The sequence below is a fragment of the Cnephaeus nilssonii genome (assembly GCF_951640355.1).
Source record: "Cnephaeus nilssonii genome assembly, chromosome: 9".
Taxonomy (NCBI): Eukaryota; Metazoa; Chordata; class Mammalia; order Chiroptera; family Vespertilionidae; genus Cnephaeus; species Cnephaeus nilssonii.
In genome coordinates, this window is record NC_137080.1 from 84,638,348 (window position 1) to 84,694,231 (window position 55,884).

The window sequence follows — 55,884 nt, forward strand, 5'->3', positions numbered from 1 at the left end:
TCAAAGCCCACCGCACGACCTGAGGTCCCGAGCATCCAGGGAAGAGCAGCCTCGCTCTGGCTCCTCCCTTTTCTTCCCGACCCCGCCCACCGTCCTGGAGTCACGTGGCCTCCGGGGCGGGGCGAAGGGGGAGTGGGCGGCTCAGCGCCGCCATCTTGTGGGTTTGGAGGCGGAGCGTGTGGAGTGCAGGTCGCGCGCTTCGTGTCCCCTCCCCTCGCCCTTCCTCGCGCCCGGTCCCGCGCTCCTCCCCACTTCTGGCTCCTGTGGCCACTCCCTGAGTGAAGCAGCGGGGAGAGGGCGAGGGGGTGTGTCCGGCGTGTGCTCGCTCCCTCCAACCTCCAGCCGCGGCCGCGGGGGCGCGCTCGGCCGGCTCCCCCCGGACCGCGCGGGGCGGAGGGGAGGGGGCTGCTCCGGCTGAGGGGGCGGCGCGCGGCGGCCGCGGCGGCCGAGGCTGCAGCTGCGGCGGTGCGCTGGGGCCGCGCGTCCAGGGCGCCCGCGCGTCAGACCCGCCGCCGCGGCCGCCGCCGCCGGAACCATGTACCGCAGCGGTTCCCGCTCCTCCGTCTCCTCGCACCGGCCTAAGGAGAGCAGCGGGGGCTGCCCGCGCTCCGGCCGCAGCTCCGGCGCTTCCTCGGGCCCGGGTCGCCGCACCTCGCCGCCGCCGCCCTCCGGCTCCTCTTCGCGGACCCCGGCGCGCCGGCCCCGCTCGCCTTCAGGGCACCGCGGCCGTCGGGCCTCGCCTTCCCCACCCCGGGGTCGCCGAAGCTCCACGTCCCCGCCCCGCGGCCGCCGGGCCTCGCCGTCCCCGCCGCGGGGTCGTCACGTCTCCCCTTCCCCGCCGAGGGCTCGTCGCGGCTCCCCGTCGTCGCCGCGGGCCCGACGGCTCTGCCCGCCGGGCCCGGCGGGTTTCCGAGGCAGCAGCCGGGGGGAGTCCCGCTCCGACTTCGCCCGGGACGGCCGCGGAGACCATCCAGGCGACAGCGGCAGCCGGGTAATCCCACCCCTCGACCGGGACTCTCGCTACCCCAGCCCCTTCACCCCGGGTTCTCGCTTCCAAAACGCCCTCGATCCCGGCGTCGCCCGGCCTCCAGGCCAGGGTCCCCGAGTCGGAGGACCTTCATCCCCGGGGCGACGCCGGACCCGAGGCTCCCCGCCCGCCCCGGAGCTGCTTGTGCACCATGAGGACTCGGAGCCCGTTAGGGCGCCGGGCCGGGAGGAGCGCTCCGTCCCCGGGGAGGAGGCTGTTGGCCGCACTCGGTGCGGTGGGGAAAAGTTTGCCAGCGAGGGGACTGTCTCCAGCCCTGTGCCTGGTACTTTCCCCGTAGTTGGTGCTTCCTCAGAGTCCCGTGCTTTTGTGTCCCCGTAGACACGAGCTGCCCCCAGGTCACAGGGAAGAGGCCGAAATGCCTTTGTGGCGCGTTAGGGTCGCCGAATCGGCCCGGTGGACCCCTGGCGTGGAGGCCGCCGGCCGTCTAAGCGGAGCGGCGCTCGGAGGGGGCGCGTGCCCGCCCGCGGCACGGCGACCCCGCCGCCTCCCTGAGTTATGCGGCAGGACTGGGACTAGTCTGAGCCCTTCACCGCACACATCCTCTGAGCATTCACAGCCTTTTGGGGTGAGGCATTTACCATGATTCCCTCTGAGGAACCCCGAGAGGGTTAAGGAGGAGTCGAGGGCACAGCTGAGAAGTGGAGGTGCTGTGATTCAATCCACGGCTGCCTGGTTCTGGGCACCCAGGATTTCTGCCGCTCTGTTTCCCTGCTAGGGGACCGAGCATGAGGTTACAGAGTTTAGCTTAGACAGAACGTCGACCTCTCACTCGAGCATCCCTCTGGTAGAGCCGCTGGGTAGGGTCTGGTGTTTTGACTTGACTGCATTCACCAGTCTTTGGTAAAACCCCATCGCGGACCCGGCTCTGTTTTCTTGAGGGGCTCCCTGACAGGATGCTCTTGGCACTCTGGTCATAGGTGAATTGACTGGTCACCGAGTTAAGATTTTCATAGACGGGCAGCTGTAGTCTTGAGTGTTAGTTACTACAGAGCAAGCAAGGAAAACAGAACACTTATTTCCAAACTGCCCTTTTCGCCCATGCACAACCTCAGCTGAGCATACTTTGTTTGCTCAGGCTTTTCTGTCTCAGTAAGTGACCTCACCCATTGCTCAGCCCATCATCTCCCTTCTCCCAAGCCTAGTCTGTCAAATTAACTTCATCTGGCTAACCTGTCCGCTCTACCTCCAAAGTATATCCCCCAAACTGTCCTCCTCCTGCTAGCACTCTCGTCTAAACCCTACTATGTCTTGCCTGGATTATTACATTAGGCTCCTTTACACGCCACTCTTATTACCTTCCAGTTTATTCTCTACCCAACAATCAACATGATTTTTAAAACTTTATTTTATACATTTGAGAAGTATTTATTGAACATCTACCATGTGTTAGGTGCTGTTCCGGTTACTAGGGGCATAACTGAGCAAACCAGTTAAAAACTATGCTTTTGTAGAGTTTATATGCTAGCAGAGGGATTTGTATAAATAAAATAGAGAAAATGTTTGGCATGTAAAATGCTTAAGAAAACAGAGAAAAACAGAGAAACATTTTTGATAAGGTAGCCAGGGAAGGCTTCTGGGAAGGTGACTTTTTAGTAAATACCTGAAGGAGATGAGGGTATGAGCAGTGTGAGCATCTGGGGGAAGAATGTAGTCAGATCATATCACTTTCCTGCTTGAAACTCTTCTGTGGCTTCTTATTCTAAAGAATAAAATCCAGCTCTAGCCAGTGGTTAGAACGTCAGCCTGAGCACCGAAGCGTCACAGATTTCATTATTGGTCAAGGGCTCTTACCTGGATTGCAGGTTTGGTCCCCTGCTCCAGGGATCTGTCACATTGATGTTTCTCTCTTTCCCTCTCCCTTCCTTCCTCTCTTCCTCTCTCCCCCTTTGAATCTATAAAAAAATCGATGGAAAAAATATCTTTGGGTGAGGATTAACCACAAAAAAGGAATAAAATCCAATTTCATAACTGGTTTCTCCTATCTTCTGTCACTCTTATGTAGTCACAGTGATCGCCTTTCTGTTGTTGCTCAAAACATGGTAAGCTCATTACAGAGCTTGTTCTTTTGCTTGAAACATCCTTCCATCTGTTCTTTTCAAGACTGACATCAGGCCTCATCTTAAATGGTATCACCTCAGAAAATCCTTCTGTAACCATCCTATCAGAAGTAGCTCCCTTTCTCCAATCTCTTTTGTGTTGTGATTAAATGACTTTATAGCACTTACTGCGATCAGAAGTACTTTTCTTTTCAACTTGCCTTGCCTCCTTCACTAGAAATGTATAGGTTCTGAGAGCAGATGTAATTCACTTCTCTAGTCCCATGCCCAGTACCAGTAAATGAAAGAATGAGAAGTCACTGATTGGGTTGGAAGTGTGGGCTTTCATTTAAGAAAATAATAAGTTTTTAAAAAGTGCTTTATTTTTAGAGAGGTATCTTACTATAGCCATTTCTCACCTTGTTGGATCACAACTTTGTGACTAGGCAGAACATTTTTGGACATAGGGATGTATTGACCTAACTGTTATATTATCTTTTACTTTTGTAGAGACGATCCCCTGGTCTTCGTTCTGACTCTTCTTTGGAACAGAGCTTAAGGATCACAGTTGGCAATGATCACTTCTGTGTCGGCATACCAGAACGGCGGCGGCGGCTTAGTGATAGATTGGGTTCACCGGTGGATAATCTGGAGGACATGGAGAGGTGGGCTTTATCTGAGGCAGTGTTATAATAGTGGTTGAAGGTAGAAATGTTGATGTTTTCTGAATGGTATATTTGAAAGAGTGATGCCAGCAGTCAAGTTAAGCCTGATAACATTGGAAAAGACTTTCTGAGTGGGGAAAGTATACTGATGTAGACGCTGTTGCTAAAAGAATTATATAAAAGAAAAGACTTTAAAGGTCATCTTGGTCCAACTGGAAAAGGGAAGGCTGAGGGGACATAAACAGAGTACCCTAAATTTAAAACAGATAAGAGAATATGGATTCTAAAATACTGGTACTAGGGGTCTCTTCTGCAAAAGGAAAGTTCTGGACAAAATAGGAAATCTTTGATAATGTTATTTTTCTGCTTGTCCAGGCTGAACTATAGATTCAGAAAGTGTTTAGATAAATTCATGTGTAATATATGTATCTATATTAAATATATAAGCATTAATAGGAAGTTACAGATCTTTAAAAATGTTATTATTTTACAACTATTAAGTGCTGAGGAAGGGCAAGTACACTCCACAGAGTATTAAATATAGATCTCAGGTACTAGGAACTTAATTATATATGGGAAGTAAATAATCACGTGTTTTCTGCCTCACAAAAGTAAAAAGGACAGGAGTGCAGGGAAAGGACTCAGTTTCTGAGATTTGAGAACCATGTCTGTGATGGTCTCTACCCAGCACATTGGGAGTTTTCACAAATGATTAGATGTTCTTTCAAACTAAGACTTCCATGCAGTGGTACACAGAGCATGGGCAGGCAGGTGGGGGACAGCTGGCAGGAAGTCTGAGGACCAGTGCTGGCCTTTGGTAATATTTACTTCAAAGTTCCAGTGGCTATTGGATGCACTGAAGCAAGGCAGTCCAGTCCAGTGTCATATAACACTGAAGCTTCTGAAGATAGGGCTTCAGGGTATGTTGACTATATCACTTAATTGAGGAAACAGCCCTTGTCCCTCTGTAATTTCTATTTTAGGAGATGATTGAGTAGGCAGTGTGAATGGGTGGTGCATATGTGATTGTCTTCCTTCCTTGCTGAGGTTTTGAGGTAACTTTAGCATTTCCTCTTGTTAGGCCTAGGCTGTCACCTCCCTTTCTATGAGTTTCATTATGCATGTGTTCTTCACATAGCCAATTGTCTGTTTTTAAGTTATAAAAATTAAAAATTTCCTCTTAGGGAGTTTGGGGCAGTAATCTTTCCAGAATCCTGTATTTCAGAGAGAAAAGTCTATTTTAGAGAAAATGAGATTAAGGTTCTAAAAGGAGGCCATTCTTTTGACTTTTGCCCCTGCACTCTTGCATAATATGGTTTGTGTGAATAATTACTGTCCACTAAAACCAGGCCATAGGACCATTGGCAATTTTAGGATATCTCCTGAAAGTGAGTCCAATTTTCAGCTAATGAAACAGGCCATGTCCATCCTTTGTATGTAGGTTTTTAGTTATTTTTTTCCTGAGATCCCAAAATTCTTTCTCTTCCCTTATTGAAGCTGTTAAATTTTTATCAGGTTTGGGTTACAGATTGCCAGGGTTATCAGTATCTTCACCCTTGGCGGCTCTGTATGTAGGACTGTAACTTATTCTGAAAAGGGAACATGATCAAGTTGTGTGAAGACACTTTGTTTCTAAAGACTTGTGGATGTGAGGTTGATTTCCCCTGGTTATCAAAGTACTCTGCATGTTGTAAGTTCCATTCTTGAAATTACTATACCCTAACTCCTCCTTGCTCTGACATACTTTGAAGGAGTAGGATTTTTTCCCCCTGTGATTTGCCTTAGGGAAAAGACTGAAGCAAACAGCTTTCTTTAGGCATTTTGGGGAATCAGTAGAAGAAAAGAATGGAAAGTTTGGGCTCTGAAGGGCCTTTTTTAATTTATTACAGCTTTATTGAGCCATAATTCATGTACCGTACAGTTCACCTATTTAAAGTGTCCAGTTCAGTGACGTTTAGTATATTCACAGAGTTGTGCATCCACACCACTGTGATTAATTTGAGAACATTTTTATTACCTGCATCCTTAGCTATTAGTCCTCCATACCCTCTGCCCTAGCCTATCACTAATCTACTTTCTATCTTTATGGATTTGCCCATTCTGGATATTTCATATAAATAGAATCTCATAACATATGGTCCTTTGTGACTGGCTTTTTCACTTAGCAAAGCAGTTTTTTTCGTTATTATTGTTTTTTAATTCTCACCGAAGGATATGTTTCCTCATTGACTTTTTAGAGAGAGAGGAAGGGAGAGAGAGAGAAACATCAAACGGTTGCCTTCTGTATATACCAATCCTGGACTGAACCGACAACCTAGGTATGTGCCCTGACCGGGAATCTAAACCGCAGTCTTTTGGTGCACGGGATGATGCTCCAACCAACTGAGCCACTTTTTGGCTATTATGAACAACTAGAGGATTCATGCACTGGTGGGGTCCCTTAGCCTGGCCTGTGCCCTGTCGCAATCCAGGACCCCTTGGGGGATGTCGGAATGCTGGTTTCAGCCAGATTCCCACAGGCCACCTGCAGGGATAGGGCGGAAACCGGCAGTCCGACATCCCCCAAGGGGTGTAGTAGTGCGCCAAGTGGCAGGAGGCCAGGAGCCCAAGCCCCGGCCGGGTGCTGCACCATTCCCGTTCATCCTGGCCCCGCTGCACCTGCTGCTGCTGCTTGGTAGGTTCACCACCGCTCTGCTGCAGTCTCCAGGCTGCAGCTGTGTTGAGCGTCTGCCCCCTGGTGGTCAGTGCATGTCATAGTGACCGGTCAACCGGTTGTTCAGTCACTTAGGCATATATATATATATATATATATATATATATATATATATATATATTGCTGTGAACATTGGTGTACAAATTTATTTGTGGACATAAGTATGTCTTTATTGATTTTTAGAGAGAAAGGAAGGGAGAGAGATAGAGAGGTAGTAACATCAATGAGAGAGAAACATCATTGATTGGCTGCCTCCTGCATGCCCCCTTCTGGGGATTGAGCCCACAACCCGGGCATGTGCCCTGACCAGGAATTGAACTGCAGTCTCTTGCCTCCTGGGTGGATGCTCAACCACAGAGCCACATTGGCTGAGCTGTATATGATTTAAAAAAATATATATATTTTATTAATTTTTTACAGAGAGGAAGGGAGAGGGATAGAGAGTTAGAAACATCGATGAGAGAGAAACATTGATCAGCTGCCTCCTGCACACCCTCTACTGAGGATGTGCCCACAACCAAGGTGCATGCACTTGACCAGAATCGAACTTGGGACCCTTCAGTCTGCAGGCCGACGCTTTACCCACTGAGCAAAACCAGTTAGGGCTGATTTTTAATTTGTTTAATGGAATTTGTAAATGCAAAAACAAGTAGAGAGAATAGTACAGTGAGCCCCATGTGTCCATCACCCACACCCAACAATCATTTTTTTTAAAAATAGAACTTACTTTAGGAAAGAATTGGCCTTAACCAAAGCTTTTATAGAGTCTGTCACTGGACTATTCTGAGCTATAGGGCTCACTTTTATTATAGCCAGTTTTTTCACTTATCCTTTGGGAGACCTAGGGAAGAAGGATAGGAACGTCTAATAAGCAACTTGATTTCTGCCTATATTTACATGAAATTTTTTTTTTTTACTCTTTCTATCCTTCTTTCATTGTTTTTTGGCCTCCTTTTTCTGGAGATTGCAAGTCTGGACTGAGACTTTCTGAGAGTCATCTCATTATTTCTAGCTTCTTGGTATTTAGTGCTGGATTAGATCTTGGGTTAGTATGCCATTTTAGTTCTAGTGGGGAGGTGAATGTGAGAGCATGGATGGCTGTGTTTTTTCCCCCTTCGCTAATATTATCAGAGACTCTTGTGTGGTAGGTAGTATTTTAGCAATGGAGTGACTCACATCATGGACAATACTTTCTGGAAATAGGGGGTTCATGGCTGACAAACCTACAAAGTAAAATATTTTACTTTAGTTAAATTTGATTTCAGAGATTGTCCTTGGTTTATTTCCATCCTTTTCTATTTCATTCTATATTGAGAATTAAAAATTCCTCAGATTATTGTGGAGGAGGTGATAACAGGAACCTGTATTCTCACAGGTGACACTCTTTTAGAGGAGGTGATAAAGTTATTTATAGCTGTTAACCAGGTCTAAAGCTTTGAATAAAGGCTGGGCTGGTGAATAAGAAAAGTCAGCTCTTTGATATTCTAACTCAGTGGTCGGCAAACCGCGGCTCACGAGCCACATGTGGCTCTTTGGTCCCTTTAGTGTTCTAACGCCACTTCTTCAAAATAGACTTGCCCAGGCCGAAAACTGACTTCTGCGCATGGACCACGAAGTTTCAGTCGCACTGTATGTGTGCGCCCGCACGTGGTATTTTGTGTGAGAGCCACACTCAAGGGGCCAAAGAGCCACATGTGGCTTGGGAGGTGTGGTTGGCGACCACTGTTCTAACTTAGTCCCAGAGGCAGGAAAGCAACTATTAAAAAAAAAAGAAAGAAAAAGTCATTTCTAGAAACAAAAAAAAACACAAGAGTAGCTACCAGAAACTGTAGAAGAAGACACCAATAATTAACATCCTTTGGATGGTAATTCACTCTGAGTGACGTAAATTTTTCATTCAGATTACTTAAAAGTCATATGCTTAAAGTGCTAGGGCAGTGGTTGGCAAACTCATTAGTCAACAGAGCCAAATATCAACAGTACAACGATTGAAATTTCTTTTGAGAGCCAAATTTTTTAAACTTAAACTTCTTCTAACACCACTTCTTCAAAATAGACTCGCCCAGACCGTGGTATTTTGTGGAAGAGCCACACTCAAGGGGCCAAAGAGCCGCATGTGGCTCGCGAGCCGCAGTTTGCCGACCACGGTGCTAGGGGATCTTTATTTCCACCTGTGATTTAAATCAGAAACTTTATTTTTTGGACAATAGAAACTCTCTGACCATAATGCCTAAAAAGGTTAGGACTCTTGTGTGGTATAGAACTCTGAGCTGAAAGGACAGATAGATGTCCCATCCTGTATTTTTTACCTTTATGTCACAAAGTTTATTTCTATGAAATAAAAATATATAGTGAGCCAAACCATCACAAACTTTTTCCTGGGCCCAAAATTGGCAGAGTGCTTGTGGCTGTCCAGGCAAGGCAGAAAAGAGGGTAACAAAATAGGCTGTGAGGGCGTTTTATGAGCCAGCAAAACAGCATTGGAGAGCCTTCTAAAACTCATGAGAAAATCATGCCAGTTAGATCAGTAGTTAAAAATGTTGGTTTTTTTTCTCACAGTGAAATCCTTCTTTTCCAAGTGAATTATTATACAGAACTGTACTAGATAAACAGATAAAGTTGGGGCTAGTATGATTCAATGAGGTGGGAGGCCCAGACTCTGTTTTCCTAGTATGTCCTTTTTTGGGTAGCTCCTAAGCACTGTTCAGAATCTCTGTGGAGCACAACTTGAAAATCAATGATTTGAACTGGTGTTTTTTAAATTTTTAAAAATATATATATTTTATTGATTTTTTACAGAGAGGAAGGGAGAGAGAGAGTTAGAAACATCGATCAGCTGCCTCCTGCACGCCCCCTACTGGGGATGTGCCCGCAACCAAGGTATGTGCCCTTAACCGGAATCGAACCTGGGACCCTTCAGTCCGCAGGCTGACGCTCTATCCATTGAGCCAAACCGGTTTCGGCTGTTTTTAAAATTTTAAGGTGCTTACAAATCACCTGGAGATACTGTTATTTATTTATTTATTTATTTATTATTTTTTTTTTATTAAGGTATTATATGTGTACATATCTTACCATTGCCCCCACCCCCACCCCACTCCCATACATGCCCTCACCCCCCAATGTTTTGCATCCGTTGGTTATTCTTATATGTATGCATATAAGTCCTTCGATTGATCTCTTATCTGGAGATATTGTTAAATGCAGATTCTGATTTAGTAGGCCTCAATGGAGCCTGAGAATTTGTATTTCTAAAAAGTTCTCAGGTAATACTGATGCTGCTAATTCAGACCACACTCTTAGTAGCAAGGAGCTAGAATTTACCTATTACGGAGTTTTGTAATCCAGGGCTCTTTGTAAGTCTGGTAGTGGTGTTTTCAAGTCACCCAAAAACTAGCATGATACTCTGCACCCCCAAAGTCAAGTCAAAGAAATCAGCCTAAGAGCTCTGTTACCTAGATTAGTAATATCTTGCCTGGCCAGTGTTGCTAAGTGGTTGAACCTTGACCCATAAACCATGAGGTCACAATTCGATTCCCAGTCAGGGCACATGTCTGGGTTGCAGGCTCGATCCCCAGTAGCAGGTGTGCAGGAGGCAGCTGATCAATGATTCTCTCTCATCGTTGATGTTTCTATTCCTCTCCCCCTCTCCCTCCTCTGTCTGAAATCAATAATAACCCCCCCCCCACACACACACATATTTAGTAATATATCCCCTTGGTTAGAGGCTGAAGTTTCTTGGGTCTGCCCCAGGGGAAATGTTCCATGTATATTTAGAGATTTGTTCTTGGACTTCATGATTATTGTCTTTTGTCCTAAGCATTCTGTAGCATCCTTGTGGAATCTCAGTTTCTTAGCCTTGTCTGGTCTTGGTCTTTCCAGTCTATTGTATTTAGTAAGTCTTATCTCTTTCCTCAGGGATGACTTGACTGATGATTCTGTCTTCACTGGAAGCTCCCAATGCACTCGAGGTCTTGAACGATATATTTCCCAGGAGGAGGGGCCTCTCAGTCCCTTCTTGGGACAGCTTGATGAGGACTACCGAACAAGAGAAACTTTCCTGCATCGTTCTGATTATAGTCCCCATATCAGTTGTCATAATGAGATGTTGCATGGAACAGAACGGAGTAGAGACAAATTCAAAAGCTCCTATTCTATACGACCCGAGGAAAGGAGCCGGGAGGCCAAAAGGCCCCGTTATGATGATACAGAGAAGATGCACAGCATGGGAAGTGATCACCCAAATTTTACATCAGGGACCCGCAGCTATCGACAGCATAGACAGAGCCCAAGCCCTAGGTTTCTAGACCCTGAGTTTCGAGAGCTGGATCTTGCCAGGCGAAAACGAGAGGAAGAAGAGGAACGAAGTAGGAACTTGAGTCAGGAGCTGGTGCGAGTTGATGGTGGTGGTACAAGCTGTCCCATCCCTGGATTGTCAGGTGTCCTAACAGCATCAGAGCCAGGATATTCTTTACATCGGCCTGAGGAAGTATCTGTGATGCCCAAGAAGTCTATTCTGAAGAAGCGGATTGAGGTGGACATGGAGTCTTCTATGCAGGTCTCTGCTGCGTTTCTTCTATGGCCTCTTGCTAGTTACTTTATATCTTAAAGCCTGGTTACTTATATTGGGGCTCTGTCCCTAGGCATCTTTGTAATATGTGCTGGACCAACATTGTTATGCCTATGGGCTGCACCTTCCAGAACTCTCCAAAGGAAACTGTATGTCTCATAATGCATCAGTAGAGCGCTCTACTGTCATATATTTCTAAACAGACATGTTGGAGACTATCCATTACATCTATTTCTCTAAATTGGGTAGCCCTGTAAGAATCTTTAATTGTTTTTTGGAAATGAAGCTTGAAGCAAAGGGAGGAGATGATCTAAATTTTCCTTATCTCTCTTTTTTAATTTTTAATTGAGAGGAAGGAAGAGGGATAGAGAGAAACATTGATGAGAGAGAGACAGAGACAGACATTGATCTGCCTCCTGCATGCCCCCTACTGGGGATCAAGCTCTCAACCCAGGCATATGCCCTGACTCAGAATCTAACCGTGACCTCCTGGTTCATGGGTCAATGCTCAACCACACCAGCCAGGCATCTCATCTCTCTTTAGAGAGAAAACAAAATATATGAGTGGTAGGACACTAGACCAAAAATCAGGTGATTCTGAACCCAACTCTGCCACCAATTTGCTGTGTGATTTTTAGACAAGTTCTCCTCACCATTCTGGGCCTTGATATTTTTTCTTCACCTATAAAAAGATGGTCAGGCATAAGCACTAGCTTTTAGCGTTCTTTTCAGAGCTAAAGGTTTTTGAAGAGATGCTTCAGGGCACTTAGGGAAGCAAGGGGAGGCTGATCAGTTAGTGTTTCAAAGTTTCCAAACTCCACTTAAACCAAAGCAGCTCTACTTTTATGTGTTGTTTTTTCTTTTCTTTTGGAATTCATAGAAAACAAGTAAGCTAGGACATCTCTAAAGTTCTTTTGAATTCAAATTCCTTGATAAGGACTGCAACAGATGAGCAAAAGGGAGAATTCAATCTGCCTTATTTCCAATTTCTCCTTGTCATAACAGAAACATCTGGAGAGATGGGGACCCAAATCTTGAACCTGGCTAAGGATACTGTACCTCCCCTCATCCATACTTCTCTTTCCCCTATTAATTCAAGAATAACAAAGCATCTAAGTATTTCAATTGCTAGTTTTCTGAGATTCTGCATATGGGCTAAATTCATTGTGTTTGTCTTTGCAGCTTGAGAGTTTTTCGAGCAGTACCGGCTCCAGCGAGGATCATCCTCTTTTCTCTGGACACCCGAGTGGTGCTATTGCTGCTTTTGCTTCAGAGATTGAAAACAACAAGGGGACTATGGTAGAGACAACCCTGAAGGAACCTCAGGGCAATCTCTATCAATGGGGTCCTCTTCCTGGGATGTCCAAGGACAATAGTCCTCTCAGAGAGAAGTTTGGAAGTTTTCTGTGCCACAAAGAGAAACTGGATATGAAGGCTGAGGGACCTGAGCGACACACAGACTTCTTGCTGCCCCATGAGAGAGCTAGCCAGGATGGCAGTGGTTTTTCCCGTATTCTGAGCATGTTGGCAGATTCTACCAGTACACAGGAAAAAAGGCAACATAGCTTTCCTGACATTGAGGATGAGGAGAAATTTCTCTATGGAGATGAAGAAGAGGATTTAAAGGCAGAATCTCCACCAAAGCCCCTTGGGAGCTCTGATAGTGAAGTTATGAGGCAGAAGGCAAACTCCCTGCCCTCTTCAGCTCCAGCTATAAAGCTAGAATCAATAGAAGAGACCAATCCAGAATATGCCAAGATTCATGACTTGCTCAAGACCATAGGCCTAGATATTGGGGTAACAGAGATTAGTCAACTGGCTGCACGCACCCAGGAACGACTTCATGGCAAGAAACCATCACGTTCCTCCACTGACCGCCGTTCCTCAGTTGACAGGCACTTTACAGCAGACCGCTGTTCCTCAGTTGACAGTTGTTTCTCAGCTGATCAACATTCTTCAGATCCTCACAAATTGGAGAGTAGAGAGGCACACCATAGCAATATTCACTCCCCAGAGGTGTCCCATCCACATCCAGTCTCCCCTGTGGATCCTTACCTGATTACAAAAAACAGTCCCCCATTCCTAAAGTCTGACCATCCAATGGGCCATATTGCAGGACCAGAGGTGGTTGGCAGTGGGTTTCAGTCATCTGTTGCAGTCAGGTGCCTGTTGTCATCAGCCCCGTCTGCCCCAATTAGACTTCCACACTCTGCTTCTTTATCTCATTTTCATGTGCCACGGACCTCTCAGTTCGCTGCAGCTCGGATACCTTCAAACTACCAGGGTCCTGCCATTCCCCCTGCTTCCTTTGATGCCTATAGGCATTACATGGCATATGCAACCTCAAGGTGGCCCATGTACCCCACCTCTCAACCATCAAAGCACCTTCTATCTGAGCCACACAGGGTAATGCCAGTTAAACAAGCTACTCGTAGCCGTCCCAATCTCCGTGTGATCCCCACTGTGACTCCTGCTAAACCCAAGAAGGAAAAGTCAGTGTTAGGCTCAATTCCTGTTGCCCAAGTGCCTGTCCAGGTGTCCATCCCACCGCTCATAAGATATAATCCGGAAAAGATCTCTGATGAGAAGAATCGTGCTTCCCAGAAGCAGAAGGTGAATATTAGCTTTGGGGATCCTGTGCCTGAGTCTTATTTTAATATAAATTTGTATTTGTCTTTTAGAAGGAGCTGAAAAAACTTAAGGCCCTTTTACTTTAAGTTCTTTGGAGGCTGCTGTCATCACCCTAAGTAATGTATATACCCCCTCTGTTTTTCTCACATGTTTTCTCATTAAGACTAAACTAAAGTCTGGTCCTAGATCCCACTGTAATTGCTAGACTTCTTTTTTTCTATTTTATGTTTATTTCTTTATTCAATTATTTGTCTTAGAACACTTAGGGATAGGAGCCAGGAGCCTTGAAGTCTTCAATATGACCTCATCAGGGAGTGAGGAACCAAAACTGGATTATCTGAAGGAGAATCAATAAATCTTATGTTTTAGCTGTTCTGTCTGTAGCCACTCGAAGTCTCACTGCTTCACTAATAAACTCTTAAAAAAAAAAAGATAAAGCTATTTTTCATCCTACTAAGTTTTGGATCCTTTTCCTGTAGTGATTATGGGGGTCAATATCTAATAAATAGTTGTTGCTCATCAGTTAAACCAAGAAATAAATTGTTCTTGTTCTGGTTTATTTTAGAGTCTAGGAGTCACATTTTTATGACACTTTTTTTTTTAAAGCAGGTTTTTTTTTTACTCTCAAGGTTCATGGGGTTCCCAGGCTGTAAGACAGGAGCAGTGGCTGTGGTAAAGATATAATTCTAGATGTTTTAAGGCAGTAGGTAAAAATTTTGTAGGGGCATACAATTCTAAGAAGAATTTTGAATGGAAAAATTGGTACATATTGTTAATTTTAAAGGTCATTAAAAACTAATAACACACTTTGATTAGGAACATAAAAATGTAATACATTTGATTTGCTAATAAAATAATACCTGAGGAGAAAAAAGAAGAAAAAAACCCTGGAGGGCCAATCTCATTTTTTTTCCAGTTTAGAAGAAATTTAGCTAATCCTTGAGAAGACAAAAAAATAATGATCTTAATTTTCCATTGTACTTGGATACCCTGAATTTTCATTTTGTTGAAATCTTTTGGGCAAGGAGGGTAGATTCAAAAAAGACAAAACTTAAGACTGCAGAGACACTGTTTGGAGACTGAGTGATTTTTTTTTTTTTAGTTAATTTTCACCTGAGGATATTTTTCCATTGATTTTTAGAGAGTGAAAGGGAGGGGGAGAGACAGAGAGAAACATCAGTGTGAGAGAGAGACATCAATTGGTTGCCTCCTGCACATGCCCTGACCAGAGGGCCTGCAACCGAGGTATATGTCCTTGACCAGAATCGAACCTGGGACCCTTCAGTCCGCAGGTCCATGCTCTAGCCATTGAGCCAAACCAGCTAGGGCTAGACTGAGCGCTTTCCGTTTAAGAACCTAGCACTTAAGTCAAGGTTGATAATAACACAGGTTTTTCACACTTGCCCATTATGGACAAGCCATATTTGTTTTTTTTCCATTAGGTGGTAGTAAAGTAGTTGAAAGATCATGAGCTTTAGGTCATTTATGCCTAGATTTTAAATGCTCTTACTATATGACCCTGGATATGTTACTTAATCTTTCACAACTTCAATTTTCTTATTGTAAAACAGAGATAATGTCATGAAGATTAAATAAAATGGTATATGTGCCTCGCCCACAATACAGATTAGTTTCCTTGATGGTTCTTTTTGGGTTTAGAGCTACTATCTAGCAGTTGCTGTCAGCGTTAGGTTAAAATTAATAGTGTAATGCTTCCTGCATAAAAATAATACTTTTTGGGCAATGTAGCTCTGGAAAGGCTAATTCAGTTCTGGAATTTGGATCAGAATAAAAGATGACCTTTACTATAAAGTCAGAGCCTCTCTGTACAGGCATTTAGATTATTACATTCAGATAACTACCTAGCATGAGGGCTGTGGACGACGGCAGTAGGAAAGGGAAGACATTGGAGGCTGAAGCACTCTTACCATTTTGTACTTTGCAGGTTATTGAAGAGAGGGAAAAGCTAAAGAGTGACCGGGAAGCTCGCCAGAAGAAAATGTACTATCTCAGGACTGAGTTGGAGCGACTTCATAAACAACAAGGTATCAGACACTCCTTTGTATGACTGCCTTTTTGTAGTAACTTGAGTAAGAGACCCAAATGAAGATCTCTGGGGACTCTCAAACAGGTTCAGTGACCTGAAGTCTCACTTAAAAAAAATTTTTTTGGAGATAATTAGACTTATAAAAAAGATATAATTGTAGTATAAGTAATTATCAGATATTCTCCATGATTATTAGCATTTTATTGTATTTGCTCTATCCTTATTTCCCTTCTCTCAATCTATGTGTGTGTGTAATTTTTCCTGAGTCAGCCTGTATCTCCTAACAATAAATAATTGATTTGCATAACCATAATACATTTACCAAAACTAGGAAATTAGCAGTAATACTAGTCTGCTGATATTATTCATATTTTACCAGTTGTCCAAATAATGTCCTAAAGCAAAATAATATGCAAGATTATGCATTGCATTCCGTTGTCATGTTCTTTTAATCTCCTTTAATCTTTAACAATTTCTGAATCTTTTTATTTTATGACATTTTATTTTATTTTATTTATTTATTTTTTAAAATATATTTTAATTGATTTTTCACAGAGAGGAAGGGAGAGGGATAGAGAGCTAGAAACATCGATGAGAGAGAGACATCGACCAGCTGCCTCCTGCACACCCCCCCCCAGGGGATGTGCCCGCAACCAATGTACATGCCCTTGACCGGAATCGAACCTGGGACCTTCCAGTCCGCAGACCGACCCTCTATCCACTGAGCCAAACCGGTTTCAGCTGACATAGACATTTTAGAAGAGAAGAGGTCACATTTTGTAGTCTGTCCTTTAATTTTGGTTTGTCTGATGTTTATTTAATTCAGGTTATGAATTTTTGGCAGGAACATCACAGAAGTGATGCTGAGTTCATATCAAGTGTTTGTTTATCCCATTACTGTTGATACCAACTTTGATCATTTGGTTAAGGTGGTGTCTGCCAGGTTTCTCCACTGTAAAGTTACTATTTAAACCTTTTTAATTACTAAGTATCTTATAGGGAAAATACTTTGAGACTATGTAAATATTCAGTTGCTCCTCAAACTTTTGCCTGCTTTTAGCATTTATTGATTTCTTGCCTGAATCAGTTGATATTATGATAGTTGTTAGTGATTTTTTAATTTCATCATTCTGGCTTCATTAGTTGACTTTCTGTTGCTAGGAGGAGCTTTCCACCCACCTCTCCTCCTCCCATTTATTTATTCATTCATATCAGTGTGAACTTTGGAGTCTCCATTCAATAAATTATAATAAAATGCTATCAATATTTATTTTTATACTCAAATTGCCCCAGTTTTGGCCAGTGGGACCTCTTTAGGTTGACCCCTGTGTTCTTTTAATATGTCCCCATCATTTTTTTGAGTACTTCCTTACTTTTTGGCCCAGAAAGATGTTACATGATACCTCTTTTTCTCCTCTCCTCATCCTCATCCTCATCCTCATCCTCATCCTCATCCTCATCCGAGGATATTTTTTTCATTGATTTATAGAGAGAGTAGAAAGGAGTGAGGGAGGTGGAGGTGGGGAGAGAGAGAAACATCAACGTGAGAGAGACACATCGATTGGCTGCCTCCTGCACATGCCCTGATAGGGGCCGGGAATAAAGCCTGCAACCCAAGTACGTGAACCCTGACCCTTCGGTGCATGGGCCAACACTAACAACTGAGAGCCACACCAGCCAAGGCCCATGATATCTCTTGATTTCTTCATCTATGCTTTTAAGAATTAATATACACCCCAAAGAAAGAACATAACAAGGTTTCTAAATACTTCAGCTTGGTGATAGCATGGAAAATTAGAGTGTGAGAAGATATTTCTTCTGTTTTGGTTTGAACTATTTAGGGATAAGAATCTTAGTTACTAATCCTGTGAGGATTAATTCATGAGGACCTGCCATTTGGATAGGAGATAACATTAAGTGAGTCTGAGGCATAGCTTAAAACTCAATGTAGGCATTGGTGAAGGTTCCTTAAATCAGACAAAGTCAAATAAGTGACTAATTTTTGCTCTCTGAATAATTCTTTCCTTTGGAGAGGACAACCTCTGGATTCATAGTTACATCATTTATTAACCTTTTTAGAGACAAATGCACACAAACTTGTATATACCATTTTGGGGATTCATGGAGCCCTGAAGGCAGTCTGTAGATTCCTTAGCTAATAAACCCTGTATGAAAGATAATGTAATCACTCCTCCTTTACCTCCATAGCAGCTTCACCTAAACCAGCCCATGTAGAAGGAGAGTTCCACTTGCTTTTTAAGTTTTATGGGAGAAAATGTCGTGACCATAAAGTCTTGAGAGTTTACTACTTATGACTGAAAAATAATGTCTTAACTTACTTTCTTTGTGTTTCTTTCTATTGACATTTGACTACTCAGGGGAAATGCTGCGCAAGAAACGAAGGGAGAAGGATGGCCACAAAGACCCTCTCCTGGTGGAAGTGAGTCGGCTTCAGGATAACATTATGAAGGATATTGCAGAACTTCGACAAGAGGCAGAAGAGGCCGAAAAGAAGCAATCTGAACTGGACAAAGTGGCTCAGATCCTGGGAATTAACATTTTGGACAAATCTCAGAAGTCTTCAAATGACTATAAAGAGTCTTCCGAGAAGGCTGGGAAAACAGAAAAATCTAAGAGCCCAGAAAAAGTATCATCGTACTCAAACTCCTCTTCGAAAAGCAAGGTAAAAACTCAACTTTTTCATTTCTATTTTTTTTATTTTCATGGACTCCTAAAGAAGCTTTCTAATTAACCGTTTTCTTAGCTTCCCTTTCCAACCTGTTCTTATTCTTGTTAGAGTTTTGTAAAGCATAGATCAGATACTCTCAGAATTTTAGCAGTTCCCCTTTGCTGACAAGGTATAATCCCAAACCCTTAGTATTCAGGGCCCTCCATGTTCTTGTTTTAGCATTCACTCCAGTTTTGGCTTCTGATCTTATCATAATATACTGTATATACCATTTTGTGGGTTCATATTTAGCAATAAGGTTGTACATTTCAGTTCTCAAATCAGTACAGTAAAACCTCGATGTAATGGGCTAATTTGGGCAAGGGGGAATCTATTAAAACGGAAAGTCTGTTATATAATAAAGTAGTTTTTCCAAATGCATGTTAAAATATTGACAAATTAATCAGGTTTTACATATGTAGATGTAGTTGTATAATTAAAATTAAGTGTGTATGAAATGTTTAATTTCACAGAAGAGTTTTTTATATGTATTACTATAATTTTAAATTTATACTGAATAGGTCTAATAAATGCATGCATTCACCAGTCACCATGAGTAAATAAATGCACATGGCTGGGGCATGGCTTAATGTGTATCAGAATATCATTGGCCTGAAATGTTAAAACTGTTGCAGAAAGTCATATTACGAGACAACAGAACCAATTACCTCTCACTCAATGTACACCCTATGATCAAGTGATAATCATTCACTGAACACTGTTTATGAGTCATGATTCTTGGATTTAAATATGTAGACATTAGTTGTACCTATGTAATATTTATGTCAGCAAAATTACTACAGTGTTTTTTCCAACATATGACCTATTCGCTAAAATTTGTTAAAAATAACAGTGAATGCCCTAACTGGTTTGGCTCAGTGGACAGAACATCGACCTGCAGACTGAAGGGTCCCAGGTTTGATTCCGGTCGAGGGCATGTACCTTGGTTGCAGGCACATCCCCCTAGGAGGTGTGCAGGAGGCAGCTGATCGATGTTTCTAACTCTATCCCTCTCCCTTCCTTTCTGTAAAAAATCAATAAAAATATTAAAAAACAACAACAGTGAATTAGCCCTGGCTGGTGAGCTCAGTGGTTAGAGTGTCGGCCCATGCACCAAAGGGTTTTGGGTTCAATTCCAGTCAAGGGCATGTGCCTGGGTTGCGGGTTCGCTCCCCATTCCCTAGTTGGGGTGTGTGCGGGAGGCAACCAGGTGATGTATCTCTCACATTGATGTTTCTCTCTTATGCTCTTTATTCCTCCCTTCCTCCCTCCCTTCCACTCTCTGAAAAGCAATGAAAAAAATATTCTCTGGTGAGGATTAACAAAAACAAACAAACAGAAACAGTGAATTAACAAAAAAATAATAACCTGTTAATTTAATTATAAGCAAATCTTGGTTAAAGGCATTTTAAAACTAACAAGGTGTTAATTTTCACATATGACATACAGACCAGAAATTTTGTCCATTAAATCTGAAGTCTTTTATATTGAGGTCTGCAAAATGGATGGTTTGCTATATTTGATACAGGAACCACTGACTCTCAAAAGTGCTTTCTTTCCTTGGCTGCTATCACACTTCTTTCCTTCCTAGTATGCTGGCTGCTGCTGCTTAGTCTCCTTTACTGCCTATTCTCTTGTACCTGATCTTTAACTAGTTTAGTTCTTCAGGGCTCAGTCCTAGCTGAGTTCTCCAAATTTCTGCTTTCTCCTTAGGTCATTTTATCCAGTTATATGCTGAAACACCATGATGACACCTTCTAATTTTATAATGATTCTTTTGAGGTCCAAATCTAAGTCCAAGAGACTACTCATCATTTCTACTTCAATGTCTCAGACACTTCAAAATCAACATATCCTAAACTAAACTAATGATTGTGCTGAACCTCTAATTTTTCTCCCTCTGGTGTTACCCAACTCAATGAGTGGCACTACTGCCCAACAGTTTTCACGACAACAACCTGAAAAACATACTTAGTGCTTTCCTCTCCCTTACTGCTTTATACCAAACTAGAGGTGCAGTGCACGAAGATTCGTGCAAGAATGGACCTTCCTTCCCCTGGCTGCTGGCACTGCCTTCGCTCCGGCCGGAGCCGCCTTTCCTCCTTTGCTCTGACCCAGAGCCGCCTTTCCACCTTCCATGCTGCCCAGAGGCCCAGAGCGGGTAGGGCAGTGCGGAACGCCTGCATCATCGCCCCATATGCAAATTAACCCACCATCTTTGTTGGGTTAATTTGCATACACACTCCTGATTGGCTGGTGGGCATTGCGAAGGCATGGTCAATTTGCATCTTTCTCTTTTTATTAGTGTAGATTCTACCTACTCACCCTCCAAAATAAATCTAATTCCATCCATCTAACTATCTCCATTGCCATCCAAGTTCAAGCCACCTTCAATTCTTTTTCCTTTTTAAAATATATTTTTATTGATTTCAGAGAGGAAGGAAGAGGGTGAGAGAGATACATCAATGATGAAAGAGAATCATCGGTCAGCTGCCTCCTGCACACCCCCTACTGGGGATCGAACCCGCAACCCGGGCATGTGCCTTTGACCAGAATCAAACCTGGGACCCTACAGTCCACAGGTTGATGCTCTATCCACTGAGCCAAACCAGCTAGGGGCCACCTTCAATTCTTGCTTGTACTGCTACACTCCTATTTCTGTCTCCAGATACAGCCAGTGATCATGATACTCCATGCCTATCTCTTCAGCCTCATTTATGCATCTTTTCCCCCTGGTTCACTATAATTTTATTACTGGCCTTGTCATTCTGCAAATCTGTCATTCCCTCTAATGTCTTTACATCTTCTCTTCCCTGTGATTATCATGCAAACCCTACTCTTTCCTTATCCCTTCTAACTAACTTATATTCATTCTTCAGGTTGCAGCTTAAATAAATTCTGACTCCCTTCCTTGATTTCCCAGACTGTTAAAATTGCCTGATATATACTTAAACAATACTTCTAACTTTTTGTCTTAGCATTTTTAAAATATATTTTTATTGATTTCAGAGAGAGGGAGAGAGATAGAAACATCAATGATGAGAGAGAATCATTGATCGGCTGCCTCCTGCACATCCCCCACTGTGAATTGAGCTGCAACCTGGGCATGTGCCCTGACCGGGAATTGAACCATGACCTCCTGGTTCATAGCTTGTCACTCAACCACTGAGCCATGCTGGGTGGGCTGTCTTAGCATTTATGACAGTTATAATTATATAATTGCATGTGTTTCCCCAATTAGATTTTAAGGTTCAAGGGACAGGGACTATTTCTGTCTTATTCTTCAATATAGTCCCCAATATGTAGCTCAGTGCCTGGCACATAGTAAATGAGTAGTGCTCAATAAAAATTTTATTACGTCTTATACTCCTACCACCTCAAAATGCTTGCTCTTTTCTAGATGTTCAATATGCTATTTGCCCCTATAATTTTGCATTAATAATCCTCTTAGCCTAGTGCAGTGATGGCGAACCTATGACACGTGTGTCAGCACTGACACACGTAGCCATTTCTGATGACACACGGCCGCTGAGGCGGCCGCATGCCGAGGATGAAACATTTGCGAAATAATGTTTTTTCCTCAAAGTGACATACCCAAGTTATGCTCAGTTTTTTGGCGAAGTTTGACACACCAAGCTCAAAAGGTTGCCCATCACTGGCCTAATGTAATCTTTCTCCCAACCCCACTCATCTACTAAGATCCAACTTGAATATTACTTTCTCCATGAAGGATTCCTGAGTTATACCCATATTTAGTCAGCCCTTCTTTAATACTTCTATACCAAGCCCTTCTTTAATACCTCTATATGGAGGGGGTGTCCCTCAGCCTGGCCTGCTCCTTTTCACAGTCCAGGAGCCCTCAGGGGCGGAAGGCGACCCGGCAATCAGGGTAAGGCAATGCCCCATCACACCTCTGCTGCTGCCACTGCCGGCAGCGCAAGCCTCAGCCGGCCCTGGTTACCTGTGTCTCGGGCGGCCTTGGGCAGCTGGGTAGCCGCCATTGAGGCTTGCCTGCACCTCAGGCCGGCCCTGGGCGGCTGGGGGACTGTGGGGACTGGGGGACTCCGGATGCAGGTGCTTGGAGCAGCCAGATCCGCGTGGGGGTGGGCCTGGCCATGCCTCGTGCCTGCCGCCCTGGTGGGGTTGATCGGACTGGGCACCACCATCTTGTGGCTGTGGGTGCCGCCATCTTTGAGGGCACGGCAGTCAATTAGCATATTCCCTCCTTATTGGCTGTGGGCACCGTCCTCTTTGTGAGGGCATGATGGTCAATTAGCATATTCCCTCTTTATTAGATAGGATTACTTTGTTTCTTTGTAAGATGTATTACATCCTATCATATTTAAAACATGACCTATAGCATGTCTATTCTCATGCCTGTCTCTTCTAGTATGAGAACTTCCTGAGAATAAAAGAGTATAACTTATTTATCTTTGTGTTTCCCATGGCATACATTATGTCTAGTATATAGTAGATGCTCAGTTTATGTTTGGGGTATAGAGAAGAGGATATTCTGTATACTCTATTCACGGAACTCTAATTATTCTATATCTTCCTGGGAGAGTTATCTTTCTCAACCAGGTAAGACTATACTCTTTTATACCAGAGTCATTGAGTTCAGATCTTTTAATGGGAGAAGAGCTTAAGAGTTCTGGCCCTTTGTAGTTGAGTTATACATTGTTTGGGGTTCTGTTTATTCACCAACCTCATGATAATCTATCATCTTTATTTGAGTCTTCATGTTCTCTGAAGCTAACAGGGATGTGTTGCAATTCGGTTTTCATTTCAGCAGTAAGGAACATTATATCTATAATCTCTTTTCTACCTGTTCTTGGTATTTCTTCTTTTTTTGCCTATCTTTAAAATGCATATTTGATTTTAGATTTTCGATTCATAAAAATAAACACATATTTCCATTCACTTAGACTACTATTATTAATACCTTGTTGTGTATTTCAAATATTCTTCTTCTGTTCATTAATTAATTTCACAAATATTTATTGATCTCTAAGAAAGTGCCCAGCACTATTCTAGATATGAGAAGTATAGCAGGGAACTGTATAGACAAAGTTCTTGTTTTTTATTCTCATGAAATAGGAGCAGATAGACAATAAATAAACAAGTTCAGGTTAAGTAATGACAATTGCCTAAAAAAAGGAAAACAGGATAAGGGATATAGTAGTTAGAGAAAGTTTTTTGGATAAGGTAACATTTGCTATTCTATGCCTATTTACATATCTATTGATTATTCAAATGTATTTTGTTACATATTTTTCTCAGTAAATAATGAACATCTTTTCATGTCAATAAATAGACTTCTCTGCCCTAGTCGGTTTGGCTCAGTGGATAGAGCATCGGCCTGTGGACTGAAGGGTCCCACGTTTGATTCCAGTCAAGGGCACATGCCTGGGTTGTGGGCTAGGTCCCTGGTAGGGGGCGTGCAGGAGGCAGCCGATCAATGACTCTCATCATTGATGTTTTTATCTCTCCCTTTCCCTCTCCCTCCCTCTCTGAAAGCAATAAAAATATATTAAAAAATAAAAATAGACTTCTTTAATAACATTTTTAAAAAATATTGTTGATTTTTTACAGAGAGGAAGGGAGAGGGATAGAGAGTTAGAAACATCGATGAGAGGGAAACATGGATCAGCTGCCTCCTGCACACCTCCTACTGGGGATGTGCCTGCAACCAAGGTACATGCCCTTGACCAGAATTGAACCTGGGACCTTGCAGTCCGCAGGCCGACACTCCATCCACTGAGCCAAACCGGTTAGGGCTTTAATAACATTTTTAATGATCTTATTTTATTGTATGGATATCAAAATTTATTTAATCAAGTCACCTGTTTTTGTTTTTCTTTTTTGTTTTTGGAATAAATCTTTATTGTTCAGATTATTACAGTTGTTACTCTTTTTCCCCCCATAGCTCCCCTCCACCCGGTTCCCACCCCACCCCATGCCCTTACTCCCCACGCCCTTACTCCCCACATTGTCCTCGTCCATAGGTGTAAGATTTTTGTCCAATCTCTTCCCACACACCCCCACCCTCCTTTCCCCCCTGATAATTGTCAGTCCACTCCCTTTCTATGCCCCTGATTCTATTATATTCACCAGTTTATTCTGTTCTTCAGATTTTTTATTCACTTGATTTTTAGATTCACTTGTTGATAGATATGTATTTGTTGTTCATAATTTTTATCTTTACCTTTTTCTTCCTCTTCTTAGAGAATACCCTTCAGCATTTCATATAATACTGGTTTGGTGGTGATGAACTCCTTTAGTTTTTTCTTGTCTGTGAAGCTCTTTATCTGACCTTCAATTCTGAATGATAACTTTGCTGGGTAGAGTAATCTTGGTTGTAGGTTCTTATTATTCATCACTTTGTATATTTCTTGCCATTCCCTTCTGGCCTGCTTAGTTTCTGTTGAGAAATCATCTGACAGTTGTATGGGTACTCCCTTGTAGGTAACTAACTGTTTTTCTCTTGCTGCTTTTAAGATTCTCTCTTTGTCTTTTGCTCTTGGCATTTTAATTATGATGTGTGTTGGTGTGGTCTTCTTTAGATTCCTCTTGTTTGGGGTTCTCTGCGCTTCCTGGACTTGTAAGTCTATTTCTTTCACCAAGTAGGGAAAGTTTTCTGTCATTATTTCTTCAAATATGTTTTCAATATCTTGCTCTCTCTCTTCTTCTGGCACCCCCATAATTTGGATGTTTGTACGCTTGAAGTTGTCCCAAAGGTTCCTTACACTATCTTTATACTTTTGGATTCTTTTTTCTTTTTGCTTTTCTGGTTGGGTGTTTTTTGCTTCTTTGTATTTCAAATCTTTGACTTGATTCTTGGAATCCTCTAGTCTGCTGTTGGATCTCTGTATATTATTATTTCAGTCAGTGTATGCTTAATTTCTGATTGGTTCTTTTTCATATCCTTGAAGGTCTCACTAAATTTCTCGGAGGTTTCTAGAAGATTCTTGAGTAACCTTATAACCGTGGTTATGAACTCTATATCCAGTAGTTTGCTTTCATCCATTTCTTTCATTTGTGACTTGTTTGTTTGTCTCCACATTTTGGCTGCTTCCCTGTGTTTGTTTCTATGTACTGGGTAGCTGCTAAGTCTCCTTGAGTTGATAGAGTGGCCTTGTGTGGTTGGTGTCCTATAGGGCCCATTGTCTCAGCCTCCCCAGTCACCTGAGGTGGAGGCTCTTGGTGCACCCCTTTGTGGGCTGTTTGCACAGTCTTGTTGTAGTTGAGCCTTGATTGTTGTTGGTATCACTGGGAGGAATTGACCTCCAGGCCAATTGGCTATGATGACCAGCTGTGTCTATACTGGAAGATCTGTTGCGCAGGAGCCACCCTTATGGGGCAGGACTTGCTTCAGTGGGACTTTGGTGCTCACTGGGTCTGCCCCTTGAGTGTGTCTCTTATGGATGTGAAGAGTTGTAATCCGGTATGGTCTCACTCTGACCACTGGGTACACTGGCTCTTGGATCTCCAAGGAGGTGCAAAGTCAGCCACTGTTTGGGGCCGCCCAGCAGGGGCTACAGAGACATCTGCAGATTCCTCCTCTTTGTATGGGGTTTGGAAGTGCCCAGACGAGGCCCAGCTGTGAAGCAAGGCTGCTGCTGCTGCCAGGTAGTGGGCCTTCTTTTGGAATCTCTGGGGCTCTCTCTCTGGGGCTCTCTGACCCAGTTGTAGTTTGTTTTAGGCAAAGGAACAGGTCATTCATATGCAAAAGCCGCTGCTCACAGCTTGGGTGTAATTGGGTGGGGCTGGGTCTCTGGGAATCACCAGGGGGGAGCAAACAGCAATGGCTGCCCTGAACTGGAGAAGTCCCTGGTTCTCTGCACGCCCTCCCTCTATCCCCCCACCCCTGCCTTGCAGGAACCATGATCGCTATGAGCACCTGTAAGAGTAAGCCACCCTCGCATTCCTGTCCCGATGCCAGACAGTCCAGTTTCTCCCCGTATATGTCTGGGTCCCCCAGAGTCTCCCCCGGAACTGGAGTTCAGAGCAAGCGGGAGCTTGTATCTCCCTCTCTGTTTAAAAAGCAGCACATCCAGGTGCAGCACTTTCCGTGCCTCCGCACTTCTTACCAGTCAGTCTCAGTGAGCTTTCTTCACCTCTCTAGTTGTGGAATTTCCACTCAGCTAGCTTTCCTGTGGTTCTGGGTGGTAGTTGTTCTGCCGTTTAGTTGTGGTTTTGATAGGCAGCAAGTATAGGTGATTACCTATGCCACCATCTTGGTTTCTGCCAAGTCACCTGTTTTTTGACATAATAATTTCTTTAGGCTAAATGTCAAGGAGGCCCTAGTTGGTTTGGCTCAGTGGATAGAGCGTCGGCCTGCTAACTGAAAGGTTTCAGGTTCCATTCCGGTCAAGGACACATTCCCGGGTTGTGCGCTCAATCCCCAGTGGGGGACTTGCAGGAGGCAGCTGATCCTTGATTCTCTCTCATCATGGATGTTTCTATCTCTCTCTCCCTCTTCCGTCCTCTCTGAAATCAATAAAAATATATTTTAAAAAATAAAATAAAATAAATGTCAACGAGTAAAATTACCAGGTCAAAGATTATAAAGAATTTTGAGGTATGTAATATGTATTTCTAGATTATCTTCCAGAAAGATGGTGCCAGTTAATACTCACCAACAATGTATGCATACACCCACCCCTTACCTGCTGGGCGTGATTTCTCTAATGACTCTTAAGTAATATTCTAGTAGAGAAAGATTATCTTTGGTGTGCTAATTGTTTTCCTTTCTCAATCCTGTCCTTTTCCCACCGGTCAATATTACGGGTGACCAGTTCCCTGATTTTGTCTACTATAGAACTGCGTGTATACTTAACCCACTCTGTGTTCCAAAATTATCTCTTTTTTTTTAAATATATTTTTATAGATTTCAGAGAAGAAGGGAGAGGGAGAGAAAGATACAAACATCAATGATGAGAGAGAATCACTGATTGGCTGCCTCCTGCATGCCCCACACTGAGGATTGAGCCAGCAACCCAGGCATATCCTCTCACTGGGAATTGAACCATGACCTCCTGGTTCATAGGTCGATGCTCAACCACTGAGCCACGCCGGCCAGACTCCAAAATTATCTTTTTTCCTTTCCTCACTCCCCAACATTAACCAAAATTCTTATTTCCTAAGTGTCTTGTTCTCAGCTTACTGACAAATGAATTCATACTAAAATATTTATTATTGATAACTTAATGTTTGGGAGTGATATACGGTATTTTAAAAGAGGATTCATGTTAACCGAGAGGTATAAATTGGTGGTGTATAATACCAATGGTGGTATTTTAGGCAGTTAGAACTATTTTACCCAGTCCTAGCAGGTTTGGCTCAGTGGATAGAGTGTTGGCCTGCAGACTGAAGGGTCCTGGGTTCAATTCCAGTCAGGGGCACATGCCCGGTTTGTGGGCTCAATCCCCAGTTGGGGGCATGTAGGAGACAGCCAATCAGTGATTCTCTCTCATTATTAATGTTTCTCTCTCTCTCTCCCTTTCCCTTCCTCTCTGAAATCAATAAAAATATACATTTTAAAAAAAGATATTTTACCCAGATTCTGTTGTCATCCCACATAGACTACTATCTGCTTTGTGTACAACATCAGCCCTGCTCTCTCCAGTGTTCCATAAGCATCTGTGATAAGTGAGTTTACTATCATCTATCTATTCTCTGCATTTGCGTAACCTATCAATTACCTTTTCCATTTGGGTTTTCTTCCCTCCATAGTTGTCATTATGATTTTAAAATTTAACTGTTATATTTAATTGCATAGGTAACACTTTCAACATCTACCAACGGGTATACAATAAAAAGATTCTTATCCTTTTTCTCTACTTTCCCTCCCAAGAGGCAGCCAGCTTTTCAATAATCTTTAGTATTCTTCTATATATTTGGGATATATAACTAAATATATTGCCATTGTGATTTATTCTCCATGAGGAGATAACATTATGGAGTCTAATTAGTTATGTTTGAGCCTTACAGACTTCTTGTGGAGTTTACCCCAGTTTATGCAGCTTTAGGCACTGGAAATATGATCATACAGGCCTATTTCTATAATTGTGATAGTCTACCTGCTTTTTCTGAGAGAATACAGATCTAGACTACCTTGAATTCCTTCTAAGTGCAGGGTTTTTCCCCCTGTAGGAATCAAAGGTAAACAATGAGAATTCTCGTACTAAGAGCCCCAAGCCTGCAGAGAGCCTCCAGCCAACTACTAAGCAATTTGATCAGCCCATTGCTGCCTATGAGTATTATGATGCTGGCAATCACTGGTGCAAGGACTGCAACACCATCTGTGGGACCATGTTTGACTTCTTCACCCATATGCACAATAAGAAGCATGCACAGGTAGGTACTCTGCCCTCTGTTATTTCTACTCTCACCCATCTTCCCCTCAAACTTCTATACCCCTATCTGCATTACAAAGCTGGCAAATGAAACATTCTCATATGGGCAGGAGCCCCAATATGAAGAGCCAAGAGATACCAACAAAGGAGACACCATCCCCAGAGCTCAGTCTAGGGGACCTGCCTGTAACTAAACACCATGACAAGTGTAAGTGAGGCTTCAGCCTCTTTTGATTCCTTGAGTACCTGATTATTTGTTTCATTTTATCCATTGCTGGTACTTGCTCTAACATTTGTTTACCTTTTCCACAGGTGATTTCCATTTAAACAGTTGGCAGAGCGGGTGGGGGTGGGTAGCTGGGGCCTTCTGGTCCCCCCTGGTGTGTGGGGAGAAAGAAAAAGAAAAGCGGGTCATTGAGTTTTCAGTGCTGTTGTGTGAGCACCTCTGCCTCTTGCAAATAGACATTGGATCCCTACAACAGACCTTGGGCTTCAAAGACCCAGAGTGAGGCCAAGCAAGATGCTGTAAAGCGCACTGACAAGATAACTGTTCCTGCAAAAGGTATGTTTCCTCCCTACCATTTTTGTGATTTCCTTATATTCAGCCAAGGAGGTGTCCCTGAACTAAAGTGTTAGGAAGCAGCATAGGGTGAGACAAATACTTTTTAAAAAATATATATTTTATTGATTTTTACAGAGAGGAAGGGAGAGGAATAGAGAGTTAGAAACATTGATGAGAAACATCGATCAGCTGCCTCCTGCACACCCCCTACTGGGGATGTGCCCGCAACCAAGGCACATGCCCTTGACTGGATTCGAACCTGGGACCCTTCAGTCCACAGGCCGACGCTCTATCCACTGAGCCAAACCGGCTAGGGTGAGACAAATACTTTTGATAAAACTGTAAGAATGCCTTCTGCGTGTAAAGCAGTCTACTAAGTCATGAAGAAATATAGAATTGCATAAGACAAGAATGTTCCCTATCCATATGGCCAAAAATCCAACAAATATTAAACATGTAGACCACTTAAAAATGTAATTTACTTGGTCACTGGCTTATGCACTAAAATCTTATTTATTTGAAATCCAGATAAAAAAGAACAATAAGGTGCAGTAATTTAACTGCCTTTTCAGCTATGTAATATTTTTGAATAGTCATTGTTAAGGGAGTAAAATGAGAAATAGGAAATATCTTTATCTTTAAACTTCTCAATTTCATTCCTTCATAAGTAGTCAATGCTGCTACATCCTTTAGATCTGAAGGAAGTAGATGATTTCTGAGTAATATCAATATGACAGATCCTCATACAGATGGTACTATGCTAACTATTTGGCAGAATAGTTTTTCAGTCTCCTAAAATACTTAGTGCTGGTTGGATTTTGAGGAGAATTGGCAATAGAAATGAGTCTGTCACAGGAAATTCCTGAATATACCAGTTAATGTTCCCAAGAGGTAGAAGGCATAGATCCTGAGTTCAAGCTTTAAGTTGGAAAGACTGTGCCATTGAAATTCATCTAAATATTGCTACTTACTCAAAGTGGGTAAGGTCCTCTGTATATTAACATTTTACTGTAAAGGGGAAGTGGGATTTCCTTTGGTTGCTGTCATCCTGGGTGGAAATAACTTAGTTTCTTGACTTTCTTCCACTTCCTCCAGGCTCTGAGTTTCTGATTCCCATCACTGGATATTACTGCCAGCTCTGTGAGGAATTTTTGGGGGATTCAATTTCTGGAGAGCAACATGTGAAGGGTCACCAACACAATGAGAAATATAAGGTTGGTTTTTGTATTTGCCTATGGAGTTTACCACTTTCTGCAGTAATCCTTTTGCCTTTGTCAAACAAGTTGAGAGCCATAAAAAATCATTAACACTTCAAATTCCATATGATCACTAGGAAGTTTTCAATTCTAGTGAGAGATGCTGACCTGATAGAACCATCTATATCCTTGAGGAAGATGATGTCTAGGGATTAGTGTGGTCAAGATTGTCTCTCTTATAGTATTTTGACCAGTTGTTGAGCCTTTATCTTTTCTCTTCCCAGAAATATGTGGTTGAAAACCCATTGTATGAGGAGCGACGGAATCTGGACCACCAAGCTGGCTTGGCTGTGGTCCTAGAGACAGAACGCCGACGTCAGAGTGAGCTAAAGCGCAAACTTACTGAGAAACCAAAGGAAGAGAAAAAAGAAAAAAAGGCAAAGATCCTGAAAGACGTAAAGGAAGATGACAAGGTCTTTGAGGAATTAGAGGACCAACTCTCTGAGGACAGTAACTCCCCTGAAAAGGCTGAAAACAAGAGGAAGGGTAGCATTAAACTACAATTAAAAGAAGAAGTAAAGAAAGAATCACCAGCATCTTCCTCTTTTGGGAAATTCAGCTGGAAGAAGCCAGAAAAAGAGGAGGAAAAAAATTCAGTGGCCCAAAGTATGCCCAAGGAAGAGACCATGGAAAGCAGTAAGGACAAAGAGGATGGCAAAGCTGAAGCTGGAAAGGCAAAGCCCATCAAAATCAAGCTCTCTGGGAAAACTGTTGTTGCACATACTAGCCCTTGGATGCCTGTTGTGACAACTTCAACCCAGACTAAGATCCGACCCAACCTGCCTATTCCATCCACAGTGCTCCGTAAGTCAGGGTTAGCCACAGTCAGCAAGCCAGCTCCTCTTAACACCTTTCTATCCATCAAGTCCTCTGGAACCACTGCTAAACCTCTCCCAGTGGTTAAAGAATCTTCATCTGATCTCCTCTTGCCTCCTGATATCATCTCCAAAGCATTTGGAGGGGAAGAAGTGATTCTAAAAGGGTCTCCAGAGGAAAAAATGATGTTGGCTGAAAAGAAGGAGCCATCCCATATACCTGAACAAATTCTTCCACCTCCTCCACCACCTCCTCCACCCCCACCCCCACCACCCCCAGTGATACCTCATCCAGCTGCAGCTGCTCCTTCTGCTCAAGCAAAGTCTGTTTTGGCTCCAGTAAAATCAAACCCAACTGTATCTCACACTCTCAGCCCTGGCTTCCTGGGTCCTAACATTTTGAATCCAGTGTTGCCGGCAGCCATCATAGCCTCAGCACAGCCAACTGCCATTCCTTCTGACGAGACAGCTCCTGGGGTGAGTGAGAGTGACCGGGACCAGACCCTATTCTCTGTGTTAGTGCGTCCACCACCTCCCCTCTCAAGTGTGTTCAGTGAACAAGCCAAAAAATTGGAAAAGCGAAATTCATGCTTAGCCACAGCCAATGCTAAGGACCTGTATGACATATTCTACAGTAGTGGTGGAAAGGGGGGCCCTGAGACTAAGCTGAGTGGTGGTCCATTGGCCAATGGGGAAAATAGCAACTTTTCTAGAGCTGAAAGTTCAGACACCTTTTCCACTTCTACTTTGAACAGCAGTGCATCTCAAGAGGAGTTGCCTCGAGATAGAAGTTTGGTTTCTGCTCCTTCATTTGGAAACCCTAAAAAACACATTGCAAAAACTCCGGTGTCCCTAGGGAAATGGTCAGTTGTAGACTCAAAAAGCAGAGGCAGCAGCTATGGCTTCCTACAGCCTCTGACAAGGTTGTGTCAAAGCAAGCCTTATGAAACTGTTACCCCAAAGACAGACACTTTGGCTTTGTGGACTTCTAGCTCCTTCCAGGATGGCACTAATAGGGATATATCTCCAGAAGGAAAAATGGAAGTTGACCTGGGAGAGCCAGGGCCACCAGGTGTAGAGCCAGCTCCTCACCTGTCAGATAAATACTGTAAAACCATGGAATCTCAGAAATTGGTAGAAACCCATCTTATGAAATCTGGTAGCATGGATGAGGAAAGCCAAGAGCTTCACCAATCTAAGGATTGTGGAGAAAGTAAGATAGAGGCAAACACTGATCTAAAAAAAATGGGAGCAAAGCTCTCTGAGAGGATGGTAGAAAAGGGAATAGGCATCAGTGTTGGCCCCAATAATATAGAGGATTCTAATTTGAATCATAGGAACAGATACATGTGGGAGGGAAAAATAGAACAGCACAAATTGCAAATGACTGACAAAAAGATGGAACACTCCAAGAAATTGATGATAGGAAGTGAAACTCAAAGTAAAGTAATGATTGAATTGAGTGCACAGACTCTCTCTTCCACAAAGGCAAAAATAGACTCATTTCCACTGAAAACTAGGTCTTTACTCCAGAACCCACAGGACACAACTGTGAAAATTTCTACTCCAGAATTGCTTCTTCAGTCCCCAGCCCGATCAGATACATATATAACAGATTGTGAGTGCCTAGAAAATTCAACTCCAGAATCAACTTCTAGAGCTTCAAGGTACAGAAGTCTCAAATTCAAGAGAGAAAGATCGAAAGATATTCAGGGTAAATTGATCTGTGAACTGGCTGATTGGGATGAGAACAAGAAGCCAGAGGCCAGGGAGAGCGTGGAAAAACCAGAAGCAGACACCCTGGAGCTACGAGATGTCCACCCAGAGTTAACAGTGACAATAGAGAGCAAGGCCTTAGAAGACTTAGAAGTTACAGACTTGAAAGTAGAAAAGCTTGCTGCCCTCGGGAACCTGGGGGATATGGGTATTGATTTCTGCAATACTCAAGTAGACCCAGCACATAGATCCCCAACTGCCCTGACTCAGAAATTGTATGAAGAAAATTCTTTGTCAGCTATAGGATGTAATGCCCCACCTCTCACTGACTTTGAACCAATCCCATCCTTTTCTGAGTTTCCATTAGATTCTCCCAAAACCCCGGTGCTTAACTTTGAAGCAGAGGGTGAACAAACCTCATCTAATCCCAGAAGTGGGAGGATCACTCCTAACATTTTGAAAACTGGACATCCTATAGAAAATGTTGACCTTGGCTTGGGGAGTCTAGAGGGAACACATCAGGCCCTTGACCTGTTGGCAGGAGGAATGATGCCTGAGGAAGTAGAAGGAACTTCTCAATTAGAGAAACAAGATTCACTCTGTTTGGAATCGGAAACAATAAACCCCGAAGGCCTTGGGCCATCTCCTTGCCTTCCAGACCTTGTTGACTTTGTCCCACGGACATCTGGAGTTCAGAAAGAGAAGTTATGTTCTCATCTCCCTATACCAGGTGAACCTTCGGAGTGCAGTTCCTTAGAGATGGGACCACTACAGCCAGAAATAGTGAATGCATCCATCACAAGGGTAGCAGTTCCTCCAGTAGATGAAGATAATGAAAACCCTTTGAATTTGGTAAAATCTTTGACTTCCGGGTCCTCTACAAGGGAGCAGGTAATTGGAGGCAATACTGTCACTCAGGAAATACTTGCACGAGAAGCTGCAGTTGATGTCCAGGACCACACAGAATCCAGTGTTCACAACTAGTACATATCCAGAGCTACTTGTGGATGAATCAAATTGACTTCTAGAAATCCAGTGCCCAAATGATCCAGGACTATGGCTATCTCATCCGGAACCTACACCATGAGATGCAGTCAGCATCTAAATGTTCATGGAAGAAAAAAATAGTTACCTCCTTTCCTTTTTTTTTTCTTTCTCCTTAAGATATCAGACAAATCAATCATAATTTCTATACATATCTGTAAAAAAGTATTTTCTGTTAAAGTTTTTTGCCAATTTATTTTCTCCTACTTTGTCATTAAAATCAAATGTCTATCTGGCTTACCACATAGTGTGCTTTGATTGTATTTTTGCCTTTGACTCTGCCATTTCTGAAATGTGGGGGGAGGAAGAACTGACTTCTCCAATTGCTGTGTTGTATCCCCACCCAGTTTTCTGGGCAGCTTGGTGGGTCTCTGGGAGAAACACAAGAAAGCCTACAGAAATGGAAAACTGATGAAGGAAGGATTGTTCCTCTGTTAGGCTTCCATTTGGATGGGCCTGCCTTAATTTTGTTTACTGTTTACTTCCTCGTGGCATGTCAACCCCCATACTTTCCTCATTCTGTTGCTTTTGCTTGAAATGGTCCTACTAACTCACAAATCTGTTTGGAAAAGGCCTCAGTAAACATGGAAGAAAATCTAGCAGGCTCACTATTGGAAGACGACAAATCGGTAAGGCTTATTCATAGCTCAGTGCCAGAAGCAGATATGCTTTTGGGGTCACTTTTGTTTTCAAAATGGCCTTTGCTTATTGTATTGTGATGCAGTAATACTTTGTGTTAAATTGCATAGCAGTCATTTCTGTTCTGAAGAGGCAGAAGATCTGAAACTTGTTCTGGGATTGGATTTATTCTCTGTTCCACAACCCATATGTATTCCTTTCTCTACCTCTTCCCAAGTTATTTCCACCATAGTGTGATGTTTTGGGTTGTACATTTTGTTCAAAAGATTAAAGAATTTATGAGTTGGCTTGGACAAGTTTAACTTTATTTTTAATGTGTTAATTACTTGGAATAAATGTATTAATCTCATGTTTCTTTCTGGATTTTTGTTTTGAAACCACACACATTTGACCTCCACAGGAAAACTAAAGCAATGAATCCGCACTGCTCTATTTTCTATACTCCCTCCAATTGTTTGTTTTTTGTTTTTTTTTTGGGGGGGGCTACTTTCTTTATGCAAATTATTAGATTATAGTCTGTGCTCCAGTGCTGCCTAGATGGGTAGTAAATAGTGGACCGTGGTCTAGTTTTGGCATCTTCCTGTTGTTAAGCTTTTTATATAACTTGGTGTTGACTCTCCCTAGCTCCTCTGGGAACTGAGCTTCCCCAGGAACACGCATGTTCTTGCTGAGTGCTCTTGGGAATCAGGGAGCTTGGTCCTCAGGTGTTCTCACATCTGTTGTCAGCAATCTATAAACTGTCTCAACAGAGGCTGCAGAGTCTTGTTCCCCCCCCAACCTCCCCTCCCCCAACTCTCAAAAATAATGCAAAGTTGCCAATCTGTTTTCTTAAGAATTCTTTTGTCCCTGTTTCCTTGTGTGCAGAGCTATAGAATCCCTACTTTGAGTTTGGAAGACTATTTGCTTTTTCTAGAGCCTTGACTAATATTTATTTAGAAGTTGTCTTGGCCTCTCTTCATCATGTTGTGAAAAGGGCACAGATTTTAGGTTCTTTAATGTTCATCAGCCAGTTGCCTTGCTGTGATTTGGAACATGTTACTTCACCTCACGATGCCACAGAGGTCCGTCCGCCCTTCTTTAAGATGAAGATTATTATCTCCATCTCAGCACCAAATGTGTACAGGGTCAGGCCTCCTGAGGAGTTGTTTAGGGCTGCTTTTTTAGGCTGAAGCCTGCATTCAATGCACTTTTCTGGCCTGGAAACTAGATTGATTCAGAAGGCTAGCTATGCACAGCTAGCTTCAGAGAAAATAAAAGTTTAAAATGCCAGTTGTTACTGATTTTCAGAACTGTTCCCTTAGTAAGTTCCGCCTCCCTTTGGGGAAAGGTGGGCAAGTTTAGAGAAAGAGTGATGTGGGGTTAATCCTATCCAGAACACACTCCTAACCTCACTTCATCTCAGAGGGAGTCAGAATCCTTTTCCAGGTCAGGAGAGGGCTACTTGAGAAGGGAAGGGAAGAGAAGCAAAATTTAGGAAGGGCAGAACTAATTCAAGTAGCTGGGGCTGGAGTACTTTGAGCAACTCTTGTACTCTCTTGATAACTTGAAGCTTTATGCTAAAGGCATCTGCCATCCTCAAAGGTTTTCTAGAATAATGCTCCTTAAAACAGCTGAAGCAACAGTATTCTTCATATCTGCCTTGAAACCAGCAGAGGGAGAGCTTTTAGGATTCTGTGGTCTGGGCAGGAAGTGTTGCTGGCTTCCTCTAGACCGTGGGATCTAGCTTTGAAGCCCATCCAGAGAAGCCATGTGAAAGAAAGGGCAGAACTCGTAACCCAGTCGCTAGCTCCTAGAGCAGTGATGGCGAACCTATGACACGCGTGTCAGCACTGACACGCGTAGCCATTTCTGATGACACGCGGCCGCATGCCGAGGATGAAACATTTGCTGCTCCTGAGGATGAAACATTTGCGACTAGAGTCTTGGAGTTAGTTTTTTCCTCAAAGTGACACACTACCCGAGTTATGCTCAGTTTTTTGGCGAAGTTTGACACACCAAGCTCAAAAGGTTGCCCATCACTGTCCTAGAGTTTCAGTACCATCATGGTACTGAATACATTTTTACCTTGGGAGACAGAGGCATAAGCAGGGAGTGGCCCTAATCTTTATGTGTGGCTTATGGAATATAACTGTGTTTTAAATTTCTGCAAACATCAGAAGCATTTTTTTTTTTATCAGAAGCATTTTTATTGGATCCTCTCAACTGTGAGAACCATTGATGAGCAGTTACGTTTAAATTTGGGCAAACACTTAATTTTTACCCAAGTTGTATAAATAACTCCCTAAAAATTTCCCTTGGTTCTGTGAATGGAGACCTCTTGCTTTATAAACCATCTTTCTCCTATTCACAGCTAGCTTCAGGGCACATAATACTCTTAATAACCTTTCTATTAAGTATTCCCACTTTACCTCATGCCACTCCATCTCTTTAAAAAAGTCTAAAAAGTAAAAAAGTTAGCTAATGTTTTGGTAGCAAAGCATGACAGAACATATGCCCATTTACCAGACTACCAGGTTCAGGGACTTAGGAAGAATGGGGAGAGGTATGTGTATATTTAGGGTTCGCGTTACAGTATACAGGCATCCAATGGGGATGTTAAGTATATATTTTTAAAGGGTAGAGGTGAGTTCAGAGAGGAAATGACATATAAAGGAAGTGAGGTGGGGTTTTAAAAATACATCCCTAAAACTTGGTTCTCACTTCAACAAAGCTTACCTACCAAGACCAGAATGAGAATCTAATGAGCAAGATTCTCATTTATTAACAATTTTGGGAGAAAATGGACAAATGAAAGTTTGTTTGGGGTTGTGAGCACATTTCTTCTGTGTGCAGTTTAATTTTGCAATAATTATGTAGTTTTAAATAAAAAATATGTATACAGTAACAATATTCATTGATAAGCCAAGCAGTTGAACTTACAATGAAAATCTTTTGCCCTTAAAAAATACCAACAAATCACCGCCCTGGCTGGGTAGCTCAGTTGGTTAGAGCATTGTCCTGATTTCAATCCCCAGTGAGGACATACAAGACTCAACCAGTGGGTGCATAAATAGGTAAAGCAACGAATTGATGTTTCTCTCTCACTGCCTTCCTCTCTCTAAAATCAACCAGTACATTTTTTTTTAAAAAAAACACCACCATCCCGATTTGCCCTCAACCCTTAAACATTTTCAAAAAGACCATGTACATTTTCACTGTAGCACTTAATGTGGTTGTAATTTGACATTTATGTGTTTGATTCATATTGCTTCCCTTCCCCCCAACTAGATTACAAACTCTCCAAAGCAGTCTGTCATTGCTTACTGTTGTGTTTTGTTTTTACCATTGTATTTACAGTGCATAGTTGCCTGGCACAAAAGAGTATGCAATAAAAGTTCATTAAAAAAGTCAGTGTGGGGGGTAGGGGGGGGCAATGGTAAGATATGTACACATATAATACCTTAATAAAAAAAAAAAAAGTCAGTGTGGGGCCCTGGCCGGTGTTACTCGATGGTTAGAGCATTGTCCTATGCACCGAAGGGTTGTGGGCCTGATCCCTGGTTGGGGCGTGTACGGGAGGCAACCAATCTGGAATCAATGAAAACAACAACAACAACAACGCCAACAATAAAAAACAGTCCTCGGGTGAGGATTTTTAAAAAAATAGAAGCAATGTGGTAATAGTAACTATTTTTTATTAACTGATTGTTAATACTTAGCAATTTATAAGTGGGTAAAAGCTATACATTGATTGTATTTGTTGGATGCTTAGTACTCCACAAGCCAGCTATCTTGCGTCTGTCCTGGATCTTTGTATACAAAGCACTGTCTATTACAATGAGTGCATGTCAAGGCTACCAGTGAGCCCTTCATTTCAATAGCATTCTGGAATAGTGGTTCCAGGCCAGAAGGGGGACACACTGGCCCTGAAACTCCTAGAAGAAAAATTTTGGATGGGAAATGGGGGTCAACTGACCTTAGAGTTAACAATAAAAGGCTTTGGGGACTCTGATTTTCAGATGATTTTATAGGCATGTTGAAGTTAGTTGGTCAAACTCCAAATCTCTCTGATTTGGCTGAAGGAGTAATTCAACCCCTTCATGGCTCAACATCATCTTGTCACCTCATCAAAACTACATCAAGCTGCCAATTTTATTCTGGAAGGAAACAGAAACATTAACCAAAAAGGTTGCCTTGGGAAGAGGGAAGAGGGATGCTTTCACTTTTTATTTTGTATCTTTTTTTTTTTTTTTGGTATCTTTTTTGTTTCAAACATTCTGACTATGAAATGCATTTATATATAATACAAATATGCTATACAGAAAACATGTATACACACATATAAAATATATAATATTTATGTCAGTAAGTGTTTTTTTGGTGCTGTGGAATTGTAAACCAGGTTTTTCTTTTTCCTTCTATATACTTTTATGTATTAAAAAATGGTGGTTTTTTTTTTAAGTTGTGTATCTCCCACTCAGTGCATTCCTGTCTTCACTGCTCTTGTCAGTTTTCCATCATTACAAACAGGTCTTGCTGCTTTTCCCTCAAGGTTCCTTAGATTCCTCTACTCCCATCAAGGCTGGGCAAAACACATTCTTTAAGAATCTCCATTCTTGATGAAAGCCATTTTTTTTTCTTCTTCCTCTCTTCTGTTCCCTTTCTCTTGCCCTGACGTCTGTTGAGCTGGTTATGTATTTCCTTTCATGCTGTATAAGCACTTGGATTTATGTTACATAAATCAAGATTCCTGTTTTCACAAAGCTTACTTTAATAAAGGTACATTATATATCACAAAGTCTTCGTTGCATGCAAAAAGACAAGATAACTCATATCCAGATGTATTGATTGAAAGCTTTACTGGCTTTTCTTTCTACTTGTTGAGTATCAGGCAAGAAAGGAGTTTTGTAGAAAATAAGGGAAATGAGCATGCTTAATGGAAGTGAATGAGCAGGGTAAAAATGGAGTCAGAGTTAAATAATGGTAGAGGATGTAGAGAAAGATAGCAAAGAGATAAAATCAACCATATTAAGGTATTATTTTTCTTTTATCGCTCTTCTACTTTGCCCATGCTAAAGTTCTGTCCAGACCTCCTATAGCATACCTACATAAGGATAAATTATGATGACATTTACTGACTCTTCACCTACCTATCCTCCTTTCTTTTCAGGAGTAATTGCAGAAGTCTTCAGATTTCCAGAAGAAAGGTCTGCAGACGACATCTCTACACCAGCGATAGAAGCCACAGGTACCATAGAAATGATGAGTGTCCTTGGGCAGTCACCTCTAGGGTCTGACTTCCAGAAGGTGGGTATGGCTGCTGGGGCAGGAGTGGGTTGTGGAGGAGGTCCTGTCATTTTAGCTACCAGTAAATGGTGAATTGGGTGAGCAAATATGTATGTACTAGAGGCCTAGTGCACGAAATCTGTGCACTTGGGGGGGGGGGGCTGTCCCTCAGCCCTGCCTGCGCCCTCTCGCAGTCTGGGAGCCCTCGGGGGATATCTGACTGCCGCAGAGGTGGGAGAGACTCCTGCTACCACTGGTGTGCTCACCAGCCATGAGCCTGGCTCCTGTGTCGAGCATCTGCCCCCTGGTGGTCAGTGCACATCATAGTGATCGGTCCTTCCACCGTTTGGTCAATTTGCATATTAGCCTTTTATTATATATGATGATGTCAGTAGAGGAGGAACAAGGTGAAGAAAGGCATAGGAGAGAGATGTTTTAAACTTGCCATTTCTCATCTCAAATTATCTTCTAACTTTCATCAATCATTTTGTGCCATAATATTTATGTTAAAGGTGTGGAGTTTAGATCTTCTCAGGCCTCCTGGACCCTGGGTCCAAATGTTCCCAGCAAGGAGAACATCTCATATCTTGATTTCAGCCTTCTTTACTGGTCCATACAAGAATCAAGGTAAAAAATTGGTGTATCCTTTGAGGACAAGTATGAGTAGACAAAGGGGGCTCAAGGAAAGGCATACAATCACAAAGGGGGTGTTTGAATAATCCTTGAACTTCAGACGTCAGGACAGCTGTTGACTAGTTTCCATTCAGTTTTACTAGCTCTCCTACATACATTGAAACATCTACTACACAGAAGCAGGCAGAATCATTTCAAAATGCCAAGGAAATACCTTACTCTCTCCATTTAAATTGCCAGTGGGTTCTTCTTTTGTGCTTTGGGACTATAGGCTTAGGAACACAGTGAAGATGAGAACCAGAACCAAATAAGATTTAGCTGAGCTTGAAGTCCTTTAAACTCTTGCTTCATTTAAGTCTGAGCTTCCCCTGCTCCAGATTTACCCTTAAAAATATTAGCCTAGCCCTGACTGGTTTTGCTCAGTGGTTAGAGCATCAGCCTGCGGACTGTGGGGTCCCAGGTTCGATTCCAGTCAAGTGCGTGTACCTTGGTTGCGGGCACATCCCCGGTGGGGGGTGTGCAGGAGGCAGCTGATCAATGTTTCCCTCTCATCGATGTTTCTGGTTCTCTATCCCTCTCCCTTTCTCTCTGTAAAAAATCAATAAAATATATTTTTTAAAAATAAAAATATTAGCCTAGTTTTGTTCCCTATATATAATTCCAGGCACTTTCAGTGTCTTGGAAGTCTACTTTTTGTCCAAATAAATATATGATTTGGGTAACTTTTGGGAATACTCATAACATTACAAATATTTAAAAATGTACAAACAAAGGCATCAATAGAATAAGAAGTAAAAGGTAAGAAGTATCTTGGGGCCTCTTGCTGCTGAACTTAATTAAGGGCTACTCATTCCTAAAGCATGACCCTGTAGATGAGGCAATGGAAAGCAGCCTAGTGCCAGGCTGCCAACACTTTGTCACCACCACTTTCCCTTGCTCCAGCCCAAGATATGCTTCTCATCAGCTACCACATTCCTCGGGTCAGGGGCAATCAAGGGAATTGGTCACAGCTTTCATTCCTCACTATAACTCACCTACTAACCAGTCCCTGGTTTGCTGCTTAGACCTCCATTTTTCAGTTGTGTCTGAAGTCCCCTTTTAAGAGGTGTCGACCTGGGGGATGGGCAGGAGGAAAGGGAACATTTGTTAGAATACTGTTTTTCCCGTTGGGTTTCTTAAAAAAAAAAAAGGATAGTTTTTATTGATTTCAGAGAGAGGAAGGGACATCAATGATGAGAGAGAATCATCAATCAGTTGCCTCCTGCACGCCCCCTACTGGGGATTGAGCCCACAACCCAGGCATGTGTCCTGACCAGGAATCGAATCGTGACCTCCTGGATCATAGGTTAATGCTCAACCACTAAACCATACCAGCCAGGCAGTAACAACTTTTTAAAAATAAAATGTTATGTTAAAGTATAAGGTGCATATAAAAAAACCCAAAAGTACACATATCACAAGTGTTAATCTCAATACTTTTCACAAAGAAAACAAACCTGGGTAACCTACACTCAAATAAAAAAAAAGAATATGACCAACACCCCTAAAGCCCCTCCCATATCCTCTACCAGTCACTACTTTCCCAAAATGTAACCACTATTCCAACTGCTATCTCAAGTGTTAGTTTTGCTTTTTGATGGAGATGAAATTCACATAACAAAAATAACCATTTTAAGGTTAATAATTCAGTGGCATTTAGTATATTCACAATGTTGTTCCACCATCACCTTGGTCTATTTTCATAACCCCAAAATAAAACCTTGTGCCCATTAAGCAGTTAGTTTCCAATCCTATCATCTCACAGTTCCTGGCAATCACCCGTCTGCTTTCTGTTTCTGTGTATTTATGTATTTTGGATATCTATAATAATAAAAGTGTAATATGCTAATTAGACCGGACGACCTTCTGGACAAAGCCAGGGCTGCCAGGGAAGCCCCGGTCCCGGGTGCCAGAGGGAAGCTGGTGCCAGCAGCCAGGGGAAGGAAGGCCTACTCTTGCATGAATTTCGTGCATTGGGCCTCTAGTTTCCTATAAATGGAGTCATACAATATGTGATCTGGTCTGTCTGGCTTCTTTGACATACCATAATGTTTTTGAGGCTTATACTTGTAGCAAGTATCAGTATTACATTACTTTTTATGGCTGAATCTTCCATTGTATGTGTATACCACAATTTGTTTATCCATTCATTTATTATTAGACATTTGGGTTGTTTTCACCTTTTGCCTATAGACAGTAGTACTGCTATGAGCATCCATGCGTAGGTATTTGTTTGAATACTTAGAAGTGGAATTCATGAGTCATATGGTTATTTTCTGTTTAACTTTTTGAGGAACTGCCTGTTTCCCATAGCACCTGAATCGTTTTATATCCCTCCCAGCAGTGTATGATGGTTCCAGTTTTTCCACATCCATAATACTTATTAATTTTCTTCTTTAATACAGTGTAGCCACCCTAGTATTCCATTGTGGTTTTGCTTTACAGTTCTCTGATGACTAGTGATATTGAGCAACTTTTCATGTGCTTGTGGCCATCTATCTCTTTGGAGAAATTTCCAGTCCAGTCCTTTGCCCATTTTTAAATTGGGTTGTCTTTTTATTGTAGAACTAGACACTCGGTGCACAAATTCGTGCACCAGTGGGGTCCCTTGGCCTGGCCTATGGAATCAGTCCAAAACCGACTCTCTGACATCCCCTGAGAGGTCCCGAATTGCGGAGAGGGCACAGGCCAGGCCGAAGGACTCCACCAGTGCATGATCGGGGCTGAGGGGGGATGCAGGAGGTTGGCTAGCCAGGGAGAAACCATGGGAGGGCTCCAGGGCGTGTCTGGCCTGTCTTGCTCAGTCCCAATCAGCTGGACCCCAGCAGTAAGCTAACCTATCGGTCAGAGCATCTGCCCCCTGATGGTCAGTGCACATCATAGCGACTGGTTGACTGGTTGACTGTCTGCCCCCTGGTGGTCGGTGCACGTCATAGCGAGCAGTTGAGTGGCCTTAGCATATTACATTTTGATTGGTTGAATGGCCAACTGGACGACCGAACACTTAGCATATTAGGCTTTTATTATATAGGACTAGAGGCCTGGTGAGTGAAATTTGTGCACTGGGGATGGGGTGTCCCTCAGCCCAGCCTGCACCCTCTCCAATCTGGGACCCCTCGGGGGATGTCCGACTACTGGTTTAAATTTCATGTGAATTTGAAGATTGGCTTTTCTATTTCTGCAAACCAGCAGTCAGACATCCCTCTCACAATCCAGGACTGCTGCCTCCTAACCACTTGCCTGCCTGATTGCCCCTAACTGCTTCTGCCTGCCAGCCTGATTGCCCCCTAACTGCTCCCCTGACGGCCCGATCAACGCCTAACCACTCCCCTGCTGGCCCGATTGCCCCCAACTGCCCTCCCCTGCCGGCCTGGTCGCCCCTAACTGCCCTCCTCTGCTGGCCATCTTGTGGTGACATGGGGGTGGCCATCTTGTGGCGACGTGAGGGCGTGGCGCAAGGGCGTGAGGGCCACCTAGGCTTTTATTAGTGTAGATTATAAGGATTCTTTATATATTCTGGTTACTACCCCTTTATCAGATATATGATCTACAAATATTTTCTCCCAATATAGGCTCCATTTTCACTTTTTTAAAAAGTTGATTTTAGAAAGAGGGAGGGAGTGGGGAAGGGAAGAGAGAGAGAGAGAGAGAGAGAGAGAGAGAGGGAGGGAGGGGGAGAGAGAGAGAGAGAAAGAAATATCACTGTGAGAAAGAAGCATCGATGAGTTGCCTCCTACATATGCCCAGACCAGGAATCTGATCCAAAACCTGGGTATGTGCCCTGACCGGGAATCAAACCCATCACCCTTTGGTGTACTAGATTACACTCCAACCGACTGAGCCACACTAACCAGGGTTTCACTTTTTGTTGTTGTTGTTAAATCCTCACCTGAGGATATTTTTTCCATTGATTTTTAGAGAGGGAAAGTCAGAGAGAAATACATCAATTGGTTGCCTCCTGCATGAGCCCTGACCAGGGCCCGGGCCAGGGAGGAGCCTGGAACTGAAATACATGCCCTTGATCAGACTTGAACCCAGGACCCTTTGGTCCACAGGCTGACACTCTATCCACTGAGCCAAACCGGCTAGAGCAGGGCTCCACTTTTAAATTATATATATATATGTTTTAAATATATTTTTAATTTATTTCAGAGAGGGAGAAAGGAAAACATCAGTGCTGAGAGAGAATCATTGATTGGTTCCCTCCTACATGTCCCACCCTGGGAATCGAGCCCACAAACTAGGCATATGCCCTGACCAGAATCAAACCGTGACCTACTAGTTCATAGGTTGATGCTCAACCACAGCAACACCAGCCAAACAGAGCTTCACTTTTTTGATAATGTCCTTTGATGCACAAAAGATCTTAATTTTGATGAAGTTCAATTTATCTATTTTTTGTTTGTGGTTTTGGTGTAATATCTAAGAATCCATTACCAAATCCAAAGTCATGAAGAGTTACCCTATGTTTTCTTCTAAGAGTTTAATAGTTTTAGCTCTTATATTTAAGTTGTTGATTCATTCTTAGTTCATTTTTGTATATAGTATAGGGTCCAACTAAATTCTTTTACATGTAAATATCCAGTTATTTCAGCACCATTTTTTGAAGAGACTGTCTTTCTTCATTGATTGGATTTGGCACCCTTGTTGGAAATCAGATGGCCATGGATATATGGGTTTATTTCTGGACTTTCAATTCTATTTCATTGGTTTATATATTTGTCCTTATGCTAGTACCACTGTTTAGATTACTGTAGCTTTTTTTGTACTAAGTTTTGAAATGGAGAAGTTTAAAATTGACTACTTTTTTAAAAAATATTTTTTATTGATTTTTTTACAGAGAGGAAGGGAGAGGGATAAAGAGCTAGAAACATCGATGAGAGAGAAACATCGACCAGCTGCCTCCTGCACACCTCCCACCGGGGATGTGCCCGCAACCAATGTACATGCCCTTGACCGGAATCGAACCTGGGACCCTTCAGTCCGCAGACCAACGCTCTATCCACTGAGCCAAACCGGTTTCGGCTAAAATTGACTACTTTTTGAAGATTGTTTTTCTATTTGAGCCCCTTGAAATTTTATGTGAATTTGAAGATTGGCTTTTCTATTTCTGCAAAAAAGGGCCAATGGAATTTGGATAGGGATTGCCTTGACTCTAAGATCACATTGGATAGTAGAGCCATTCTAACAATATTAACCCTTTGCACTCGCTTGCTTTTTTCTCGATTCCTTTATTCTACTTGGGATTTAATTTTTTAAATACCCCAGATTTTACAAAGCGCAGCAGTAGAATAAAAAACTGGAGTTTCTTTTCATACAAACTTATTTATTTGGATTTTTTAATATTTCAAATTATTGATACATTCAAAGAGTATAAAAAGAGCTGCTACCGATGCTAACCATGTCGAGTCACACTCGACATCCGAGTTCAAAAGGTTAAGTCTTCCAGTCCATGAACATGGTATGCTTTTCCATTTACTTAGGTCTTCTTTAAAATCTTTCAGCAGTACAGTTGACCTTTGAACAATGTGGGAGTTAGGGGTGCCAACCACCCACACAGTCAAAAAATCTGCATGTAACTTAAGTCAGACCTCCTCATATGCATATTCTCAACCTCTGATTGAAAATATAGTTGACCCTTGAATGCAGGTTTGAATTGCCCAGGTCCACTTACATGTGGATTTTTTTAATGGATCAACTGTATTTTGTAGTTTTTCTGTATGTTTATTCCTGTATATTTTTATTTTTTATTTCTTTAATATATTATTTTATTGATTTCAGAGAGGAAGGAAGAGAGAGAGATAGAAACATCAGTGATGAGCGAGAATCATAGATCAGCTGCCTCTCACATGTCCCACACTGGGGACCAGCTCTGAATGCCCTGACCGCCCAGGAATTGAATCCTGACTTCCTGGTTCATAAGTCGATGGTCAACCACTGAGCCACGCTTCCAGGCACTTTTCCTGTATATTTTTATTTTTATTCCTATATATTTTAGGTTAAATTTATTCCTATATTTTATTATTTTGTATGCTGTTATAAATTGAAGTGTTTCTTAATTTCCTTTCAGATTATTCATTGCAGGTATATAGAAACATAACTGACTTTTAAGTGTTGATCTTATAACCCTGTGACTTTGCTGAAAGTGTTCATTTGTCCTGGTGTCATTGTTTTCATTCTTTGGGAACTTTTTATATTCATAGGATTATGTCATCTGGGTATAGGTAGTTTTACTTCTTTTCCTATTTGGATACCTTTTATTTCTTTTTCTTACCTAATTTCTTTAGTTAGAACATCCAGTACAATACTGAAAAGCATTGGTAAAAGTGGCATCCTTAGTCTTGTCCCTAATCTTAGGGGTAAAACTTTTAGTCTTTACCCTTTGATGTTAGATGTAGGGTTTTCATAAATGCCCTTTATCATATTGAAGGAGTTTCTATATTTTTCTATATTTTAAAAGTAATTTCCTTAATGGTTACCATGAGGATTACAATTAACATAATAAGTTTATAACAATCCAGTTTGAATTGATACCTATTTAGCTTTGTAAGTATACAAAAAATCTACTCCCTCCTTATGTTGTTTTTGTTACAAATTACATCTTTATACATTGTGTGCCAATTAACATAGAATTGTAATTATTGTTTAAGCATTTGTCTTTTTTAAAAAATATATTTTATTGATTTTTTACAGAGAGGAAGGGAGAGGGATAGAGAGTTAGAAACATCGATGAGAGAGAAACATCGATCAGCTGCCTCTTGCACACCCCCTACTGGGGATGTGCCCGCAACCAAGGTACATGCCCTTGACCGGAATCGAACCTGGGACCCTTAAGTCCGCAGGCCGACGCTCTATCCACTGAGCCAAACCGGTTTCAGCTAAGCATTTGTCTTTTAAATCATAGGAAACAAAAAGAGGAGTTACAAATTAAATACATAATAATATTGACATTTATATTTACCTATGTGGTTACCTTTAACACATTTAAAATTTTTCTTTGTATGGCTTTGAGTTATTGTCTAGTGTCCTTTTTATTTCAGCCTAGAGGACTCCCTTTATCATTTTTGGTAAGGCTGGTCTACTAGCAATGAACTCACTCAGCTTTTGTTTCTTTGAAAAGGTCTTAATTTCCCTCTTTGTTTTGAAGGATAGTTTGGTTGAATATAGAATTCTTGGTTGAAAGTTCTTTTAACAGTTTAAATATGCTACCTGACTACCTTTTGGCCTCCATGGATTTTGATAAGAAATAAGCTGTTAATCTTATTGAAATTCTCTTTAATGATAAGTCACTTCTCTTGTTCTACTTTCAAAATTCTTTCTTTATCTTTTGACAGTTTGATTATAATGTTTCTTGGTGTACATCTCTTTGAATTTGGCCTACTTTGAGTTTGTTGTACTTTTTTAATGTGTAAATTCATGTCTTTCATCAAATTTGGGGATTTTCCAGCCATTTAAAAAATATATACTTTCTGCCTCTTTCTCTCTCTACTCCTTCCGGGATTTTTGTAATGTTTATCTTGGTCTGCTTGGTAGTGTCTTATGGTTCCCTTAGCTCTATTCATTTTCTTTAAAAAAAATTTTTTTTTAATCCTTACCCAAGGATATTTTTCCATCGATTTTTAGAGAAAGTGGAAGGGACAGAGGGCAAGAGAGAGAGAGAGAGAGAGAGAGAGAGAGAGAGAGAGAGAGAGAGAGAGAGAGATTGATGTGAGAGATACACATCGATTGGTTACCTCCTGCACACACTCTGACTGGGAATTGAACTTTGACTCTTCCATGTGAAGGCTGATTGACACTCCAGCCACTTGGCCACACTGGCCAGGGCCTGTTCATTTTCTGTGTTCTTTTTTCTTTCTGCTTCTCAGACAATAATTTCAATAGTTATATCTTCAAGTTTACTCTTTTTTTTTCTTCTGCCAGGTTGAATCTGCTATTGAACCTCTGTAGTGAGTTTTTTATTTCAGCTACTGTACTTTTTAGCTCTAGAATTTTTAAAAATATATATTTTTATTGATTTCAGAGAGGAGGGGAGAGGGAGAGAGAGAAACATCAATGATGAGAGAGAATCATTGACTGGTTGCCTCCTGCACGCTCCCAATGGGGATTGAGCCCACAATCCGGGCATGTGCCCTTGACTGGAATTGAACCCGGAACCCTTCAGTCCACAGGCCAATGCTCCATCCACTGAGCCAAACCAGCTAGGGCTAGCTCTAGAATTTTTATTTGGTTCTTTTTACAATTTATATCTCTTTATTTATATTCTCTATTTGTTCACTTTCCTGGTTCCCTTTAGTTTTATGTCCATTGTTTTCCTTATTCTGAGTATATTTAGGACAATTGATTTAAAATATTTGTCTAGTGAATACAATATTTGGGATTCCTTGGTGATGGTTTCTATAAACTTCTTTTACACCTGTGAATGAACCATATTTTTTCTATTTTATTTTTTAAATAAATATTTATTGTTCCGATTATTACAATTGTTACTCTTTTTTCCCCCCATAGTTCCCCTCCACCTGGTTCCCACCCCACCCTCTGCCCTTACCCCCCCCACTGTCCTCATCCATAGGTATATGATTTTTGTCCAGTCTCTTCCTGCACCCCCCCACACCCCTTTCCCGCCGAGAATTGTCAGTCCACTCCCTTTCTATGCCCCTGATTCTATTATATTCACCAATTTATTCTGTTCGTCAGATTTTTTATTCACTTGATTTTTAGATTCACTTGTTGATAGATATGTATTTGTTGTTCATAATTTTTATTTTTACTTTTTTCTTCTTCTTCCTCTTCTTAAAGAATACCTTTCAGCATTTCATATAATAATGGTTTGGCGGTGATGAACTCCTTTAGCTTTTTCTTATCTGTGAAGCTCTTTATCTGACCTTCCATTCTGAATGATAAATTTGCTGGGTAGAGTAATCTTAGTTGTAGGTACTTTCTATTCATCACTTTGAATATTTCTTGCCACTCCCGTCTGGCCTGCATAGTTTCTGTTGAGAAATCAGCTGACAGTCGTATGGGTGCTCCCTTGTAGGTAACTAACTGTTTTTCTCTTGCTGCTTTTAATATTCTCTCTTTGTCTTTTGACCTTGGCATTTTAATTATGATGTGTCTTGGTGTGGTCCTCTTTGGAGTTGTCCCAGAGGCTCCTTACACTTTCTTCATATTTTTGGATTATTTTTTCTTTTCCAGTTGGGTGTTTTTGCTTCTTTGTATTTCAAATCTTTGACTTGATTCTTGTGATCCTCTAGTCTGCTGTTGGATCTCCGTATAATATTTTTTATTTCAGTCAGTGTATGCTTAATTTCTAGTTGGTCCTTTTTCATGTCCTCAAGGGTCTCGCTAAATTTATCGGCCTTTTCTAGAAAATTCTTGAAAAACCTTATAACTGTGGTTTTGAACTCTATATCCAGTTGTTTGCTTTCCTCCATTTCTTTCATTTGTGGCCTGTTTCTTTGTCTCTGCATTTTGACTGCTTCCCTGAGTTGATAGAGTGGCTTTGTGTGCCAGGTGTCCTATAGGGCCCAGTGGCTCAGCCTCCCCAGTTACCTGAGGTGGACACTCTTGGTGCACCCCTTTGTGGGCTGTGTGCACAGTCTTGTTGTAGTTAAGCCTTGATTGTTGTTGGTATCACTGGAGGAATTGACCTCCAGGCCAATTGGCTGTGAGGATCAGCTGTGTGAGACGACACCAGATTTCAACTACTCACATCCTTAAGTGACACATTCAAGAGGCAGACTCAGTGAGCACCAAAGCCCCACTGAAGCAAGTCCTGCCCCATAAGTGTGTCTCCAGTGCAACAGTTCTTCCATTATAGACACAGCGGGTCCTCACAGCCGATTGGCCTGGAGGTCAATTCCTCCCAGTGACACCAACAACAATCAAGACTTAACTACAACAAGGCTGTACACACAGTCCACAAAGGGGTACACCAAGAGTGTCCACCTCAGGTAACTGGGAAGCCGACCCACTGGCCCATATAGGACACCTAGCACTCAAAGCCACCCTACCAACTCAGGAAACCAGCAAAAATGCGGAGACAAAGAAACAGATCACAAACGAAAGAAATGGAGGAAAACAAATGACTGGATATAGAGTTCAAAACCACAGTTATAAGGTTTTTCAAGAATTTCCTATAAAAGGCTGATAAATTCAACGAGACCCTCGAGGATATGAAAAAGGACCAACTAGAAATTAAACATATACTGACTGAAATAAAAAAATATTATACAGAGATCCAACAGCAGACTAGAGGATCGCAAGAATCAAGTCAAAGATTTGAAATACAAAGAAGTAAAAAACACTCAACCGGGAAAGCAAAAGGAAAAAGAATCAAAAAATATGAAGATAGTGTAAGAAGCCTCAAGCGTACCAACATCTGAATTATGGGGGTGCCAGAAGAGGAGAGAGAGCAAGATACTAAAACCTATTAGAAGAAATAATGACAGAAAACTTCCCCCACCTGGTGAAAGAAATAGACTTACAAGTCCAGGAGGTGCAGAGAACCCCAAACGAAAGGAATCCAAAGAGGACCACACCAAGACACATCATAATTAAAATGCCAAGGGCAAAAGACAAAGAGAGAATATTAAAAGCAGCAAGAGAAAAACAGTTAATTACCTACAAGGGAGCACCCATACGATTGTCAGCTGATTTCTCAACAGAAACTAAAGGAGTTCATCACCGCCAAATCAGTATTATATGAAATGCTGAAAGGTATTCTTTAAGAAGAGGAAGAAGAAGAAAAAAGTAAAGATAAAAATTATGAACAACAAATACATATCTCTCAACAAGTGAATCTAAAAATCAAGTGAATTAAAAATCTGAGGAACAGAATAAACTGGTGAATATAATAGAATCAGGGGCATAGAATGGGAGTGGATTGATAATTCTCAGGGGGAAGAGACTGGACAAAAATCGTACACCTATGGATGAGGACAGTGGAGTGAGGTAAGGGCAGAGGGTGGGGTAGGAACCGGGTGGAGGGGAGCTATGGGGGAAAAAAGAGGAGCAATTGTAATAATCTGAACAATAAAGATTTATTAAATTTAAAAAAAATCAGGGACATAGAAAGGGAGTGGACTGACAATTCTCAGGGGGAAAGGGGTATGGGGCGGTGCGGGAAGAGACTGGACAAAAATCGTACACCTATGGATGAGGACGGGGGGGCGGGGGTAAGGGCAGAGGGTGGTGTTGGAACCAGGTGGAGGGGAGCTATGGGGGGAAAAAGAGGAACAATTGTAATAATCTGAACAATAAAGATTTATTTAAAAAAGAAAAAATATTGACTCCTGATTCTGTGACCTTGAGCTTCATGAAGAAACTGAAAAACTATATAAAGATAAGCATTTGTACTTGCCTTAATTAATCAGATTAAATTGTTTAAGTTCCATTATCATAGTCTCATGACCTGGAAGGACTCTTCTTTTGGTTGTGGAGGTGATGCTGGTGGTGAGGACTATCCTATATAAGAAAAAGTTAATATGCAAATTGACCATCACTCCAACTCACAAGATGGCCGCTCCCATGTGGTCAAAGATGGCTGCCCCCACATGGATACAAGCTGGCTGCCACACGATGGTCAGCAGGGGAGGGCAGTTGTGGGTGATTAGGCCAGCAGGGGAGGGCAGTTGGGAGGGACCAGGTCTACAAGGGAGGGCAGTTGGGGGCACTCAGGCCTGCAGGGGAGGGCAGTTAGGGGTGACCAGGCTGGCAGGGTAGGGCAGTTAGGGGCAACGGGCCAGCAGGGGAGCAGTTAGGCGTCAATGAGGCTGGCAGGGGAATGGTTAGGGGGTGATCAGGCTGGCAGGTAGAAGCAGTTAAAGGCAATCAGGAAGGCAGGCAGGCGAGCAGTTGGGAGCCAGCAGTCCTGGATTGTGAGAAGGATGTCCCACTGGGATTGGGCCTGAATGGGCAGTTGGACATCCCTCAAGGGGTCCCATATTGGAGAGGGTGCAGGCTGGGCTGAGGGACACCCTGCCCCATGCACGAATTTTGTGCACTGGGCCTCTAGTTCTTGTATATTGTGAAAAAATTACCCCCAAGACCTTAATAAGAAGATGAGGAAATTGCTGGTAGGGCATTGTCACCCTTTATAAGCAAGCTGACCACCAAATCTCACTTCTCTTTTTTTTTTCTTCTCAGTTTCTAGTATATGGATAGATTTTTCATGCTACAAATTATTTATACCGGTAGATAGTTATTTTTATACTAGAGGCCTGGTGCACAAATTTGTGCATGGGTGGGGTCCCTCAGCCTGGCCGTCAATTGGGGTCGATCAGGGCCGTCTCGCCCAATCCCTATCCGGGGCCAGCTGGCTGAGGGGAAGGGACCATAGGAGGCGGCAGGCTGCAGGAGGTTGGCTGTGGGTGTGCACTGACCACCAGGGGGCAGCTCCTGCATTGAGCGTCTGCCCTCTGGTGGTCAGTGCGCGTCATAGCTACTGGCCGGTTGTCCAGTTGTTTGGTTGTAAAGGTCATTTAGGCTTTTATAGAGATAGATAGATAGATAGATAGATAGATAGATAACTTTTAGATGAAATACGCATTTCCAAGTGATAATTGAAAAGCCAAATACATCTTTGCATGGAAAACACTTTTTATTTTATTTTTTTGTCTAAAGTTTTACATATGTCTCCTTTTTCCCTTATTGAAACCGCCCCCACCACCCTAGTGTCTGTGTCCATTGGTTATGCTAATATGCATGCATACAAGTCCTTTGGTTGCTCTCTTAACATTCCCACCTCCTCTGCCATTTGTCTCTGGATCTATTTTTGTTCATCAGTTTATGTTGATCATTACATCCCACATATAAATGAGATCATGTGATATTTATCTTTCTCCGACTGGCTTATTTTGCTTAGCATAATGCTCTCCAGTTCCACCCATGCTGTTGCAGATGGTAAAAGTTCCTTCTTTTTTATAGCAGCATATTATTCCATTGTGTAGATGTAACACAGTTTTTTAATCCACTCATCTGCTGATGGGCACTTGGGTTGTTTCCAAATCTTATCTATTGTAAATTGTGCTGCTATGAACATAAAGGTGCATATATCCTTTTTGATTGGTGTTTCTGGTTTCTTGGGATATAGTCCTAGAAGTGGGATTACTGGGTCAAATGGGAGTTCCATTTTTAACTTTTTGAGGAAACTCCATACTATCTTCCACAGTGGCTGCACTAGTCTGCATTCCCACCAGCAGTGCACGAGGGTTCCTTTTTCCATTGTTGATTTGTTGATGATAGCCATTCTGACAGGTGTGAGATGGTATCTCATTGTTGTTTTGATTTGCATCTCTCGGATGATTAGTGACTTGGAGCATGTTTTCATATGTCTCTCAACTTTCTGTATGGAAAATGCTTTTTAAAAGCTGTTGATTTTTTTTTTTCATAAGCATAGGCAGCCATGGTGAAGGGTCAGGGGATCCTTTTCTGCAGTATTGATTCTGAATTAGTCCAACTGATGTCACAAAATGTAGTCAACTCAATAGCTAACCACAAGTAGCTATATACAGAGTACTCACAACAGGTTCATGTGATGGCATGTTGATGCTGGAAAAAAAAGGGGAAAAACATCAGACTCTTATAAGAACCATAAATAATGTGATTATACAGCAGCAATTCTCTGCAGGTGGGAGGATTAGTATATGTTTAAGAAAGCATTTCTTTGTGTGTGTGTGTGTGTGTGTGTGTGTGTGTGTGTGTGTTTCTATTTTTATTTTTTGTGTTTTAAAGTAATATAAACTACAAAAACTAAAGCTTTTTACTTGGAGGGTATATTCAGAAGATAGAGTGAGAAAGCATAGGGTTATGGGTAATAAAAATTAAGAAACACAATGAAGAGGTAAGGCTGATCTTTATTAATATACCAGAAGTAAGTGAAACCTTTCAAAAAAGTCATGTAAGAGCAAAGTTTTTGATAATGCCTTAAAAGTGATAAGCATATAGTCATGTATTCGAGCAAGTCTACAAAGATATAAAATGAACAGAATTTATAGTTGTCATAATAAACAGCCATATTTGTAAGGTGCTTTACAGCTTTTATAACACCTTTCCACATTCTCTCATTTGCTGTATATTTAATGATAGACTTAGTTGTACTACCTGCTAATTGAGCTTAATTACTAAGTTCTTGTGAATTACTATAGTTAGTGGAGCTAGTTTCCTGCCAAGGCAAATTTTCAGTTCTCTTTTTACTTTATTAGTTACTAGTATTTATAACCCGAATCAGTTTAAATCATATTCCATCATACATGCAGGTCTTTATGTATATTAAGAAACAAACTTCTGAGTCCTTACTTCTAAGCAACTGAGTTTCCTTTGCTCCAGGGCTTTTGTTGTAAAACTCTCAACCCCTATCAGTCGCCTTCTAATCCCACATCTATCCCATTAGCCCTCATCTACTCACACTTGAGAGAGACTTGTGTATAACATTTAACATTCATTCACCAGCAGGTATTTACTGAACACTGTGTTCCAGAGATTGAAAAAGGCATGGGAAGCACACACAGTGGTTGGCAAAGCGGTCCTGGTCCCTGCCGTCATGGTGCACATAGACTAATGGGGTAGACAAAGCCTAGATTTGGGGGACAGGAGGTTGGCAGACCTCTTTTACTCCCATTAATCTACAAACCTAGCCTTTTATCATAGGTCTCAATTTGCCTTTTTCCCCACATTTGGTTCAGCACTCTGGGAAAATACAATTGTCATAGGTTGTACGCACTCAATGCTCTAGCACAGGATGCTAAATGAGAGAGTGCCTAGGGCAGTGGTTGGCAAACTCATTCGTCAACAGAGCCAAATATCAACAGTACAACGATTGAAATTTCTTTTGAGAGCCAAATTTTTTAAACTTTTTCTAACGCCACTTCTTCAAAATAGACTCGCCCAGGCCGTGGTATTTTGTGGAAGAGTCACACGCAAGGGGTCAAAGAGCTGCATATGGCTCGTGAGCCGAAGTTTGCTGACCACGGTCCTAGGCCAATATCCTGTTACTGAGTCGATGAGGAGAAGCTGAAATTAGGCAGGAATCAGTGAGGTGAAGATATTGAGAAGTTCCCCAAAAGAGCATTTGCAAAAAGGCCCTGAGACAAGAAAGAGCTCTGGCAGCTCACTTAGTGTGT

At 42.1% G+C, this 55,884-nt stretch overlaps 1 protein-coding gene across 6 annotated transcripts; it reads left to right on the forward strand.

The window, feature by feature from the left end:
• The first annotated feature begins 429 nt into the window (after nt 1-429).
• Nucleotides 430-41,122, forward strand: ZNF318 (zinc finger protein 318). Of its 6 annotated transcripts, none has more exons than XM_079780987.1 (10): nt 430-991; nt 3,595-3,749; nt 10,381-11,020; nt 12,215-13,645; nt 15,609-15,708; nt 18,089-18,393; nt 28,594-28,797; nt 29,259-29,358; nt 30,454-30,572; nt 30,839-35,171. In XM_079780987.1, exons 1-10 carry the CDS (start codon nt 536-538, stop codon nt 34,127-34,129), a joined length of 6,801 nt encoding a protein of 2,266 aa, XP_079637113.1. In that variant the 5' UTR covers nt 430-535; the 3' UTR covers nt 34,130-35,171. The 6 variants fall into 6 exon arrangements, with proteins under 6 accessions (XP_079637113.1, XP_079637117.1, XP_079637118.1 ...); XM_079780991.1 differs by lacking the exon at nt 30,839-35,171 and adding an exon at nt 28,907-29,004 and having other exon boundaries at nt 30,454-30,488; XM_079780992.1 differs by lacking the exons at nt 29,259-29,358; nt 30,454-30,572; nt 30,839-35,171 and adding exons at nt 39,978-40,055; nt 40,606-41,122.
• The last annotated feature ends 14,762 nt before the right edge of the window (nt 41,123-55,884 follow it).

What these genes read in the sequence shown, in the direction of transcription:
- ZNF318 (XM_079780987.1), top strand. Translation starts at nt 536, where the DNA reads ATGTACCGCAGCGGTTCCCGCTCCTCCGTCTCCTCGCACCGGCCTAAG. An exon ending in AATCTGGAGGACATGGAGAG is followed by an intron (nt 3,750 to 10,380) that starts GTGGGCTTTATC and finishes CTCTTTCCTCAG; the next exon opens with GGATGACTTGACTGATGATT. An exon ending in GATAACTGTTCCTGCAAAAG is followed by an intron (nt 29,359 to 30,453) that starts GTATGTTTCCTC and finishes CACTTCCTCCAG; the next exon opens with GCTCTGAGTTTCTGATTCCC.